The sequence below is a fragment of the Bacillus rossius genome, unplaced genomic scaffold (genome assembly GCF_032445375.1).
Source record: "Bacillus rossius redtenbacheri isolate Brsri unplaced genomic scaffold, Brsri_v3 Brsri_v3_scf27, whole genome shotgun sequence".
Lineage (NCBI taxonomy): Eukaryota > Metazoa > Arthropoda > Insecta > Phasmatodea > Bacillidae > Bacillus > Bacillus rossius.
Window position 1 is genome coordinate 75660 of NW_026962448.1, and position 70899 is coordinate 146558.

Here is a 70899-nt window from a genome sequence, read left to right on the forward strand (position 1 = left end):
GACGATGCCGTCCCTACCAGCAACCGCTACGACAGTCTCCTCAGTCTACCGGATACCGACACCGACGACGGCGCTGGGGCTGCCTCCTCGGACCGACCCTTGACTGCCAAGCCCCGCCGCAAGCAGCATGCTAAGCGGCACCGGCCCGACACGCAACCTCCTCCTGTGCCCTTCACCACTCTCCCGGGCCCCTCTTCGACGAGTCCCAGCTCATCTCGTGCTCCACCCCGCCCTCCAGCCTCGCAGCCTCGTGCCTCCTCCTCGGCGGCGCCTCGCCCGCCTACCTCCACTCCTCGCACGCCTCGCATGCCTCCGATCGCCTGCCTTCTCACGCCCACAGCCGGCCCCTTCGCCACTGCACAACGTTTTCAGTCTCTCCTCTCCGGTCCTCTCTCTGTCACCTCCGTCAATGACCGCACCTCCTTTTATACCAGCAACCCTCAGGACCACCAGCTCCTATTTGACGAACTCCAACGCCTCGGATATAAACCCTACACCCATCTCCGCCCCGACGAGCGTGCCGATCGAGTTGTGATCAAGAAACTCCCTCTCTCCACGACGGCTGACGAGGTCACCCAGTCCCTGCTCGACCTGCACCTACCTGTGGCATCTGTGGTGGCCATGCGCACCTCTCCTACTTCAACGACCCGGCCTTTCCTGGTCACTACATCCGGTCTGGGTGAGGCAGCCCCCTTCCTGAAGTTGAAGACATTGGGCTGCTGGGTGGTGGCAGTTGAGAAATACCGCGGCTCGGGGCGCGTACCTCAGTGCTACCGCTGCCAGCGGCCTGGACACCCGTCCTCCCGATGCCACCGGGACCTCGCCTGTTTCAAGTGCGCTGGGCCCCACTGGTCTCGGGACTGCACCTCGACTACCCGACGCTGCACGCTTTGTGACGGGGCCCACTTCGCTACTTCCACTGACTGTCGCGTGATTCAGGCTTACCTGCGCCGACACCCTCAACGACTCACTGACGCCACGACGACTGCCGTGGGGACCGGGCCCTCTGTCCCGTCCCTGTCCGATCCCAAGACGTTTCCTGCTCTCTCCACCAATGCTTGGGCACGCCCTCCCCCCGTTGTACCGGTTGTTCCCCCCTCTGCCACCTCGCACCCTCCTCCTTCCGCTCCTTCTTCTGACTCTCGACCGCTTGCCTCCGACTCAGACTGCTCGTCGCTTTCATCCCTCATTCACGACTTCATTTCATTCATCCGACAGTACCTCCCGCTCATCCGGTCTGTCCTGACGGCACTCTCCCGAGCCCGCACCTCCACCGAGAAGTTCGAAGTGCTCCTCCAGGCCCTTCTGAATTTCTTCGATGGATCCCGCCCCTCCCCTTAGTGTCCTCATCTGGAACGTCTTTTCCCTCCTCCCTAAGCTCCACGACCTTTTGCACCTGCTCCACGAGCGATCGCCCGACGTCGTGTTCCTTTCTGAGACCTGGCTCTCCCCCTCTGCCCCCGTCCTGGTCCCCGGGTATGCGGTCCACCGTGCCGATCGCGATGGTCGGGGCGGGGGGGTGGCGTTACTCGTCCGCAACACCATTTCACATCATCGCCGTCGCATCCCTTCTTCCCCCGCGGCCGAGGCGGTTGCTGTGCGCTTGCACGGCCTCCCGTACTCCCTGACCTTGGTATCCTTGTACCTCCCCCCTCAGTACGCCTTTCCCACGGCCGACGTTGTCGCCCTCGGTCGGCTCGACGCCCACGTCGTGCTGGCCGGGGACTTCAACGCCACCCATCCCTTCTGGGGCTGTGCCGCCGCGAACCGGCGGGGCAGCTCCCTCCGGCAACTCCTTCGGCGTACTCCTCTCTCTCTTTATGCCCCTCCGACCCAGACATTTTTTCCGGCCCAGCTCAACCGGCAACCCAGCATCATCGACTTTGCACTGTCCACGCCCCTCCCCATTCTCTCGGATCTCACCACCATCACCTCCGGCACCTCCGACCACTTGCCTGTTCTTGCCACACTTCACTTTCACCCCCGTTCTAACCCCCACCTCCCCCGCTTCGATTTTCCCAAGGCCGACTAGGGCGGTTTTCAGCGTTCCCTCTCCGCTGCCATAGACCTGTCTGTTCCGTTCGATACCCCTGCCCGCCTTGACGCCAACGTTCTCTCGCTGACCGACGCCATTTCCGCGGCCGCCTCTGCCAACATACCTCTGGTTCCCCCCCGTCCCCTTGTCGACCCATTTCCGCCTTACCTCCGGGACGCCTTGTCCTTGCGCAACCGCTTCCGCGTCCTCTGGCAGGCTAGTCGTTCCCTGCTGCACCGGCGGGTGTACCTGGTGCTGCGGGGGCGCTGCCGGCGATTGGTCGCGGAGTGGAGGGCCCGTCTGGAGACTCGGCGTCTCCAATCCCTCTCTGCTTGCTCCGGCTCCCTCTGGTCTCACGTCCGTCGTCTCCGCTCGGTTCCTACCACCATCCCCCCGCTGACCACCCCCACGGGTGTGGCGGAAACGGCCTCGGAGCGATCCGAGGCGGTGGCCGCCTACCTGGCGACCACCTTCGCATCCGCACCCGGCCCTTCCCTGTCCTCCGAGTCTTCGGACGACGAGGACGGGGCCCGCCTCCTGTCTCGCCACGTCACTTTGCCCCCCCTTCCGGCCACCTTCCCCCTGCCGCTCGTCACGCCTTCCGAGGTCCGCACCCTGCTCGCCCGCCTTCGGCCCCGTTCTGCTCCTGGCCACGACTCTCTGCCCTCCCCCGTGCTCCGTGCCCTACCTCGCAAGGCCCTTGTGTTTCTGACCCGTCTTTTCAACGCAATGTTCCTCCTCTGCCACTTCCCCACCCCCTGGAAAACCGCCGTCGTCTCACCCATCCCCAAACCTGGCAAGCCCCCGTCTCTCCCTTCATCTTTTCGGCCCATCTCGCTTCTTCCTATTCTGTCCAAGGTCGCGGAACGGGCGATCCACCGCCGTCTCCTCTTTCAAGTCACCACCCTGGACCTTCTACCCCGCCACCAGTTCGGTTTCCGCCCCCGCCACTCGACGACCCACGCCATTGCCCGTGTGGAGCACCTGGTGGTCCAGGGATTCGCCAGGCGGCAACACACGGGCATGGTGCTTCTTGACCTCGCCCGTGCTTTCGATTCCGTTCCGCATGCCCAGCTCCTCCAGCGCCTCTCTGCCACCGACCTCTCATCTCATCTCATCCGCCTCCTCTGCTCCTTCCTGGAGGGTCGCACCTTCCGGGTTCGGGTGGAGGGGGTCCTCTCCGGCCCCCGCCCCATCTCCGCCGGCGTCCCCCAGGGCGCCATTCTCTCACCGCTACTTTTTACCCTCCACATCTCTGATCTCAAGCCCCCTCCCGGCACCTATCTTGTCCAGTACGCCGATGATACCTGTCTCCTGGCCTCTTCAGTTTCCGAGCGGCTGCTCTGCGACCGTCTCGGCCGCGGCCTCACTTCCCTCAACAATCAGTTCCTCGCGCATGGCATCGGGCTCAATCACTCTAAATCACGATCCATCCTCTTCTCCCGACTTCATCCACACCACGACCACCCGCCAGTCATCTCCACCGTAGCCATCCCCTGGTCGCCTCGCATCCGTTATCTGGGGGTCACCCTAGACAATACCTTTACTTTTCTGCCGCACCTCGACTCAATCCGCACCAAGTCCCGTGCCGTCATGGCTCAGCTGGCCACCATACTCAGACCGACATCCGGCACCCCTCTCGACGTTCGTGTGACTGCCTACCGTTCCTTTGTTCTTCCCCACTTCCTCTACGCGTGCCCGGCTTGGGTCCACTCCTCTCTGTACAACCTCCGTCCGATCACCCGGTCCTACTTTCTCGGTGCCCGCCTCCTGCTCGGTCTCCCTCGCGCCACCTTACGACAGACCCTCCTGGACCAGACTGGGCTCCCGCACTTACACGAGCTGCTCTGCAAGGTGACTAAGAAGTTTCTCCGCCACTGCCGGCGTTCTGACAACCCCCTGATCCGACTCCTTGCAGAGCCCCTGCCTGACGCCCCTCACCCCCGCCGACCGCTCTTTACCTACGATCATTTGAGACGCCCTGACCCTGATGACGTTGACGCTGGTGCAGTCGCGGCTGGTGGGCCCGGCAGCTGACGACGGTGATCACCACGTCCACGGTTGGCTCTGAGGAATGTTACCAGGCATCATCCCATCAAGATCTCTGCTCTCAGTGAACTACTGCCTAACATCGCCACTGCTCCGGACCGTCTTCATCTGCGGCCCGGCACCTTCTGCGCCCCGAGTCGCCCCCGGCAGCCCACAGAAGATTCGCCGCCCAACAAGCAGCTGGACCTCTAGGACGGTATCGTCGGAGGGGCCCCGTTTCGTCAGTGTTGAATAAAGATTGTCACCATTCGCCCTTGTGGCCATGTATTCGTGTTCTATGTTGTGTTTTATTTGTGTTCACCTGTATCCGCTTTTTATATTAAAGATGAATTTTTTGGTGGGTAACTCCCTTCAGTGGGAGTTCCCTTTGTAAAAAAAAAAAAAAAAAAAAAACTAAAGATTTCCGTGGAGGGGAACATTTGATGAGTCTTTAAACAATTTTTTGTTGTGCCCAGTGTTTACACACTGGGCCGGTTACCGTTAAACCACTGGGCCCGGGGGTGAGGCGGGGAGGGGGAAATCTGAAAAATCGAATTGGACAAGTATCGTTCATGGGAATTTTTTTTTTCTTTTTTCAACTATTACCATGCACAATTACGTACCTTCCTTCCGCACTTTCAAGACGGTGGGGTTGTTCGCCAAGGCACCGTAAACTTGAGACCTACGAATGCATTACATACCATACACAGATGAAAAAAAAAAAAAAAAATTACACTTCACTGTACATAATTCTTAACACTACTTCACAACTACTAAGTTGAAATTTTTTCACCGGGACAGCGCGAACGCAGTCCCGACTACCAAAAATTACGCGCCCGTGTTACCCACATTTGGGGTAATCGCAGAGGTCAGCTCAACCGAAGTGCAAGGGAAGAGCCTCACCCTGGGGGAACCCCCTGCTTGATCAGGGTAGCCCCTACGCCAGGTAAGTATGCTGCGCAGTGTTTCGCTTTTCTATTTCACTTGGAGCTCGGACCACCTCATCAACGTGTTTTGAGGTTATGTACTTCTACCTCCGAAACAGCTCTTTCCCCAGACATAACACTCCCGTGCCAGTTCATCACACTACATGACAGTACACACCAACAATGCAAATACAATTTCTTCCTACAACTGCCCGTTTCTACTCGCACCTCGTTTCCTTTGTTTCTGTACCCACGGCGACGGTCGACCGCCGCGTGCATTTGGTTACCCCGTTTGCCGCGTGGCGGCACTTGGTTACACCGTTTGCCGCGTGGCGGCACTCGGGTCGTCGCGTCCGCCTCGGCAAAAAGGCGGGCACCACGGCACAGTCGAGAGGGGAACTTTTTTCCATTAGCAACATACCTAGGGTTTCACGAAATATCGAGTGCCGTGTCCCACGAGGCGATTTTCGGACGATTCGCGGCTTCAGGCTGCACGACCGTACGCTATTTTCACCATTAGTGGTGGTCCGCACATTTTTCCTATATAGTCCGGATTTTCAAAGTTTCAACCGTGCTCTGGTTTCCCTTCAAAGGCATCAAACTGTTCAGGGGAATTTTTTAAAAGCTTTTTGAAGCAAATCTGAGCACTTTTGGCCATTAACTAACTGGTTTCCTTTCAGCAATTTCAGCGAGCCGCCGAGACCTGCTGCTGCTAGTTCCTGAGTCGACCACCAGGAGTGCTCTTGTGTAGATCTAGTTCTTAGATCCTAGATCTTCTTCTTGTGAGTGCTGTGCGCCACCGAGTCGCGGCCTATTGGGGCGGCTGAGGGGGGAGTTTGGAATGGACTCCCTCCCGATGAAGCCAAACCAGGGCGGGGGCGACCTCGGTCAGAGGCCATCGGCCGAGGCCACTTCTTGTGACTCCCGGCAACCAAGTTGTAGCCTATTGGGGAGGCCGAGGGGAGAGTTTGGAATGGACTCTCTCCCGATGACGCCGAACCAGGGCGGGGACGACTTTGGTCCGAGGCCCTCGGCCGAGGCCGGTTCTGGCGATGAGATGACTACTGACAATCGGCCACCCCAGCCACGACAATACTGTGGACCGCATCGCCAGCGCTTGGAGACCATGCAAGTCGGGTCTGGGGAGGCGGGCGCTGCTGGGGTCGGGGGGGTGGCTCCGCCTCCCTCCCCCGCGCCGGCCGGGCTGCGCACCCAGACTGTTTGCATTAAGGTCAGCGAGACGAAACATCTTCACGGCCTGGACGTCTCCACCATCCTCGCTCTGCCTACGACTACCTCTGCTCCAACACCACCAACTGTGACTACTACTACCACCACGGCCTGCATCACTTCACCGATCATGTCTCCTGCGCCTTCTCTTCCGCTGTTGCCGACCGACTCACCGCCTGCCGCCGTTCCTCCTGCTGCGACTGCTACTCCCATGGACACCGGCTTCATCGTTCCCACGAAGACCGTCAAGCGCGCCCACCCCGACCAGCACTCCTCCGACGATGCCGTCCCTACCAGCAACCGCTACGACAGTCTCCTCAGTCTACCGGATACCGACACCGACGACGGCGCTGGGGCTGCCTCCTCGGACCGACCCTTGACTGCCAAGCCCCGCCGCAAGCAGCATGCTAAACGGCACCGGCCCGACACGCAACCTCCTCCTGTGCCCTTCACCACTCTCCCGGGCCCCTCTTCGACGAGTCCCAGCTCATCTCGTGCTCCACCCCGCCCTCCAGCCTCGCAGCCTCGTGCCTCCTCCTCGGCGGCGCCTCGCCCGCCTACCTCCACTCCTCGCACGCCTCGCATGCCTCCGATCGCCTGCCTTCTCACGCCCACAGCCGGCCCCTTCGCCACTGCACAACGTTTTCAGTCTCTCCTCTCCGGTCCTCTCTCTGTCACCTCCGTCAATGACCGCACCTCCTTTTATACCAGCAACCCTCAGGACCACCAGCTCCTATTTGACGAACTCCAACGCCTCGGATATAAACCCTACACCCATCTCCGCCCCGACGAGCGTGCCGATCGAGTTGTGATCAAGAAACTCCCTCTCTCCACGACGGCTGACGAGGTCACCCAGTCCCTGCTCGACCTGCACCTACCTGTGGCATCTGTGGTGGCCATGCGCACCTCTCCTACTTCAACGACCCGGCCTTTCCTGGTCACTACATCCGGTCTGGGTGAGGCAGCCCCCTTCCTGAAGTTGAAGACATTGGGCTGCTGGGTGGTGGCAGTTGAGAAATACCGCGGCTCGGGGCGCGTACCTCAGTGCTACCGCTGCCAGCGGCCTGGACACCCGTCCTCCCGATGCCACCGGGACCTCGCCTGTTTCAAGTGCGCTGGGCCCCACTGGTCTCGGGACTGCACCTCGACTACCCGACGCTGCACGCTCTGTGACGGGGCCCACTTCGCTACTTCCACTGACTGTCGCGTGATTCAGGCTTACCTGCGCCGACACCCTCAACGACTCACTGACGCCACGACGACTGCCGTGGGGACCGGGCCCTCTGTCCCGTCCCTGTCCGATCCCAAGACGTTTCCTGCTCTCTCCACCAATGCTTGGGCACGCCCTCCCCCCGTTGTACCGGTTGTTCCCCCCTCTGCCACCTCGCACCCTCCTCCTTCCGCTCCTTCTTCTGACTCTCGACCGCTTGCCTCCGACTCAGACTGCTCGTCGCTTTCATCCCTCATTCACGACTTCATTTCATTCATCCGACAGTACCTCCCGCTCATCCGGACTGTCCTGACGGCACTCTCCCGAGCCCGCACCTCCACCGAGAAGTTCGAAGTGCTCCTCCAGGCCCTTCTGAATTTCTTCGATGGATCCCGCCCCTCCCCTTAGTGTCCTCATCTGGAACGTCTTTTCCCTCCTCCCTAAGCTCCACGACCTTTTGCACCTGCTCCACGAGCGATCGCCCGACGTCGTGTTCCTTTCTGAGACCTGGCTCTCCCCCTCTGCCCCCGTCCTGGTCCCCGGGTATGCGGTCCACCGTGCCGATCGCGATGGTCGGGGCGGGGGGGTGGCGTTACTCGTCCGCAACACCATTTCACATCATCGCCGTCGCATCCCTTCTTCCCCCGCGGCCGAGGCGGTTGCTGTGCGCTTGCACGGCCTCCCGTACTCCCTGACCTTGGTATCCTTGTACCTCCCCCCTCAGTTCGCCTTTCCCACGGCCGACGTTGTCGCCCTCGGTCGGCTCGACGCCCACGTCGTGCTGGCCGGGGACTTCAACGCCACCCATCCCTTCTGGGGCTGTGCCGCCGCAAACCGGCGGGGCAGCTCCCTCCGGCAACTCCTTCGGCGTACTCCTCTCTCTCTTTATGCCCCTCCGACCCCGACATTTTTTCCGGCCCAGCTCAACCGGCAACCCAGCATCATCGACTTTGCACTGTCCACGCCCCTCCCCATTCTCTCGGATCTCACCACCATCGCCTCCGGCACCTCCGACCACTTGCCTGTTCTTGCCACACTTCACTTTCACCCCCATTCTAACCCCCACCTCCCCCGCTTCGATTTTCCCAAGGCCGACTGGGGCGGTTTTCAGCGTTCCCTCTCCGCTGCCATTGACCTGTCTGTTCCGTTCGATACCCCTGCCCGCCTTGACGCCAACGTTCTCTCGCTGACCGACGCCATTTCCGCGGCCGCCTCTGCCAACATACCTCTGGTTCCCCCCCGTCCCCTTGTCGACCCATTTCCGCCTTACCTCCGGGACGCCTTGTCCTTGCGCAACCGCTTCCGCGTCCTCTGGCAGGCTAGTCGTTCCCTGCTGCACCGGCGGGTGTACCTGGTGCTGCGGGGGCGCTGCCGGCGATTGGTCGCGGAGTGGAGGGCCCGTCTGGAGACTCGGCGTCTCCAATCCCTCTCTGCTTGCTCCGGCTCCCTCTGGTCTCACGTCCGTCGTCTCCGCTCGGTTCCTACCACCATCCCCCCGCTGACCACCCCCACGGGTGTGGCGGAAACGGCCTCGGAGCGATCCGAGGCGGTGGCCGCCTACCTGGCGACCACCTTCGCATCCGCACCCGGCCCTTCCCTGTCCTCCGAGTCTTCGGACGACGAGGACGGGGCCCGCCTCCTGTCTCGCCACGTCACTTTGCCCCCCCTTCCGGCCACCTTCCCCCTGCCGCTCGTCACGCCTTCCGAGGTCCGCACCCTGCTCGCCCGCCTTCGGCCCCGTTCTGCTCCTGGCCACGACTCTCTGCCCTCCCCCGTGCTCCGTGCCCTACCTCGCAAGGCCCTTGTGTTTCTGACCCGTCTTTTCAACGCAATGTTCCTCCTCTGCCACTTCCCCACCCCCTGGAAAACCGCCATCGTCTCACCCATCCCCAAACCTGGCAAGCCCCCGTCTCTCCCTTCATCTTTTCGGCCCATCTCGCTTCTTCCTATTCTGTCCAAGGTCGCGGAACGGGCGATCCACCGCCGTCTCCTCTTTCAAGTCACCACCCTGGACCTTCTACCCCGCCACCAGTTCGGTTTCCGCCCCCGCCACTCGACGACCCACGCCATTGCCCGTGTGGAGCACCTGGTGGTCCAGGGATTCGCCAGGCGGCAACACACGGGCATGGTGCTTCTTGACCTCGCCCGTGCTTTCGATTCCGTTCCGCATGCCCAGCTCCTCCAGCGCCTCTCTGCCACCGACCTCTCATCTCATCTCGTCCGCCTCCTCTGCTCCTTCCTGGAGGGTCGCACCTTCCGGGTTCGGGTGGAGGGGGTCCTCTCCGGCCCCCGCCCCATCTCCGCCGGCGTCCCCCAGGGCGCCATTCTCTCACCGCTACTTTTTACCCTCCACATCTCTGATCTCAAGCCCCCTCCCGGCACCTATCTTGTCCAGTACGCCGATGATACCTGTCTCCTGGCCTCTTCAGTTTCCGAGCGGCTGCTCTGCGACCGTCTCGGCCGCGGCCTCACTTCCCTCAACAATCAGTTCCTCGCGCATGGCATCGGGCTCAATCACTCTAAATCACGATCCATCCTCTTCTCCCGACTTCATCCACACCACGACCACCCGCCAGTCATCTCCGCCGTAGCCATCCCCTGGTCGCCTCGCATCCGTTATCTGGGGGTCACCCTAGACAATACCTTTACTTTTCTGCCGCACCTCGACTCCATCCGCACCAAGTCCCGTGCCGTCATGGCTCAGCTGGCCACCGTACTCAGACCGACATCCGGCACCCCTCTCGACGTTCGTGTGACTGCCTACCGTTCCTTCGTTCTTCCCCACTTCCTCTACGCGTGCCCGGCTTGGGTCCACTCCTCTCTGTACAACCTCCGTCCGATCGCCCGGTCCTACTTTCTCGGTGCCCGCCTCCTGCTCGGTCTCCCTCGCGCCACCTTACGGCAGACCCTCCTGGACCAGACTGGGCTCCCGCACTTACACGAGCTGCTCTGCAAGGTGACTAAGAAGTTCCTCCGCCACTGCCGGCGTTCTGACAACCCCCTGATCCGACTCCTTGCAGAGCCCCTGCCTGACGCCCCTCACCCCCGCCGACCGCTCTTTACCTACGATCATTTGAGACGCCCTGACCCCGATGACGTTGACGCTGGTGCAGTCGCGGCTGGTGGGCCCGGCAGCTGACGACGGTGATCACCACGTCCACGGTTGGCTCTGAGGAATGTTACCAGGCATCATCCCATCAAGATCTCTGCTCTCAGTGAACTACTGCCTACCATCGCCACTGCTCCGGACCGTCTTCATCTGCGGCCCGGCACCTTCTGCGCCCCGAGTCGCCCCCGGCAGCCCACAGAAGATTCGCCGCCCAACAAGCAGCTGGACCTCTAGGACGGTATCGTCGGAGGGGCCCCGTTTCGTCAGTGTTGAATAAAGATTGTCACCATTCGCCCTTGTGGCCATGTATTCGTGTTCTATGTTGTGTTTTATTTGTGTTCACCTGTATCCGCTTTTTATATTAAAGATGAATTTTTTGGTGGGTAACTCCCTTCAGTGGGAGTTCCCTTTGTAAAAAAAAAAAAAAAAAAAAAAACTAAAGATTTCCGTGGAGGGGAACATTTGATGAGTCTTTAAACAATTTTTTGTTGTGCCCAGTGTTTACACACTGGGCCGGTTACCGTTAAACCACTGGGCCCGGGGGTGAGGCGGGGAGGGGGAAATCTGAAAAATCGAATTGGACAAGTATCGTTCATGGGAATTTTTTTTTTCTTTTTTCAACTATTACCATGCACAATTACGTACCTTCCTTCCGCACTTTCAAGACGGTGGGGTTGTTCGCCAAGGCACCGTAAACTTGAGACCTACGAATGCATTACATACCATACACAGATGAAAAAAAAAAAAAAAATTACACTTCACTGTACATAATTCTTAACACTACTTCACAACTACTAAGTTGAAATTTTTTCACCGGGACAGCGCGAACGCAGTCCCGACTACCAAAAATTACGCGCCCGAGTTACCCACATTTGGGGTAATCGCAGAGGTCAGCTCAACCGAAGTGCAAGGGAAGAGCCTCACCCTGGGGGAACCCCCTGCTTGATCAGGGTAGCCCCTACGCCAGGTAAGTATGCTGCGCAGTGTTTCGCTTTTCTATTTCACTTGGAGCTCGGACCACCTCATCAACGTGTTTTGAGGTTATGTACTTCTACCTCCGAAACAGCTCTTTCCCCAGACATAACACTCCCGTGCCAGTTCATCACACTACATGACAGTACACACCAACAATGCAAATACAATTTCTTCCTACAACTGCCCGTTTCTACTCGCACCTCGTTTCCTTTGTTTCTGTACCCACGGCGACGGTCGACCGCCGCGTGCATTTGGTTACCCCGTTTGCCGCGTGGCGGCACTTGGTTACACCGTTTGCCGCGTGGCGGCACTCGGGTCGTCGCGTCCGCCTCGGCAAAAAGGCGGGCACCACGGCACAGTCGAGAGGGGAACTTTTTTCCATTAGCAACATACCTAGGGTTTCACGAAATATCGAGTGCCGTGTCCCACGAGGCGATTTTCGGACGATTCGCGGCTTCAGGCTGCACGACCGTACGCTATTTTCACCATTAGTGGTGGTCCGCACATTTTTCCTATATAGTCCGGATTTTCAAAGTTTCAACCGTGCTCTGGTTTCCCTTCAAACTGCTCTTAGGTGCTACTCTGAGTGGTTTGCAGGGATTTCCTTAGTTAATTCGAGTTTTCCTCGCGTGCTTTTATAATCCGACCAGTCGTTTCTGGTGCGAAGACTTGCTGCTGGGTGCATATCCGGATCTGGTAACTCTCAGCAGCAAGCAACAGGGTCCCCCCCTGGGCATTGCTGGGGGGACTCTGCAGAAATAAATTCAACCCTCGGGTTCCACTAATTATTATTTTATTTTTATTTACAAGTTCTACTCAGCATCACTCCTATTATATTCACTCCATCTTCTTCCACTTTTAACTGACTGCTGACTGCTGCTGCTGCTTCCTGGGGCTGTCACCAGGTGGCCGAGAAGAGTAGTTCCTCCCAGGTGTGGCTCTTGGCCTGCCGACTTGATTGTTTCTCGTCGGCATGGCCGAGGGGGGGTCCGGGGAGGACCCGCCCCTGGGGGACTCCGACTTTGAGGGCCGACTCCAACCGCCATTGAGGGACTACACCAGGCCTCCTGGTGGCCACCGAGACCGGACGGGTGCCTCGGGCGATGCTGGAGCAGAGGGATGCTCGCCGCCCCCCACCCCCAGCCAGACCGGGATCCGCACCCAGGAGCGCTGCACGAAGGTGTCGGAGTCCAAGCATCACCAGATGGTGCCACCTGGCTTCTGCTCCGACACCCCCTTCACCCCGGACGTCACCATGGCAGCAACCCTCACCACCACGACCACCACCATGACGACCACGACAGTTTGCACTTTCACCCCCTCTGCTTCTCACCCCATCTCCTCACCATTCTCAGCGCCTTCCCCCTCACTGCCACTCATCCCTGTCGAGCCTGCGGCCCCCCGGGACGTGCCGATGGACACCGGCTTCAGCCTCCCCCGCCGGACGGTGAAGCGGCCGAGGATGGGGCGCGCCGAGGACCGCACCTCCATCTCCAACCGGTTTGGCGCCCTCGAGCTCGACTCCGCCGGCGAGGAGGGCACCTCGTCCCGGGACTCGTCACCTGCACCATCCACGTCATCCCGCATCTCACACCTCACCCGCCGCACCACCCCCCGACCGACTACGACCGCCGCGACTCAGCCATCGACCTCCGCTGCTCGTCAGCCGTCGCCTCGACCATCCACCTCCGCATCTGCACCTGGACCCCGCACCCGGCCTCCCACCCAACCTGCTGCCGCCCCCGCATCTGCCTCCGCCGCCGCCACCGTCAAGCCTACCCGCATGCCGCCCATCGGCTGCCGCCTCCCCATCACCACCAGCCCCTTCACCCTGGCCCAATCGTTTCAGTCGCTCCTTTCTGGCAAGCTATCCATCACCTCCGTCGACGGCCGCACCTCCTTTTACACCTCTAACGCCGCTGATCACACCTTCCTATACAACCACCTCACCCAGCTCGGCCATCAGCCTTTCACGCACCTGCGACAGGACGAGAAGGGGGACCGACTCGTCCTGAAGCGTCTCCCACTCACCACTACCCCCGAGGAGGTGCACGCCGCCCTCCTCGACCTGGACCTACCCGTTGCTTCCGTCACTCCGCTCCGCGTCACCGACACCGCCACGACCCGTCCGTTCCTGGTTAATACTCACCACCTGGGGGAGGCAGCTCCCTTCCTGGCTCTACGCTCCCTGGGCTGCTGGGTGGTCTCCGTCGAACGCTATCGTGGCAGCGGGCGGGTCCCGCAGTGTTACCGGTGCCAGCAGGCCGGCCACCCATCCACACGCTGCGAGAGGCCGGTGGCCTGTTTCAAGTGTGCCGGGCCCCACCGGTCCCGCGAGTGCACATCGACGACTCCGAAGTGCGTCAATTGCGGCGAGGCGCACTTCGCGACTTCCATGGACTGCCGGGTGAACCAGGCCTACCTCAGACGCCACCCCCCCCGACAACAGCCTGAGGCCACCCCGGCACCGCGTCCGCGACCGCCAAACTTGACCGACGCTCGTGCCTTTCCCGCCGTCACCTCCAACGCCTGGACTCGGCGCGGTTCCGCCGCCGCCACCCTGTTCCCCTCCCGCGACGGGCCATCTCCATCTGCACCTCAGGACCCCTCATCTCACCGACCGGACGCTGACGACACTTCTTTCACCACGATCATACGTGACCTCATCCAGCTGTTTCGGCAGTACTTTCCCTTCATTCGCCGCACCCTGACCGCCCTGTCCCATGCCAAGTCCCCTTCGGAGAGATTCGAGGTGCTCCTCCAAGCGCTTCTGGGTCTCTTCGATGGATCCCCCGCCGCCCCTTAAGCTCCTAGTCTGGAACGCCTTTTCTTTGCTCCCTAAGCTTCTCGACTTCCTTCACCTCGTCGACGAGCACTCACCCGATGTCGTGTTCCTATCAGAGACCTGGCTGACCCCCGCTGTACCCCTCCGCGTCCCGGGATATGCCGTCCACCGCTCCGACCGTGATGGTCGGGGGGGTGGGGTGGCACTCCTGGTGCGCGACACCTTCACCCATCACCGCCGACACATTCCACCTTCACCCGCGACTGAGGCTGTGGCCGTGCGCCTGTTCGGACAGCCCTACTCCCTGACTCTAGTCTCCGTGTATCTCCCACCCCAATTTGCCTTCCCCTCTGCCGCCGTTGTCGCCCTCGGTCGGCTCGATGCCCATGTCGTGCTGGCCGGGGACTTCAACGCCACCCATCCCTACTGGGGCTGCGTCGCGGCCAACCGCCGAGGCAGCTCCCTCCGTCAGCTCCTCCGGCGTACTAACCTCTCCATCTGCGCCCCCGCCACCCCCACATTCTTCCCCGCTCAGCACCACCGTCATCCCAGTATCATCGACCTCGCCCTCACCACACCGCTCCCCATCATCTCTGGTCTCACCACGCTCACCGCCGGGGCCTCGGATCACCTGCCCGTCCTCGGCTCCCTTCACTTCTACCCTCATTCCAACCCGCACCTTCCCCGCTTCGACTTCCGCAACGCCGACTGGAATGGGTTCCAGACCACCCTCTCATCATCACTCGACCTCACCCTCCCCTTCGACACCCCCGACCGTCTCGACGCCAACGTCGTGTCATTCACCCGGGCCGTCTCTGCGGCCGCCTCCGCTCACATTCCGCTGGCCACTCCAAGTACCCGCATCACCCCCTTCCCGCCTTACCTGCGTGACGCCGTGGTCCTGCGCGACCGCTTCCGCGGCCTGTGGCAGGCCAACCGGTCCCCGTTGACACGGATGGTGTTCCTCCTGCTGCGGGGCCGGTGCCGCCGGATGGTCGCGGCGTGGAAGGCGCATTTGGAGACCCGGCGTCTCGGCTCCCTCGCCTCTGCATCCGGCTCTCTGTGGACCTACGTCCGGCGCCTCCGATCGGTCCCCACCACTATTCCCCCACTCACCCACCCGGCCGGGGTGGCGGAGACTGCCCCTGAGCGATCGGAGGCGGTCGCTGCCTACCTCGCGACCACGTTTGCCTCCGCTGACCCCCCCACCCTCTCCTCCGAGTCTTCGGACGACGGGGACACACCCCCCCCCCTCGCACATCACGTCACTCTGCCCGTTCTTCCGGACTCTCTGCCATTCCCTCTCGCCACGCCATCGGAGGTGCGCACACTCCTCCTCCGTCTCAAGCCCCCTTCTGCCCCCGGTTCCGACTCTCTGCCTGCACCCGTCCTCCGTGCTCTTCCTCGGAAGGCGACGGTCTTCCTTACCCGCATCATCAACGCGATGTTCCTTCTCTGTCATTTCCCCACCCCTTGGAAAGTGGCCATTGTCTCACCCATACCCAAACCCGGGAAGCCCCCTTCCCTACCATCTTCGTACCGCCCCATTTCTCTTCTACCCATCATCTCTAAGGTCGCAGAGCGGACCATTCTCACACGCCTTCTCCTTCACGTCAACCTCTTGCATCTTCTCCCCCATCACCAGTTCGGTTTCCGCAAACGTCACTCCACCTCCCACGCCATCGCCCGTGTGGAGGTGCTGGCTGTCCAAGGTTTCGCACGGCGCCAACACACGGGCATGGTGCTTCTGGACCTTGCCCGGGCATTTGATTCCGTGCCCCATTCACAACTCATTCACCGTCTCTCCGCCACCGACCTTCCACCTCATCTCATACGCCTCATCTGCTCGTTCCTGGGGGGTCGTACCTTCCGGGTTCGGGTGGAGGGCGAACTCTCCGACCCCCGTCACATCATGGCCGGCGTCCCCCAGGGCGCCATCCTTTCACCCCTTCTCTTCACCCTTCACATCGCCGACCTGCAACCACCACCTGGCACTCACCTGGTTCAGTACGCCGATGACACTTGCCTCCTCGCTTCCTCCGTCTCCGAGCGGATGCTCGGCGACCGCCTGAGCCGCGGGCTCACATCACTCTCTACTCAGTTCCTCGCGCACGGCATCGGGCTGAACTGCTCGAAGACCCAATCCATTCTCTTCTCACGCATCCACCCACGCCAGGACCACCCCCCACGAGTTTCCAGCACTGCCATCCCCTGGTCACCCGAGGTCCGCTATCTGGGGGTGACCCTGGACAGTACCTTCACTTTCATCCCGCACCTTGCTTCCATGAAGACTCAATCCAGGGCGGTCTTGGCGCAGCTGGCACCGATACTGCGACCCTCATCTGGCACCCCCCTCCCGGTTCGCATCACCGCATTTCATTCCTACGTCATCCCACGCTTCACCTACGCATCCCCCGTGTGGGTTCATTCATCCCGTTTAAACCTTCGCCCCATTACCCGCACCTACTTCCTGGGGATTCGTCTCCTTCTCGGACTCCCCCGCGCCACCTCCAGGCTGACTCTCCTGGCAGACTCCGGCCTGCCCCACCTTCACCCTCTCCTTCGCTCCATGACAACTTACTTCCTACGCCGATGCCGACGCAGCGACAACCCCCTCATCCTTCAACTTGCGGAGCCGCTGCCTCCTGCACCCCACCCACGACGACCGCTCTTTTCGACTGACCACTTACGCGACGACTCCGACGACGACGCTGACGACGTCCCGGCGGCCGGTGGGCCCGGTAGATGACGACGTAGACCTCCACGTCCACCGGTAGCCTCCGCGGACCCGCCACCATAGTTCACCATCTACATCGCCACTCCGTCTTCTTCCCATCGTCATCAGCATCGCCGTTTTCTCCGCGCGGCCTCCATCAGCTGCGCGGCTCCTGGATCAGCATCTCTTCACCCCCAGCAGTCCCTCACCCCCCCTCCACCCAACAAGTAGCCGGGACCTTCAAGAACCTCCGTGTTGGCGGGGTCCAGCATCGTCATGTTCTTCATCTTTGTGTTTATGTTCTGTACAGTGTTCTTGTCAACTGCCTTGTATGTATCTTTATGTATTAAATGATGTTTTTGTGTGTGGGCCCCTAGGGGCCCCACTTAAAAAAAAAAAAAAAAAAAAAAAAAAAAAAAAAAAAAAAAAAAAAAAAAAAAAAAACTAAAGATTTCCGTGGAGGGGAACATTTGATGAGTCTTTAAACAATTTTTTGTTGTGCCCAGTGTTTACACACTGGGCCGGTTACCGTTAAACCACTGGGCCCGGGGGTGAGGCGGGGAGGGGGAAATCTGAAAAATCGAATTGGACAAGTATCGTTCATGGGAATTTTTTTTTTCTTTTTTCAACTATTACCATGCACAATTACGTACCTTCCTTCCGCACTTTCAAGACGGTGGGGTTGTTCGCCAAGGCACCGTAAACTTGAGACCTACGAATGCATTACATACCATACACAGATGAAAAAAAAAAAAAAAATTACACTTCACTGTACATAATTCTTAACACTACTTCACAACTACTAAGTTGAAATTTTTTCACCGGGACAGCGCGAACGCAGTCCCGACTACCAAAAATTACGCGCCCGAGTTACCCACATTTGGGGTAATCGCAGAGGTCAGCTCAACCGAAGTGCAAGGGAAGAGCCTCACCCTGGGGGATTTTTTTTTTTTTTTTTTTTTTTTGGTGTTTTGTGTGTGCATGTTCAGTGAGGATTGTTAGGGGTTATTTCTAATTGGGTGAGCTATGCCCGCGTGAAGCGCTACTAGCTCGGGATGTCTCGAATAATTTATTTACTGGGATTCCTAACTATGTCGGGAGACTCTTAGTCCCGACTTCTAACTTACCATTTAGAATACGGAGACTCTTTTGATTTGCCAAATAGAGTTTGCTCCGGGGGTTCATTAGTGCTTAAGGGAGGGCGCAAGTGGGAAACGGGAGAGCCCCGAGAAAAACCCACAATTTATTGGGAGAGAAAGTGACCAATTTGGGACTTTGCATTCGGCCTAGTGCCATTTATGGGTTGCATTGAAGATGCAGGGAGGACTGGGTGGCCTCATTATGGCACATTCCCTTTATGGCTGCCTCATTTTGGCATTTTCCATGTATATTTTTACTCCGGGGACAGGAGCTGCTGCAGGTGGTGTGGCAGCTGGCAGCAGGCGGCAGCACCGTCGCTGCGGCCGGGCGCCCGCGCTCAAGCAGGTGGCGCGTCAGGCGGCGAGGCCGCGAAGCTCTTGGAGCCCGCGCGGCCATCGCTGTGTTTCTCTGCATGAAGAGGGGGGGGCCGGCGGGCCGCGCCCGCAGGGCCAGGTGGCCCTCGGCGCGTTCCTCGCCAGCTCCAGACTTTCGAGGGGGGGGGGGAGGGGAGGGTTGGCGGGCCACGATTACAGCGCCCTTGCGGGGCCGTCTCGTGTCACGCAGGCATCTGTACAGCGAAGGGGGCAGCGGGAGTGCTGTACAGACGGGGAGGTCGATGATAGGGAAGGGGGGGGTCGGCGGGCCACGTCACAGCTCCGGAGAGCGGCCACGTGTCCCGCCTGTCGCCTTCAGAACGACGGGTGCGGGGGCGGGGGGGGTTTCCGCTGCTCACGGCGCTGGCGGCGAGGGCCCGGAGATTTTACACACCGGGCCGCTTACCGTTAAACCGATTGGCGCGGGGGGTGAGGCGGGGAGGGGGGGAACGAAAAATTCGCGCACACGAGTTCGCATTGATTTCGGGGCACTCGCGGCACTGAAAGTGATAAGGCATGATTAAGGGGGGTGGTGTGGGGTGGGGGGGGGGGAGTCCACACGCACGCACGATGAAGCACGGAGCACTTTCGCCGGGGCCCTCCTTTACACACCCGGCCGGTTACCATTAAACCGATGGGCGCGGGGGTGAGGCGGAGGGGGGGGGGGTCGCTAGCTACGGTGCTCGGAGTGAGTGCTGGGGCTGGTGTCACGTAGTTTGGTGGCGCGTATCCCTAACCATTGACACGCAACTATCACCTGGGCCGGCGAGGGCGGTCCTGCAGGTGATAGGTCGTGAAGGGGGGCACTCGACAGTTTAATATAGGTTCTCCCAGGGCACGCACAAGGGGGTTGCGGTGTCCGGGGAGGGAGCGTGTGAATCTGGCCACCTGGTGGGCCACGATGTCGGCGAAGGAGGCGATCCCTGCGTCACGGGTTAGGACATGGCGGGGGGTGTTACGGGTCCGGCCCAGCACTAGACGAAGGGCGCGGTGGTACAGGGAAAACACAGGCCTGAAGTGGGTCCTCTTCGTGTGGCACCAGGTGGGGGCTGCGTATGTCATTATGGAGAAAACGTACATACGCAGGAGGAGCAGCCTGGTGACACTGTCGAGGGGGGAGGTGGGTTTGAGCACTGTCGCCAGGGCGAAAAGTACAGCCCTGGCTTTGCCGCACACGCGCACCAGCTGTCCCGAGTAGGAGAGCCGAGAGTCGAGCATGACCCCCAGGTACACTATCTCCGGCAGCCACGGGACCTCGCAGCCGTCCAGGAGGAGGCTGGCCGGGTACTCCTCTCTCTTCCTGCTGCAGAGGAGTGCCTGTGTTTTCCCTGTGTTGATTGCAATCCCTTTGGCGGTGAAGAAGGCCTTCACTCGTAGAAAAGCCGCCCTGAGCTTGTGGCACAGTTCGGGCTCAGTGGGGGCGGTGCAGAGTATTGCTGTATCATCTGCATACAGCGATAACTTCGCGCCAGGGGGCGACGGGATGTTCCTGATGAACAGGGTGAAGAGCAGGGGGCTCAGGATCGACCCCTGGGGGACCCCCGCGCGGATCGTCCTGGAGGCTGACAACGAGTCCTCCACCTGCAGGCGAAATGTTCGGCCCACAAGGAAGGACCGGAGCACTCGCAGGAGGGTGGTGGGGACCTCCATGGCCATCAGTTCTGTTACCAGGAGGTCGTGCCGCACCGAGTCGAAGGCCCGCGCCAGGTCGATCAGAACCAGCCCCCCTACTCGCTTCTTCGCGAAGCCCTGTTCAAGCACCCTGGTCGCCCTGGCGATGGCGTGGACGGTGGAGTGCTTGGGCCGGAACCCGAATTGATGATGGGGAAGGAGCTGCCTCTTGTCGGCATGGAGGTACAGCCGCCTGTAGAGCAGCTTCTCGCACACCTTGGAGAGGCAGCTGAGGAGAGTGATGGGCCTGTATGAGGAGGGGAGGTCGGGGGGTTTGCCGGGTTTCGGAACCGGGATGATGGTGGCCTGCTTCCAGCAGGTCGGGAAGTGGCCGAGCAGAAATATGGCGTTGAACACTCTGGTGAGCAGGACAACGGCTTTGAAGGGGAGGTTGGAGAGGACTATGTTAGGTATTTTGTCCGGCCCTGAAGCGGTCTTCAGTTTCAGGGACCGGAGAATTTTCCCTAGCTCCCTAGGGGTGACCAGGGGAACGTCGGGGCGTGGAGGGGGGGGAGGGAGGACCACCTTCGACGCCGCGAACCTCTGTTCCTCGTCACTGCCGCTCGAGTCTGAGAGGTCCGCACATCCTCTTCGCGGAGTGTAGGACTCGTGGATGACTGTGGCCAGCGCCTCTGCCCTCTCCTCGGCCGTGTGCCGGAGCACTCCGCCGGACTGCAGGGGGGGAATGACAGTGGGCTTGTCCCTGAGGCGCCGCACGCACGTCCAGACCTGGTCCCTGTTGTGCGTGACGGCCCTGAGCCTCGCTATGTCTTGACTCGCCTGCCACTCCCTGAACTTGCGCCTGCAGGTCCGGCGCAGCACACGATAGAGGGCGTCATATATCGGGAGGCGAGTGGTCTGCCAGCGACGCCTGGCCCGGTTCCTGACGCTGAACAGGGCTGCCAACCGCCTTGGGAGGCGCGCCCGCTCCGCGCGCGGCCTTTTGAGGGGGATGGCCGCCTCACTGGCCTCCTTGACAAGCGCGGACAGCGCGGCGACCGCCCTGTCGAGGTCATCGGGGGTGGGGAACCGGGCCGCTAGGTCGACGCCGTCATTTATGACCTCCCGAAAGAGGCGCCAGTCAGCCCTGGAGAAGTCCTGTCGCGGCCTACACTCCTGGGGGACGGGATAGCACTCGAGCTCGGCAGTGACGGGGTAGTGGTCTGAGGTGCCCATGTCGTGCACCTCGACATTGTGCACAGACAAGGCCTGGGTGCCGATGAAAAAGTCCAGGACTTGCGGCAGGCGGTTGCGGGCATCTGGGTAGTAGGTGGGGGACAGGGGGTGGTAGACACTCAGGCCGTTGGTCGCGGTGTAGCGGCGGAGCTGCGGGCCGCGCCTGTTGGAGGTGGGGCAGGCCCACTGGGGGTGGGCCGCGTTGTAGTCACCGCCCAGCAGGAGCCTGTTGTCAAGGGCCCTGAGTGCCTCCAGGTCTTGGAGGGGAAGGAGTCTGTCTGGCACAATATATGCGCAGACAAGAGTGGTTGGGTTGAGTTCGCCCGCCAGAGTGATGGCCACAGCCTCTGTCAGGTCCAGGGGGGGGAGAGCACAGGACTGGTGACGCAAGTCCGCGCGGACCAACAGCGCCACCCCGCCCCCTGGCCTGCCAGGGCGGTCGCGCCTGTGTGTTCTGAAGCCTGGAATGTTGAGGGGGAGGTGGGGGGTGAGCCATGTTTCCGTGAGGAAGAGCACGTCAATGGATAGCGAGGTGAGGAGGTGGAGGACCTCGTCTTCCTTGTGACGCAGGGATCGGCAGTTCCAGGTGGCGAGCTTAAGGCGTGTGGCCATCAAAAACGGCGCACACTGCCTCGAACAAAATTTCCATTTTTTGCATGGAGTTAGTGGCCCTCCTCAATCTCTCGCAGGTGGCGCGGATGAGCGGCAAATAGTCTCGCACAAGCCCAAACATCTCCCGCACCTCCGCGAGGAGGGAGAGGGGCGATTCGTCACTGTTCCCCGCAGCTGGGCCTCCAGCTAGCTGGGGGGAGGGGCGGGCCGCGGGTTGCAGGCGGCTCGCGTAGCTATGGAGCAGGGGGGGCGGCGGGGGGGGCGGGGACGCTTCCGGCAGCTGCCTGCCGGGCCTGCGTCTGGCCCGCCGCGGCGGTGCCAGCTTGCCGCGGCGTTGCCAAGCCTCGGCCGCCGCGCTGCCGCGCACCCAGGTCCGGGAAGACTGCGCCTGCTCTGTCGAATTCTCGGGCCGCCCGCGGGCCAGAACTGCGTGCCTGCAGTTGCCAGGCTTCATACGCCACTCGCCTGGGGCATCCCGTACTTCCACCCAGGTGGGGGCCCTTGCAGTTGGGACAGGTTGGGGGGACCGACCTGTCAACTGGGCAGTCTCGTGACCAGTGGCCACCCGAACACTTAAAGCACACAGGGGACCTGTGGCAGTCCCCTGTGTTGTGATTGTATTCCTGGCACCTGCGACATTGCTGGGGGCCACGGGGCTTGTGTCTCGACACGTTGACGGCGTACATGCCCAGGTACCTTAATTTCAGCAGGTCCCCCGTCCTGCTGTTCCCCTCCAAGGTTACATGGAAGTGGCGAAACTTCCTGGGCTCGTCTCCGCGGCGTTCTATTTGGCGCACCTGGCGGACCTCGAACCCGAGCTGCTCCAGGTCGGCTCTAATCTCTTCCACCGGCATGTCTGCCGGTAGGTTGGATATTACCACATTCCCGTTTTTGGTGCCAGGGAATGGGCGGGTGAAAGGTTCGGCCTTGACCGAGATCAGGTGTTCCAGGAGCCTTTCGTGTTGGGCCCGCGAAGTGGGGAAAAAGGTCGTCTGCCGCCCCGAGAGCTTCACTTGGAAGTCCCCCAGGTGGGCACGCATTTCGCGCAGGCGAGTGGCGGGGATGTCAGCCTGGCAGTAAATGGGCGGTATGCGCGGGCCGCGGGCGCCTTGTTGCGCGGGCGGTGCCGAGTCAGGGACAGTGGACTGTCGCGGGGCCTTCTGACGTGTAGATTGGTCAGAATTGTCCGCGGCGGGCTTCGTCGTGCGCTTGCGCTTGCGGCTCTTCACAGTCTCAAAGTCTGTGTCTGTCTCACACATAGAGTCTGTGTCCCCCAGGTTCGACAGGGAGTCGAACCTGTTGGACAGAGGGACAGTGGGCGAGACGAGGCTCCTTGCATCATCAGCCATTTCGATGGGTCGTGATACGCGCGCCGATGTGCTGGCCTGCGACGATTGGCCGTACAGTGTTATTTGCCCCACAGTTTTTGTTGGGGTGTGGGGCTGGCCTGACAGTGGTGCAGGGGGCGGCATCTGCACGTCAGAAGCAGACGAAGAGGCATGAGCGGGGGCTAGGGCGGGCGCGGGGCCAGGTTGGGTACCGAGTCCCAAAGCCGCGCGCTGTTGCGCCGCAGACATGGCCTTAAAACTTTCCAGCCGCTGTGAGGCCTGGATAGCATGACGGTCCATGTAAGTTTTTAAGTCTGGTTTCCCAGTAGATCGCGTTTGGTGAGGCGGGGAGATCGGCAGGGGCAGTCGGGAGCCCTTAGAGGGCGTCTTCGGGCGAGCTGACGACATTTTACCGGACTGCACTTTTAATTGTTCGCGGCACACAATGTCAGAGGAACACTCATATTTAGAAACGGGAACGGTGCGGTTCACTTCCAGAACGGCGACACGGGACTCACTTTCCAGTTTACACAGTCCAGTGGTTCCCGTTAAACCACTGGGCGCGGGGGTGAGGCGAGGCGGGGGAGAATCGCCGCGCGCGAGAGACTTACACACGCCACCGGTTACCGTTAAACCGATGGACGCGGGGGTGAAGCGGGGCGGGGGGGAATCGCCGCGCGCGAGAGTTTTACACACTCCCTCGGTTCCCGTTAAACCGATGGGCCCGGGGGTGAAGCGGGGAGGGGGCGCATCGCGCGACCGGAGCGCAGCTCTGTCGGCCAGAGCTGGAACTACTAGGAGTTGGTCCACGAGTCTTACACAGTTCCGCGGTTACCGATAATCCACTAGGCGCGGGGGTGAAGCGGAGGGGGGGAGGAAGTAGTTCCGTCTCCCAGCACTGCGCGCAGCACTGGGGAGGATCAATACTTACGCTCGTCGCTGCCGTCTGCTTCACGAGTCTACCAACTGAATCTAAAGGGCATAAATGCACCGAAAAATTATAACTGGAAAAATAACTGGGGGAGCCGCCTGCTAAATCAGGGTAGCCCCTACGCCAGGTAAGTATGCTGCGCAGTGTTTCGCTTTTCTATTTCACTTGGAGCTCGGACCACCTCATCAACGTGTTTTGAGGTTATGTACTTCTACCTCCGAAACAGCTCTTTCCCCAGACATAACACTCCCGTGCCAGTTCATCACACTACATGACAGTACACACCAACAATGCAAATACAATTTCTTCCTACAACTGCCCGTTTCTACTCGCACCTCGTTTCCTTTGTTTCTGTACCCACGGCGACGGTCGACCGCCGCGTGCATTTGGTTACCCCGTTTGCCGCGTGGCGGCACTTGGTTACACCGTTTGCCGCGTGGCGGCACTCGGGTCGTCGCGTCCGCCTCGGCAAAAAGGCGGGCACCACGGCACAGTCGAGAGGGGAACTTTTTTCCATTAGCAACATACCTAGGGTTTCACGAAATATCGAGTGCCGTGTCCCACGAGGCGATTTTCGGACGATTCGCGGCTTCAGGCTGCACGACCGTACGCTATTTTCACCATTAGTGGTGGTCCGCACATTTTTCCTATATAGTCCGGATTTTCAAAGTTTCAACCGTGCTCTGGTTTCCCTTCAAAGGCATCAAACTGTTCAGGGGAATTTTTTAAAAGCTTTTTGAAGCAAATCTGAGCACTTTTGGCCATTAACTAACTGGTTTCCTTTCAGCAATTTCAGCGAGCCGCCGAGACCTGCTGCTGCTAGTTCCTGAGTCGACCACCAGGAGTGCTCTTGTGTAGATCTAGTTCTTAGATCCTAGATCTTCTTCTTGTGAGTGCTGTGCGCCACCGAGTCGCGGCCTATTGGGGCGGCTGAGGGGGGAGTTTGGAATGGACTCCCTCCCGATGAAGCCAAACCAGGGCGGGGGCGACCTCGGTCAGAGGCCATCGGCCGAGGCCACTTCTTGTGACTCCCGGCAACCAAGTTGTAGCCTATTGGGGAGGCCGAGGGGAGAGTTTGGAATGGACTCTCTCCCGATGACGCCGAACCAGGGCGGGGACGACTTTGGTCCGAGGCCCTCGGCCGAGGCCGGTTCTGGCGATGAGATGACTACTGACAATCGGCCACCCCAGCCACGACAATACTGTGGACCGCATCGCCAGCGCTTGGAGACCATGCAAGTCGGGTCTGGGGAGGCGGGCGCTGCTGGGGTCGGGGGGGTGGCTCCGCCTCCCTCCCCCGCGCCAGCCGGGCTGCGCACCCAGACTGTTTGCATTAAGGTCAGCGAGACGAAACATCTTCACGGCCTGGACGTCTCCACCATCCTCGCTCTGCCTACGACTACCTCTGCTCCAACACCACCAACTGTGACTACTACTACCACCACGGCCTGCATCACTTCACCGATCATGTCTCCTGCGCCTTCTCTTCCGCTGTTGCCGACCGACTCACCGCCTGCCGCCGTTCCTCCTGCTGCGACTGCTACTCCCATGGACACCGGCTTCATCGTTCCCACGAAGACCGTCAAGCGCGCCCACCCCGACCAGCACTCCTCCGACGATGCCGTCCCTACCAGCAACCGCTACGACAGTCTCCTCAGTCTACCGGATACCGACACCGACGACGGCGCTGGGGCTGCCTCCTCGGACCGACCCTTGACTGCCAAGCCCCGCCGCAAGCAGCATGCTAAGCGGCACCGGCCCGACACGCAACCTCCTCCTGTGCCCTTCACCACTCTCCCGGGCCCCTCTTCGACGAGTCCCAGCTCATCTCGTGCTCCACCCCGCCCTCCAGCCTCGCAGCCTCGTGCCTCCTCCTCGGCGGCGCCTCGCCCGCCTACCTCCACTCCTCGCACGCCTCGCATGCCTCCGATCGCCTGCCTTCTCACGCCCACAGCCGGCCCCTTCGCCACTGCACAACGTTTTCAGTCTCTCCTCTCCGGTCCTCTCTCTGTCACCTCCGTCAATGACCGCACCTCCTTTTATACCAGCAACCCTCAGGACCACCAGCTCCTATTTGACGAACTCCAACGCCTCGGATATAAACCCTACACCCATCTCCGCCCCGACGAGCGTGCCGATCGAGTTGTGATCAAGAAACTCCCTCTCTCCACGACGGCTGACGAGGTCACCCAGTCCCTGCTCGACCTGCACCTACCTGTGGCATCTGTGGTGGCCATGCGCACCTCTCCTACTTCAACGACCCGGCCTTTCCTGGTCACTACATCCGGTCTGGGTGAGGCAGCCCCCTTCCTGAAGTTGAAGACATTGGGCTGCTGGGTGGTGGCAGTTGAGAAATACCGCGGCTCGGGGCGCGTACCTCAGTGCTACCGCTGCCAGCGGCCTGGACACCCGTCCTCCCGATGCCACCGGGACCTCGCCTGTTTCAAGTGCGCTGGGCCCCACTGGTCTCGGGACTGCACCTCGACTACCCGACGCTGCACGCTTTGTGACGGGGCCCACTTCGCTACTTCCACTGACTGTCGCGTGATTCAGGCTTACCTGCGCCGACACCCTCAACGACTCACTGACGCCACGACGACTGCCGTGGGGACCGGGCCCTCTGTCCCGTCCCTGTCCGATCCCAAGACGTTTCCTGCTCTCTCCACCAATGCTTGGGCACGCCCTCCCCCCGTTGTACCGGTTGTTCCCCCCTCTGCCACCTCGCACCCTCCTCCTTCCGCTCCTTCTTCTGACTCTCGACCGCTTGCCTCCGACTCAGACTGCTCGTCGCTTTCATCCCTCATTCACGACTTCATTTCATTCATCCGACAGTACCTCCCGCTCATCCGGTCTGTCCTGACGGCACTCTCCCGAGCCCGCACCTCCACCGAGAAGTTCGAAGTGCTCCTCCAGGCCCTTCTGAATTTCTTCGATGGATCCCGCCCCTCCCCTTAGTGTCCTCATCTGGAACGTCTTTTCCCTCCTCCCTAAGCTCCACGACCTTTTGCACCTGCTCCACGAGCGATCGCCCGACGTCGTGTTCCTTTCTGAGACCTGGCTCTCCCCCTCTGCCCCCGTCCTGGTCCCCGGGTATGCGGTCCACCGTGCCGATCGCGATGGTCGGGGCGGGGGGGGTGGCGTTACTCGTCCGCAACACCATTTCACATCATCGCCGTCGCATCCCTTCTTCCCCCGCGGCCGAGGCGGTTGCTGTGCGCTTGCACGGCCTCCCGTACTCCCTGACCTTGGTATCCTTGTACCTCCCCCCTCAGTACGCCTTTCCCACGGCCGACGTTGTCGCCCTCGGTCGGCTCGACGCCCACGTCGTGCTGGCCGGGGACTTCAACGCCACCCATCCCTTCTGGGGCTGTGCCGCCGCGAACCGGCGGGGCAGCTCCCTCCGGCAACTCCTTCGGCGTACTCCTCTCTCTCTTTATGCCCCTCCGACCCCGACATTTTTTCCGGCCCAGCTCAACCGGCAACCCAGCATCATCGACTTTGCACTGTCCACGCCCCTCCCCATTCTCTCGGATCTCACCACCATCACCTCCGGCACCTCCGACCACTTGCCTGTTCTTGCCACACTTCACTTTCACCCCCGTTCTAACCCCCACCTCCCCCGCTTCGATTTTCCCAAGGCCGACTGGGGCGGTTTTCAGCGTTCCCTCTCCGCTGCCATAGACCTGTCTGTTCCGTTCGATACCCCTGCCCGCCTTGACGCCAACGTTCTCTCGCTGACCGACGCCATTTCCGCGGCCGCCTCTGCCAACATACCTCTGGTTCCCCCCCGTCCCCTTGTCGACCCATTTCCGCCTTACCTCCGGGACGCCTTGTCCTTGCGCAACCGCTTCCGCGTCCTCTGGCAGGCTAGTCGTTCCCTGCTGCACCGGCGGGTGTACCTGGTTCTGCGGGGGCGCTGCCGGCGATTGGTCGCGGAGTGGAGGGCCCGTCTGGAGACTCGGCGTCTCCAATCCCTCTCTGCTTGCTCCGGCTCCCTCTGGTCTCACGTCCGTCGTCTCCGCTCGGTTCCTACCACCATCCCCCCGCTGACCACCCCCACGGGTGTGGCGGAAACGGCCTCGGAGCGATCCGAGGCGGTGGCCGCCTACCTGGCGACCACCTTCGCATCCGCACCCGGCCCTTCCCTGTCCTCCGAGTCTTCGGACGACGAGGACGGGGCCCGCCTCCTGTCTCGCCACGTCACTTTGCCCCCCTTTCCGGCCACCTTCCCCCTGCCGCTCGTCACGCCTTCCGAGGTCCGCACCCTGCTCGCCCGCCTTCGGCCCCGTTCTGCTCCTGGCCACGACTCTCTGCCCTCCCCCGTGCTCCGTGCCCTACCTCGCAAGGCCCTTGTGTTTCTGACCCGTCTTTTCAACGCAATGTTCCTCCTCTGCCACTTCCCCACCCCCTGGAAAACCGCCGTCGTCTCACCCATCCCCAAACCTGGCAAGCCCCCGTCTCTCCCTTCATCTTTTCGGCCCATCTCGCTTCTTCCTATTCTGTCCAAGGTCGCGGAACGGGCGATCCACCGCCGTCTCCTCTTTCAAGTCACCACCCTGGACCTTCTACCCCGCCACCAGTTCGGTTTCCGCCCCCGCCACTCGACGACCCACGCCATTGCCCGTGTGGAGCACCTGGTGGTCCAGGGATTCGCCAGGCGGCAACACACGGGCATGGTGCTTCTTGACCTCGCCCGTGCTTTCGATTCCGTTCCGCATGCCCAGCTCCTCCAGCGCCTCTCTGCCACCGACCTCTCATCTCATCTCATCCGCCTCCTCTGCTCCTTCCTGGAGGGTCGCACCTTCCGGGTTCGGGTGGAGGGGGTCCTCTCCGGCCCCCGCCCCATCTCCGCCGGCGTCCCCCAGGGCGCCATTCTCTCACCGCTACTTTTTACCCTCCACATCTCTGATCTCAAGCCCCCTCCCGGCACCTATCTTGTCCAGTACGCCGATGATACCTGTCTCCTGGCCTCTTCAGTTTCCGAGCGGCTGCTCTGCGACCGTCTCGGCCGCGGCCTCACTTCCCTCAACAATCAGTTCCTCGCGCATGGCATCGGGCTCAATCACTCTAAATCACGATCCATCCTCTTCTCCCGACTTCATCCACACCACGACCACCCGCCAGTCATCTCCACCGTAGCCATCCCCTGGTCGCCTCGCATCCGTTATCTGGGGGTCACCCTAGACAATACCTTTACTTTTCTGCCGCACCTCGACTCAATCCGCACCAAGTCCCGTGCCGTCATGGCTCAGCTGGCCACCATACTCAGACCGACATCCGGCACCCCTCTCGACGTTCGTGTGACTGCCTACCGTTCCTTTGTTCTTCCCCACTTCCTCTACGCGTGCCCGGCTTGGGTCCACTCCTCTCTGTACAACCTCCGTCCGATCACCCGGTCCTACTTTCTCGGTGCCCGCCTCCTGCTCGGTCTCCCTCGCGCCACCTTACGACAGACCCTCCTGGACCAGACTGGGCTCCCGCACTTACACGAGCTGCTCTGCAAGGTGACTAAGAAGTTTCTCCGCCACTGCTGGCGTTCTGACAACCCCCTGATCCGACTCCTTGCAGAGCCCCTGCCTGACGCCCCTCACCCCCGCCGACCGCTCTTTACCTACGATCATTTGAGACGCCCTGACCCTGATGACGTTGACGCTGGTGCAGTCGCGGCTGGTGGGCCCGGCAGCTGACGACGGTGATCACCACGTCCACGGTTGGCTCTGAGGAATGTTACCAGGCATCATCCCATCAAGATCTCTGCTCTCAGTGAACTACTGCCTAACATCGCCACTGCTCCGGACCGTCTTCATCTGCGGCCCGGCACCTTCTGCGCCCCGAGTCGCCCCCGGCAGCCCACAGAAGATTCGCCGCCCAACAAGCAGCTGGACCTCTAGGACGGTATCGTCGGAGGGGCCCCGTTTCGTCAGTGTTGAATAAAGATTGTCACCATTCGCCCTTGTGGCCATGTATTCGTGTTCTATGTTGTGTTTTATTTGTGTTCACCTGTATCCGCTTTTTATATTAAAGATGAATTTTTTGGTGGGTAACTCCCTTCAGTGGGAGTTCCCTTTGTAAAAAAAAAAAAAAAAAAAAAAACTAAAGATTTCCGTGGAGGGGAACATTTGATGAGTCTTTAAACAATTTTTTGTTGTGCCCAGTGTTTACACACTGGGCCGGTTACCGTTAAACCACTGGGCCCGGGGGTGAGGCGGGGAGGGGGAAATCTGAAAAATCGAATTGGACAAGTATCGTTCATGGGAATTTTTTTTTTCTTTTTTCAACTATTACCATGCACAATTACGTACCTTCCTTCCGCACTTTCAAGACGGTGGGGTTGTTCGCCAAGGCACCGTAAACTTGAGACCTACGAATGCATTACATACCATACACAGATGAAAAAAAAAAAAAAAAATTACACTTCACTGTACATAATTCTTAACACTACTTCACAACTACTAAGTTGAAATTTTTTCACCGGGACAGCGCGAACGCAGTCCCGACTACCAAAAATTACGCGCCCGTGTTACCCACATTTGGGGTAATCGCAGAGGTCAGCTCAACCGAAGTGCAAGTTTTTTTTTTTTTTTTTTTTTTTTTCCTCCTTACATGCTAGGTACATGGTATACATCAATACACCCGGCTGCCGAAGGGAACCGCGCGTCCCAGCGACCCTGCGCTTTTGCGCGCTTACATAAATCTAAATAATAATAAACTTAACAGCTAATGATAATTAATACACAGCAGCAAGTACAATTAATGACTAGGAAAAAATATATACATATGAAAAAACCTAGAGTACATGATTAAATATAGACATCAAAGTGGTTAAATAACAAGCCGATTAGCGTACAGAAACAAGTAAATTAACAGTGAACATGAACAATTACATAGCAGGCAAAGTGAACAATAAACAAGTGAACAAACGGTAAAAGCAAATACACGATACAAAAGAGACAAGAACAGGTACATTAACAGTGAAAGAAGTCCGCAAAGTGCGAAACATCAACATTAGGGCGGCTCGGCCAACACAAAGTCCCTGATGCGACGGTGAGGGTGGGCCACAGTGGGGTCGTAGTCCGCCAGGGAGTTGATGGCCGGGTTCAGGTGCCGGGCAGCACGGCGGAAGAAAGCGGAGGCCAGACGGCGAACAACTTCGTCGGGCGGAGCGACGCCAGCAAGGTCGTACAGGCGGGTGACGGCTGTCCGATGAGGTGTGGCGAGCAGATACCGCAGGCACCAATGGTACGTGGAGCGGATCGGCCGAAAGGTGAAAGGTGGCACGTACGCCCACACCACGCAACCGTAGAGCAGGATGGGCAGCACAAGCGCCTGCCAGAGGCGGACCCGCATGTCCAGAGGCAGAGTACTGCGCGGCGAGAGGACGGGCCGGAGAGCCTGCATGGCCGTGCGAGCGCGGCCGGCCATGTGCGAGACGTGTTCGTTCCAGGTGAGCGACGAGTCCAGGTGCAGCCCCAAGTACAGCGCAGACCGCGTCCACGGGAGGACGGTGCCCAGCAGTGTCAGCGGAGGTGGCGGGCGACTGCGGCGCTTGGAGAAGAAGATGGCTTTCGTCTTCTGCGGGTTCGGCAGGAGGCCCCACGACTGCAGGTAAGTGGCGATCGACCGAAGGCAGGTCTGCGCACGAGCACCCAGCAGGAGTGCATCCGGACCAGTGAGCAGAAGGGCGGTGTCATCCGCGTACTGCAAGGTCTTGGCAGCAGGCAGCACCGGAATGTCAGCAACAAACAAGGCGAACAGCAGCGGACTCAGCAAAGCTCCTTGTGGCACGCCGGCATCAACGGAGAGCGGCGCGGACAAGGCAGAGTCCACGCGCACCCGGAAAGTGCGGCCGGAGAGGAAACTACACAAGGTGGCAAGGAAGCGCTCCGGAAAACCAAAGGTGCGGAGCTTGGCCAGGAGGAGCGAGTGACTGATGCAGTCAAAAGCACGAGACAAGTCCAACAGGACCAAGACCGAGTGTTCGTGGCTGTTGAAGGCTCGGGTGATGTCATCCACGACGACCGCCAAGGAGTGGAGAGCCGAATGACGTTTCCGAAAGCCAAACTGCGTAGGCGGCAGTAAATCCAGACGGTCAACAAGGAGACGCAGGCGAGCGAGCAAGATCTTCTCCGCCACCTTTGAGAGCACCGACAGCAAGGAGATAGGCCGGTGGCCGGTGAGCAGCCGTACATCCTGCCCCTTCTTCGGAACGGGCACCACCACCGCTGTCTTCCAGGGGGTCGGATAGTGCTGGAGGAGAAGGATGGCGTTTAAGAGCTGCGTGAAGTACACGAGGCCCCTTCGCGACAGATGGTGCAGCAGTGGAGCCTGAACGCCATCAAGACCAGGGGCGACACGGCTTCGTAAGCTGCCGATGGCGCGTCGCACCTCCCGCGGTGTGGCCAGCAAGTAGCCGCGGAACGGGTCTTCGTCCACAGGGGCGGAGGCAGCGAGCTGCGGCGCAGCACGGAGAGCAGAAGAAGCATGCGGCTGGAATGTCTCGTGAAACCTAGCGGCCAGGGCAGCAGCTTTGGTGGCGGGGTCTTCCAACAGGGCGCCATCCACGCAAAGAGGCGGCACCGTGGTGCGAGTCGCACGCAGCTTCCGCAGGAACGTCCACACGGTGCCACGAGTCAGCGAAAGGGCCTGAATGCGGGCGAGCTGCACCTGCGCCTGCCAAGCGGCAACCGCACGGCGGACCTCAGACTTGAGCGCGTGGTACTCAGCGAGGAGGCGATCACCACGTTGGCGCTGCCAGCGGCCGCGAGCGCGGTTGCGCAGTGTAAGAAGGCGGCGGAGCTCGCGCGGCATCGGCGGGCCGGAGCGGGGAGCACGGCAGACCGGAACAGCCTCAGCAGCAGCCATGGTCAGGAGAGCCGCAAAGGACGTGGCAGTCTCGTCGAGATCTTGAGGAGTGCGAGGGACCGCAGTCAGGTCAAGGTGCGAGTCCAGACAACGGCGATAAGCCGGCCAATCAGCCCGCCGAAAATCGAGGCGCTCCTGTACGCCGCCAAAGTCGCACTCGAGCTGGAGCTCACCAAAGACGGGCAGGTGGTCAGAGTCGAGGGCGAGACGAGTCGCGACGTTGAGCACAGGCACACCAGTGGACAGAAAAAAGTCCAGGACAGACGGGCGTTGAGCCGCCCGCGTCGGGAAGTACGTGGGGGACGACGGAGCAACCAGCGACAGACCAGCCTCGCGCACCAGCCTGTAGAGACCACGGCCACGAAAGTCGGTGGTGGCGCAGCCCCAGTGAACATGCCGACAATTGTAGTCGCCCGCGATGACGCAGTGCCTGTCCAGACGCAGCAAGGTGGTGAAGGCCAGCACGGGAAAGGCCTTATGCGGTGCCGAGTAAACAGAGCAAAACGTAAACGGCTGGGCGACCCCCGTGATCTTCACGGCGACAGCCTCCAAGTTCGTCAGCTGGGGCAGCGCGCGACGATGGTGCCGGAGATCCGAACGGACAAAGATCGCAACGCCCCCACGAAGGCCGGACGCACGGTCGGCACGATGGACGGCGTAACCAGGGACCTGGAAACGGACGCCATCGGTAAGCCAAGTCTCTGTGACACCAACAATGGCCGGGCGGTGGACACGAAGAAGGTCGGAAAAATCGGCAGCACGAAGGCACAGCGAGCGGGCGTTCCACGTCACGACGGGCGCAGTCATCGGCGAGCAGAAGCAGCGGGAGGAGCGGCAGCACCAGACGACGCAGCAAGCAGATCGGCGGACGCCAGCAGCAAGACCTCAAACTTCGCAGACAAGGTGGGCGCCTGGAGAAAGGAGCGGACGTGAGCGGCGAGCTTGCGGAGCCAAGAGCAGACATCCAAGCTGCGGAGCATGTCGAGCAGCTCCCGCAGGACGTCAGCAGTAGGCGGATCCTCCGCAGGAGTGGGCCGGTGGGCAGAAGAAGTAGGCGGGGGCCCCGAGACAGCCGCAGCGAAAGAGGTGCCCGCGACACGACGGCCACCACTAAAGGTAGAGGGGGGAGGCGCCTGCGCGGGACGGCGGGCCTGCTGCTGTTCCTTCCGCTGTTCCAGAGACGCCAGCTTGCGGAGGCGGTGAGGGCATTTGGAGTAGTTGGCCGGATGGTCTCCGCCACAGTTGCAGCACGTCGCGGGCTCGGAAGCAGGGCGCTGACAGTCCCGGGAAGCATGTGCGTCACCGCAGCGCACGCAGCGCAGGGCCTCATCACAGCCGTGGGTTGTGTGGCCAAAGTGCTGGCACCGAAAACATTGTACGAGGCGACCACCCCCACGGAACGGTTCCACAGTGACGCCGACTCCACACAGGTTGGTAAGTTGGAGGGCCTTGTGGAGCGGGCCCATGCCCTGCAGCACAACCAGGAACAGAGGCAGTGGCTCAGGAAATTCCTGGCGCGACTGCAGGCGGACCACCGTGTGGTGCGGGATGTCGCGCTCATTCAAAGCGTCCGAAATATCCTCGGTGGGCGTATCAATGTGCAGCCGACGGAGGATGACACGGGCATTGCGATCTTCGGCGCAAGTCCAGGTGTGAAAGCGCTTGCCCAGAGCACGCAAGTGTTGGCACATGCGGAAGTGATCATCCTTGTTCGCCATTTGGAACGTCGAGGAACCCGCGTAATGCGTCGCCTTGAAGTCAGCGGTGAACTGCGCGCGCAACGACGCCATGTCCTTGAGCGCAGACGGGGAGAGCCCACCACGGCACACAATCAAAGGCGGCTTCTTGGACTTGGCTGACTGCCGGGACCCAGGAGCAGCAGAGTCCGGCATGGGCGCAGACGAGAGCGGCGCAGGCGCTCGAGTCGAGGGGCCAGCCTCCTGGGAGGAGTGCAGGGGCCCACGACCACGGGGCGAAGACTGGTGACGGCGGCCGCGAACGGAAGAGGAGCGAGAAGACGAGCGACTCGAACTGCGGCCGGCCCCACCAGCGGCAGGTGCAGAAGACGGCGTGGCACGGTCCGACACAGGAGGAGGCGGCGCCATGAGGGGCGGCGAGGCACTGCGACCGGAATTCTTGGCGTGGTGCCGGGGACCGACCTTGCCGCGCTGCATCTTCGGAGGCGGGTCACTAGGCGGGCTGGACGGCGGCGCAGCAGCCGCGGCGAGAGGCAGCGACTCGACAATGGGGTCCTCAGCCCAGGAAAATTTGGCAGGGGCGGGCTCCGTGCGCCGCTTGCCCAGACGGACGCGTCCGGCGTCCGAGTCGGCCTCAGAGGCGGGAGTAGAGCTGAGCACCACTGAAGGAGCAGCACTAGCCGCGGAAGCTGCCGGCGACGCAGAAGGCTCAGGACGAGGCACTGGAGCAGCCAGCGTGACAATGGGCGCAGCAGGCGGGGTGAGGCCGAAGTCAGACACGTCCACCACGGCGTGCTCAGCTCGCGGAATGCCCGCGAGGAACCCCTGGGGCAGCACAGGACCAGGCGAATAGCTCAGCGCCGCAGGCGGAGGAGAGGCCGCAGCAGGGGGCGGCACCGCAGCGGGGCGATGAAGAGGGCCAATAGCCTGCGACAGCAGCACATCAGCCTGACTGTGCTGCGAGCCGGAGGGCGAAGAGCGGCCTGCAGAGCTGGGGGTCCGCTGCCCTGAGTGCTGCGAAGAGTCAGAGTCAGACAGGTTGCCCGCCGTCAGAGTCCACAGCTCTTCAGACATGGGCAAGAGCGCCGCCGTGACCCGCGAAGCAGACAGCGGCGACGAACAGGTGGTAGTCGTGGTCGTGGTGGTGGTGAGTGACGCCAGCACGGTCAGCGCAGTCGTGGCAGCAGGACCAGCGTAACTGGAAGGAGCGGCAACACGGGCGACAGAAGGGGGGACAGCTAGCACCACAGGAACATCAGGCCTCGAGCTGGACACAGAAGCGCGCCGCGGAGGGGCAGTGCTGCGCGGCCGCGTCAGCGTGCGCCTCTGACCAGCTGCGTCGGGCGAACATTTCAGGTAGGTCTTGCGGATGCGAGGGTCAATTGACCGACCAACAGGCGGGCGAGAACTCGAAGAACGATCAGCCATGATGAGAGACACAAAAATACAAAGTCAGCAAAATTACGAAAAAAGCAAGTGCACACGGCACAAAACAGACAAAAAGACACGAAAAGCAGGAGAAAACAGAGCAGCAAAGTTCAAAAATATACCCCACAACAGAACAGACAGCAGCAAGAACAAAACCAGAAATCACTATTTTACGCACAAAACATGTTACCAGTAAACCGCAAGAAGTTGACAAAATCGCCACCAGGCAGCAAACAACAACAATGACAAAACAGAAAACGTCAAGTTTACGCACCAAACTGGTTACCATTAAACCGCAGCTAGTACCAAAAAGCGCCACTAGGTGGCAATCAGCAACAAAGAAAGCGCGCGCACGAGCGAGTCGCGCGACCAAAAACACAAAGCAGCAGTTGAGCACGAAAAACGATGTGAAGCAGCAGGTGAAAGAAAAAGCTGGCCGCGCGCAGACATGCAGCACGACCAGGATGGAGAAACAGCAGATGGAAATAAAAGAAGCATTCAAGGAGCAGCAGGCATGAAGTCCGGGAAGCGCCGACATCGGCGCATGATGAACAGCAGGTGGTGAGCAAGAAGTTCTGCGCAGCGCCGACAGGCGGCAGCACAATACGAAGAAAGTGCTGCCGCGCGGTGGTGAAAGACTGAACTTGAAGAGAATTAACGGTAATCGGCAAAGTGTGTAAGAAATGGGAGGAAGTTTGGAACCTATGCGTTCCCCTGAACAAAGCTGTACTTACTTAGGCCCTCACTTAGTCTCTTTGAATATCATGCTCAACCGCTGATCCTGGGTATTTGGCCGCAACGGTAGCCACTACGCCAGGTCAGTATGCTGCGCAGTGTTTCGCTTTTCTATTTCACTTGGAGCTCGGACCACCTCATCAACGTGTTTTGAGGTTATGTACTTCTACCTCCGAAACAGCTCTTTCCCCAGACATAACACTCCCGTGCCAGTTCATCACACTACATGACAGTACACACCAACAATGCAAATACAATTTCTTCCTACAACTGCCCGTTTCTACTCGCACCTCGTTTCCTTTGTTTCTGTACCCACGGCGACGGTCGACCGCCGCGTGCATTTGGTTACCCCGTTTGCCGCGTGGCGGCACTTGGTTACACCGTTTGCCGCGTGGCGGCACTCGGGTCGTCGCGTCCGCCTCGGCAAAAAGGCGGGCACCACGGCACAGTCGAGAGGGGAACTTTTTTCCATTAGCAACATACCTAGGGTTTCACGAAATATCGAGTGCCGTGTCCCACGAGGCGATTTTCGGACGATTCGCGGCTTCAGGCTGCACGACCGTACGCTATTTTCACCATTAGTGGTGGTCCGCACATTTTTCCTATATAGTCCGGATTTTCAAAGTTTCAACCGTGCTCTGGTTTCCCTTCAAACTGCTCTTAGGTGCTACTCTGAGTGGTTTGCAGGGATTTCCTTAGTTAATTCGAGTTTTCCTCGCGTGCTTTTATAATCCGACCAGTCGTTTCTGGTGCGAAGACTTGCTGCTGGGTGCATATCCGGATCTGGTAACTCTCAGCAGCAAGCAACAGGGTCCCCCCCTGGGCATTGCTGGGGGGACTCTGCAGAAATAAATTCAACCCTCGGGTTCCACTAATTATTATTTTATTTTTATTTACAAGTTCTACTCAGCATCACTCCTATTATATTCACTCCATCTTCTTCCACTTTTAACTGACTGCTGACTGCTGCTGCTGCTTCCTGGGGCTGTCACCAGGTGGCCGAGAAGAGTAGTTCCTCCCAGGTGTGGCTCTTGGCCTGCCGACTTGATTGTTTCTCGTCGGCATGGCCGAGGGGGGGTCCGGGGAGGACCCGCCCCTGGGGGACTCCGACTTTGAGGGCCGACTCCAACCGCCATTGAGGGACTACACCAGGCCTCCTGGTGGCCACCGAGACCGGACGGGTGCCTCGGGCGATGCTGGAGCAGAGGGATGCTCGCCGCCCCCCACCCCCAGCCAGACCGGGATCCGCACCCAGGAGCGCTGCACGAAGGTGTCGGAGTCCAAGCATCACCAGATGGTGCCACCTGGCTTCTGCTCCGACACCCCCTTCACCCCGGACGTCACCATGGCAGCAACCCTCACCACCACGACCACCACCATGACGACCACGACAGTTTGCACTTTCACCCCCTCTGCTTCTCACCCCATCTCCTCACCATTCTCAGCGCCTTCCCCCTCACTGCCACTCATCCCTGTCGAGCCTGCGGCCCCCCGGGACGTGCCGATGGACACCGGCTTCAGCCTCCCCCGCCGGACGGTGAAGCGGCCGAGGATGGGGCGCGCCGAGGACCGCACCTCCATCTCCAACCGGTTTGGCGCCCTCGAGCTCGACTCCGCCGGCGAGGAGGGGACCTCGTCCCGGGACTCGTCACCTGCACCATCCACGTCATCCCGCATCTCACACCTCACCCGCCGCACCACCCCCCGACCGACTACGACCGCCGCGACTCAGCCATCGACCTCCGCTGCTCGTCAGCCGTCGCCTCGACCATCCACCTCCGCATCTGCACCTGGACCACGCACCCGGCCTCCCACCCAACCTGCTGCCGCCCCCGCATCTGCCTCCGCCGCCGCCACCGTCAAGCCTACCCGCATGCCGCCCATCGGCTGCCGCCTCCCCATCACCACCAGCCCCTTCACCCTGGCCCAATCGTTTCAGTCGCTCCTTTCTGGCAAGCTATCCATCACCTCCGTCGACGGCCGCACCTCCTTTTACACCTCTAACGCCGCTGATCACACCTTCCTATACAACCACCTCACCCAGCTCGGCCATCAGCCTTTCACGCACCTGCGACAGGACGAGAAGGGGGACCGACTCGTCCTGAAGCGTCTCCCACTCACCACTACCCCCGAGGAGGTGCACGCCGCCCTCCTCGACCTGGACCTACCCGTTGCTTCCGTCACTCCGCTCCGCGTCACCGACACCGCCACGACCCGTCCGTTCCTGGTTAATACTCACCACCTGGGGGAGGCAGCTCCCTTCCTGGCTCTACGCTCCCTGGGCTGCTGGGTGGTCTCCGTCGAACGCTATCGTGGCAGCGGGCGGGTCCCGCAGTGTTACCGGTGCCAGCAGGCCGGCCACCCATCCACACGCTGCGAGAGGCCGGTGGCCTGTTTCAAGTGTGCCGGGCCCCACCGGTCCCGCGAGTGCACATCGACGACTCCGAAGTGCGTCAATTGCGGCGAGGCGCACTTCGCGACTTCCATGGACTGCCGGGTGAACCAGGCCTACCTCAGACGCCACCCCCCCCGACAACAGCCTGAGGCCACCCCGGCACCGCGACCGCGACCGCCAAACTTGACCGACGCTCGTGCCTTTCCCGCCGTCACCTCCAACGCCTGGACTCGGCGCGGTTCCGCCGCCGCCACCCTGTTCCCCTCCCGCGACGGGCCATCACCATCTGCACCTCAGGACCCCTCATCTCACCGACCGGACGCTGACGACACTTCTTTCACTACGATCATACGTGACCTCATCCAGCTGTTTCGGCAGTACTTTCCCTTCATTCGCCGCACCCTGACCGCCCTGTCCCATGCCAAGTCCCCTTCGGAGAGATTCGAGGTGCTCCTCCAAGCGCTTCTGAGTCTCTTCGATGGATCCCCCGCCGCCCCTTAAGCTCCTAGTCTGGAACGCCTTTTCTTTGCTCCCTAAGCTTCTCGACTTCCTTCACCTCGTCGACGAGCACTCACCCGATGTCGTGTTCCTATCAGAGACCTGGCTGACCCCCGCTGTACCCCTCCGCGTCCCGGGATATGCCGTCCACCGCTCCGACCGTGATGGTCGGGGGGGTGGGGTGGCACTCCTGGTGCGCGACACCTTCACCCATCACCGCCGACACTTTCCACCTTCACCCGCGACTGAGGCTGTGGCCGTGCGCCTGTTCGGACAGCCCTACTCCCTGACTCTAGTCTCCGTGTATCTCCCACCCCAATTTGCCTTCCCCTCTGCCGCCGTTGTCGCCCTCGGTCGGCTCGATGCCCATGTCGTGCTGGCCGGGGACTTCAACGCCACCCATCCCTACTGGGGCTGCGTCGCGGCCAACCGCCGAGGCAGCTCCCTCCGTCAGCTCCTCCGGCGTACTAACCTCTCCATCTGCGCCCCCGCCACCCCCACATTCTTCCCCGCTCAGCACCACCGTCATCCCAGTATCATCGACCTCGCCCTCACCACACCGCTCCCCATCATCTCTGGTCTCACCACGCTCACCGCCGGGGCCTCGGATCACCTGCCCGTCCTCGGCTCCCTTCACTTCTACCCCCATTCCAACCCGCACCTTCCCCGCTTCGACTTCCGCAACGCCGACTGGAATGGGTTCCAGACCACCCTCTCATCATCACTCGACCTCACCCTCCCCTTCGACACCCCCGACCGTCTCGACGCCAACGTCGTGTCATTCACCCGGGCCGTCTCTGCGGCCGCCTCCGCTCACATTCCGCTGGCCACTCCAAGTACCCGCATCACCCCCTTCCCGCCTTACCTGCGTGACGCCGTGGTCCTGCGCGACCGCTTCCGCGGCCTGTGGCAGGCCAACCGGTCCCCGTTGACACGGATGGTGTTCCTCCTGCTGCGGGGCCGGTGCCGCCGGATGGTCGTGGCGTGGAAGGCGCATTTGGAGACCCGGCGTCTCGGCTCCCTCGCCTCTGCATCCGGCTCTCTGTGGACCTACGTCCGGCGCCTCCGATCGGTCCCCACCACTATTCCCCCACTCACCCACTCGGCCGGGGTGGCGGAGACTGCCCCTGAGCGATCGGAGGCGGTCGCTGCCTACCTCGCGACCACGTTTGCCTCCGCTGACCCCCCCACCCTCTCCTCCGAGTCTTCGGACGACGGGGACACACCCCCCCCCCCTCGCACATCACGTCACTCTGCCCGTTCTTCCGGACTCTCTGCCATTCCCTCTCGCCACGCCATCGGAGGTGCGCACACTCCTCCTCCGTCTCAAGCCCCCTTCTGCCCCCGGTTCCGACTCTCTGCCTGCACCCGTCCTCCGTGCTCTTCCTCGGAAGGCGACGGTCTTCCTTACCCGCATCATCAACGCGATGTTCCTTCTCTGTCATTTCCCCACCCCTTGGAAAGTGGCCATTGTCTCACCCATACCCAAACCCGGGAAGCCCCCTTCCCTACCATCATCGTACCGCCCCATTTCTCTTCTACCCATCATCTCTAAGGTCGCAGAGCGGACCATTCTCACACGCCTTCTCCTTCACGTCAACCTCTTGCATCTTCTCCCCCATCACCAGTTCGGTTTCCGCAAACGTCACTCCACCTCCCACGCCATCGCCCGTGTGGAGGTGCTGGCTGTCCAAGGTTTCGCACGGCGCCAACACACGGGCATGGTGCTTCTGGACCTTGCCCGGGCATTTGATTCCGTGCCCCATTCACAACTCATTCACCGTCTCTCCGCCACCGCCCTTCCACCTCATCTCATACGCCTCATCTGCTCGTTCCTGGGGGGTCGTACCTTCCGGGTTCGGGTGGAGGGCGAACTCTCCGACCCCCGTCACATCATGGCCGGCGTCCCCCAGGGCGCCATCCTTTCACCCCTTCTCTTCACCCTTCACATCGCCGACCTGCAACCACCACCTGGCACTCACCTGGTTCAGTACGCCGATGACACTTGCCTCCTCGCTTCCTCCGTCTCCGAGCGGATGCTCGGCGACCGCCTGAGCCGCGGGCTCACATCACTCTCTACTCAGTTCCTCGCGCACGGCATCGGGCTGAACTGCTCGAAGACCCAATCCATTCTCTTCTCACGCATCCACCCACGCCAGGACCACCCCCCACGAGTTTCCAGCACTGCCATCCCCTGGTCACCCGAGGTCCGCTATCTGGGGGTGACCCTGGACAGTACCTTCACTTTCATCCCGCACCTTGCTTCCATGAAGACTCACTCCAGGGCGGTCTTGGCGCAGCTGGCACCGATACTGCGACCCTCATCTGGCACCCCCCTCCCGGTTCGCATCACCGCATTTCATTCCTACGTCATCCCACGCTTCACCTACGCATCCCCCGTGTGGGTTCATTCATCCCGTTTCAACCTTCGCCCCATTACCCGCACCTACTTCCTGGGGATTCGTCTCCTTCTCGGACTCCCCCGCGCCACCTCTAGGCTGACTCTCCTGGCAGACTCCGGCCTGCCCCACCTTCACCCTCTCCTTCGCTCCATGACAACTTACTTCCTACGCCGATGCCGACGCAGCGACAACCCCCTCATCCTTCAACTTGCGGAGCCGCTGCCTCCTGCACCCCACCCACGACGACCGCTCTTTTCGACTGACCACTTACGCGACGACTCCGACGACGACGCTGACGACGTCCCGGCGGCCGGTGGGCCCGGTAGATGACGACGTAGACCTCCACGTCCACCGGTAGCCTCCGCGGACCCGCCACCATAGTTCACCATCTACATCGCCACTCCGCCTTCTTCCCATCGTCATCAGCATCGCCGTTTTCTCCGCGCGGCCTCCATCAGCTGCGCGGCTCCTGGATCAGCATCTCTTCACCCCCAGCAGTCCCTCACCCCCCCTCCACCCAACAAGTAGCCGGGACCTTCAAGAACCTCCGTGTTGGCGGGGTCCAGCATCGTCATGTTCTTCGTCTTTGTGTTTATGTTCTGTACAGTGTTCTTGTCAACTGCCTTGTATGTATCTTTATGTATTAAATGATGTTTTTGTGTGTGGGCCCCTAGGGGCCCCACTTTTGTAAAAAAAAAAAAAAAAAAAAAAAAAAAAAAAAAAAAAAAAAAAACTAAAGATTTCCGTGGAGGGGAACATTTGATGAGTCTTTAAACAATTTTTTGTTGTGCCCAGTGTTTACACACTGGGCCGGTTACCGTTAAACCACTGGGCCCGGGGGTGAGGCGGGGAGGGGGAAATCTGAAAAATCGAATTGGACAAGTATCGTTCATGGGAATTTTTTTTTTCTTTTTTCAACTATTACCATGCACAATTACGTACCTTCCTTCCGCACTTTCAAGACGGTGGGGTTGTTCGCCAAGGCACCGTAAACTTGAGACCTACGAATGCATTACATACCATACACAGATGAAAAAAAAAAAAAAAATTACACTTCACTGTACATAATTCTTAACACTACTTCACAACTACTAAGTTGAAATTTTTTCACCGGGACAGCGCGAACGCAGTCCCGACTACCAAAAATTACGCGCCCGAGTTACCCACATTTGGGGTAATCGCAGAGGTCAGCTCAACCGAAGTGCAAGTTCAAAGTTCAAAATAAATTTATTCACATCAAAAGAAAATACACCTTGGTCGGTTTACAAACATAAAAGGTACAATACATGCCTCAGCCGCAGGCTCTTACACGAAAACAAATTTAAAAGAAAAACACTGAAAAAGAAAGGCAGAAAACAAGTCGAAAACAAATTGGGGGAAAAACACGAAAAACCCCGAAACAAATTGAAAAAGGAAAAAGGAAGCAAGAACAGGCAACAGAAGAAGCCCCTAAACGGCTAGCGAGACGAAAAGCGGGGAGTAAAAACCCCAAAAACAACCACGAGACAAAGAAAACGAAAAACTATTCATGGGCGGCAATATGCCACCGAGGCCACAAAAAGGAGGAAAAGAGGCGACCCGAACACTCTCGGGTCGCGGCAACAAAAGGAAGCGACGAATAAAAACATCGCAAAAAAAAGGAATGCCTAGAGAGGCCAATAAAAGAACCCAACATTAAAATAATAGGCAGCCATATTGGGTGCAGAAACAATGAAATAAATAAAATTAAACAAAAAGCACAAGTGACAGCAAAAACAGCAAACTAATGGGGGATCCAATTAAAAATAAAGCCCCAACTAGAAAGTGGCCAGAAAGAGGCCAGGAGGCGCCCACGGGGCTCGTGGCGCAAACAAAAGCGCAATAAATCACCCAGCGCCGCAAAAAGATTAAAGAATTAACTCAACCCTAAAAGAAATAATTACATAGCAGAAGGCTGAAACAAGAGCACCCCCCCTAACCCTAACAAGGAGCCTATGGGGTCCAGGAGGGAGAGGGAAGACACACAAAGCACTAATTTAATAAATACAAACAGCAAACAAGACACGAAACACATACAGCACCCTGACACAATAAAGCAGTTAAAGTCCAAAATTACCCTGAAAACGAATACAAAAACACACCGAAGCACACAAAGCACACCAAAGACAGCAAGAGTCAAACGACGCACAGCACGTAAAAACGTCAAAGTTAGGGGGGATCGGCGCGAAGAAAGTCACGAATCCGAGGATGCGCATGGGGCTCCGCAACGTCGTAGTCTCCGATGGACCGCACCAACGGGTTGAGGCTGCGCTCGTTGCGTCGGAAGAACCGCAGGGCGAAGGCAGCAACCATCTCCACCGGCCGCCGGAGTCCAGAGAGGCGGTACAACAATTCCACGGGCGTCCACAGCGGGTACCCGAGCACCAGACGCAGGCCAGCGTGCAGCACCGAATTGATGGGGCGCCAGCAAGTCCGGGGGAGCGTCGCCCAAACCACCGATGCGTACAGCAAGACCGGCAGGATGTAGGTCTTGTACACCAACAGCCGCGTCGGCTGAGGCACGCCACTCCGCGCCCCCAGCACCAGCCGCAACGTCCTGTGCAGAATCCGGGTCTTCCGAACCGCCGCCGTGATGTGGGGCTGCCAGGTGAAGGTGGCGTCCAGCAACACCCCCAGGTACTTCACGGCAGGCAAGTACGGCAGCAAGACGCCCAGGAGCACCAGAGGGGCCGGGGGCCGCCGGCGGCGCTTGGTGCAGAAGAGCACCTGGGTCTTCACAGGATTGGGTAAGATACCCCAGGAGGCCATGTAGCCGCTCAAATGACGCAACGCCACCTGCGCCTGCGCCTGCAGCACCTGCGCGTCGTCACCGGAGACCAGGACCGCCGTGTCGTCCGCGTAGAGCGCCAAGGTAGCCCCGGGAGGGGGCGTCATGTCCGCCAGGAACACAGCGAACAGCGTGGGACTCAGGATCGCCCCCTGCGGCACGCCAGCAGCCACCCGATGGATCCCAGAGAGCGCGCCATCAACTCGGACAGCAAACGTGCGGTCGGCAAGGAAGCTCTGGAGGAGATTCAGCAGGTGAGGACTGAGCTCCGTCTGCCGCAGCTTGTGCACCAGGGCGGCATGGTGCACCGAGTCGAAGGCGCGCCGCAAGTCCAGCAGCACGAGGATGGAGTGCGCCCGCCGATTGAAGCCGGCAGAGATCAGGTCAGTCACATAGGCAACCGCATGGAGAGCCGACAGGTGCCGGCGGAACCCAACTGGAAGTCCGGGAGAGCGTCACAGACAGCCAGATGAAGCCCCAGGCGGCCAAGGACCATGCGCTCGAAGACCTTGGATAGACAGGACAACAACGAGATGGGACGGTACTGGGCAACATCTGGAGAGGCAGGGTGCGTCTTCGGGACCGGGACAACAACAGCATGGCGCCACGGCAAAGGAAAGTGAGCCAGAAGAAGACAGAAATTGCAAATCTTCGTAAAGTAAATGAGCGCCTTCCGGGAGAGAGACCGCACCAGGACGGGACGCACACCATCAGGGCCAGGGGCCTTCCCCAGCTTCAGCCGGCCCACGGCACGCTCCACCTCACGAGGCGTGACCAGCAGGGAGCCCACGGCGGCCGGGAGCGGCAGCGGCGGCAGATCCCGGAAGGCGGCAGCAGTCGGCCCAGCCGCCGGGACAGCGTGCGGCACGAAGGTGGACTCGAAGTGGCCCGCCAACAGCTCCGCTTTAGCCCGGGGGTCATCCAGGAAGCGCTGACCAGACTGCAGTGGCGGGACACCAGCGGCACGGGAGCGCAGGCCCCGGACGTAGCCCCACACCGAGCCCGTCTGCGCCGATAAAGACTGCAGGGCCAGAAGGTGCTGAGAGGCCTGCCAGTCGGTAACGGCACGGCGGCAGCGGCCCTTGAAGAACCGGTAGTCCTCCAGCGCCTGGGGGTGGCGCAGGCGCTGCCAGCAACGCCGGGCCGCATTCCGCATCCGGATCAGCGCACGCAGGGGGGGTGGCAAAGGCTTGCCCCCCGGGCGCACCGGCCGCAACGGGATGGCCGCACGCTCCGCACTGCCAATGGCGGCAGCGAACCGCTCCACCACGTCATCCAGGTCCTCGGGGGTCGCCACCGTCAGCCCAAGGTCCAGCTGGTCATCCAGGTGCCTCCGAAACGCCGGCCAATCCGCCCGCTGGTAGTCGCGGCGCCGCAAAGGAGGGCCAACAGCCTGAAGACCCTGGAGAACACCGACCACCGGTAAGTGATCCGAGGTGAGGTCAGAGAGGACGGCCAAGGAAACGACGGTGAGCCGTTGGGTGGTCAGGCACAAATCCAGGACAGAAGGGCGCTGGTTAGCCCGGGTAGGACAGTAGGTAGGCGAGGGAGGCGCATGGATGGAGAGGTCGCACGCAGCGGTGAACCGCAAAAGGGCGCGGCCACGGAAGGTGTCGGTGGCGCAGCCCCAGCGAGTATGGCGGCAGTTAAAATCGCCAGCAAGCAGGACAGCACCATCCAGCCGGGCCAGCAGCATCAGGTCCTCCGCGGGCAGCACCCGATTAGGCTGCAGGTAGACGGCCGCCACCGTGAGGGCCGGGCGCGTGGACGTCAGCCGAACAGCCACCGCCTCCGCCGCGGCCAGCGCAGGAACAGCACGGCGGTAGTGGGGGATGTGGCACCGCACCAGCACAGCAACCCCGCCTCGCGGCCCAGCAGGGCGGTCAGCCCGGTGGCACACGTAGCCCGGGACGTCAAGCGCCAAGTGCGGCTTCAGCCAGGTCTCGGTGAGCAGCACCAGGTCGGGCGTCCAGCGGTGAAGGATGTCGGCCAGCTCCTGGGAATGATAACGGACAGACCGGGCATTCCACAGAAGCAGGCTAGTCATGAGAGGCAGCACCAGCGGCAGGCACAGCCTGCCCGGGCCCCGCATCGTCATCGCCAAAGAGCCGCAGCAGAGCAGACAGCAGCACCTCGCCCTTCTCCAGGAGAGTGGGGGCACGCGTCAGGGCAACAAGCGTGCGCCGGATGCACTGCAGCCAGGACGAGAGGCGCAGGTCCTTCAGCAGGCGGATGACCTCCTGCACATCAGCAGCCAAGCCGCGCCCGCCCTCGGGGGGCGCATCTGCACCGCCAGCAGCAGGCCGGCCACGGGAAGTGCCCGCAACCGCCCCCGCGTAGTCCACGCCATCACGACGAGAGGCCGGCAGACCCGGAAACTGACTGCCCAGGGTCGCATCAAACCCGCCAGGGCCCCGGGCTGGAGGCTTGCGGCGGCGCGCCTGACGCTCCTCGTACGCCAACCGAGAAGGACAGCCAGAGAAGTTGGCCGGGTGATCCAGGCCACACAGCGCACACGTGGGCGGAGAGGCAGGATCAAGCGTGCAGACAGTGGACCGATGGGCGCCGCCACAGCGCACACACACAGCGGGGTTGTCACAGTTGTGGCTGGAGTGGCCGAACTCCTGACACCTGTAACATTGGACAGCCCGAAGGCTGCCGCGGTACAGCTCCACCTTGACCGCGACGTGGCCCAGGTGCTTCAACTGGAGAACTTGCGCCTTCTGCTCCATCCCGTTCAGCACCACGAGAAAGAGCGGCCAGGGGTTGGGCTGCGGACCGCGGCTGCCCATGCGGACCACCTTGCTGTGGGCGATGCCCTGCTCCGTCAGGAACTCGGAGATGAGCTCCACCGGGGTGTCCAGGTGGAGGTTCCGGATCACCACCCGAGCATTGCGGTCCTCCTGACTGGCCCAGGTGTGGAACGCCATGCCACGCTCCCGCAGAATAGTGCGCATCTTCTCAAAGTCCGCCTTGTTGCGCATCTGAAAAGTGGACGTGCGGGCGAAACTCTTAGCCTCAAAGTCAGCAGTAAAGTGGGGACGGAGGTCCCGCAGGTCCCGAAGCGCGGTGGGCGAAAGACCGCCCTGGCACACGATGACAGGCGGCCAGGACTTCCTGCCAGTCGGAGGCAGCCCAGGGGCGGGCGCACCACCAGCAGAAGACACCGCCGGCCGCGGCGAGGGGGCACTAGGCGCTGGCGGCCGCGCAGGGCGGCCAGAGCTGGGGCCCGCAACAGCAGACACATCGGAGAGGTCGTCCCGGGAGGTAGACAGATCACCAGAGGTCTGCGACAGCCAGGGCGACCGGCCACGGGCACCCCCAGACTTGGGGCGTTTCCCCTTGGGTGGCGGCTTGGCCCGGGGAGGCATAGGCCCACCAGAACCCCCACCCTGCTCCTCACGCTCCGAGTCAGGGGACAGCAAATGGTCGCCCGGGGCCGCCGCGCGCTTCCGCTTGCCCAGCTGCACCGGCTCCTGGTCCCGCGGAGCCACCACCAGGGGCTTCGGGCGGGGCACCACCAAAGGAGGACCTGAATAAGCAGACACAGAAACCCCAGCACCCGACGAGACGGGCGGCGCGGGCGCGCCATCCGCAGCCACAGGCGCCACAGTGACAGCAGGCGCAGTAGAATCGCCCGCCATGCCACGATACCGCAGCGAATAGTCAGGCACCGCAAAGACGTGCCCCCCAGCAGCAGTCGTCCGGCTGGTCGTCGTCACGCTGGAGGTGGTGGCGGTGGTGGTGGCACACCGGAGGCAGGCCACCGGCAGCCCCACAGCAGAAGAGACAGCAACAGGCATCGCAGGCAGCTGGCGCGAACCACCGGGGGACTGGTCCACCCCCGAGGCAGATGGCGGCGTCAGGTCGGGCCGCTGGGCCGCGTACGGATCCGTCACAGGCGGCGGCACGCCGCCCCCACCGGGCGGCTTGGACCCAACGTACGAAGACTGGGTACGAGTGCGGGGGCCATCCGCCCGCCGATCAAGACTGAGGGAGCGCCGCGACCCAGCCCCAGGCCGGGGGGCGGAGTCACCAGCAACAGCAGCGCGCGCCAGCTGCCGAGACAGCGGCCGCGCAATCCGCTCAGGTTGCGAGGACGACAACACAGCCGACACAATGCAGCCAGGCGCCACCGCGCTGACTGCCACACAAACAGAAGGCTGGGAGAGAGACCCAGAACGCGCAGGCTGGGCAGGACCTTCAGAGATATAGAAATGTTCTGAAGCATCAGAATCAGAGGCCCAGGAAATGTCTTCGCGAGTAGGCTCACTCGCCATAATAAAGAGACAATAAAGAAATAAAAGAACAGCAAAAAGAATATATCAAAGACCCAAAGCAGGATGACAAACACACAACGAAACCTGCGCGCAGAAACAGAAAATGAAATAAATAAAAGTGGTCGCAAGTATGCCGCGCTCCAACTAACGAGGCCAACAGCAATCGATTGTGGGCCACATAGGCGGCCATGAACTGCAAAAGAAACCTACAAGTGCTGGCCGTTGCTGGGACTTCCAGAGGCCATTCACCAGACAGACTGAAGGAGACAAGATGGCCAGCTATACAAGTGTAGCAAACAGGGCACACGAACCACAAATTAATGAAATAAACAAATCGACAACAAAAAATACGCAAATCCGCAACGCCCACGATCCCCAAGCACAAAAACAGAAAGCAAGAATAATACAAAGCCGAAACACGAAAGCACAAAACAATTAAACACGAAATGACGACCACAAAAATACCACGAGGTCGCAAACTGCAAAACGATGAATCGGCAAACACAGAAAGTATAAGTAAACCGCGTGCGAGACGCAGAACAGGGGCCAAGAAACACGCAGCAAATAAGGAAACAGAAATAAGCACAGCAGTAATTAACAGCGCAAACAGAAACGCACGAAGCGACCAAGCAAAATGAACATTAACGAAACGAGAGACCAGGCGGCCATGACGCACGGTCTCGGCGCAGGAAGCAGCAAACATGAACAGCAAAAACGGTAATTGAATGCGCAGAAAATTAATAGAACCAGCAAGGAAAAAATGTGGAACAACAAGTATCATAAAAATAAACCAGAAAATAAGGGAAATAAAACAGATCTGAATCGGGCGTGAAATATGGGTCGGGCTCACATTATTCAGCTGACGATCGCCCTTGATGACGACACAGGGCGCGGGCAGCACGGAGTTCCGCAGGCCGCCACCAGGGGCAGCACCATCCAGGCGGCGCTCGGCGAAGTCGCGCGCAGGCCAGCAGCTTGAAGAGCCCGCCACCAGGAGCAGCACCAGGCACCGCAACTCCAGCAGCTTCTAACTGCCGCCGCTAGGCGGCAGCACCGTCGCACGCGCACACGACCAGGAATTTACACACTCGCGGAGTTACAGCAAAACCGATGGACCCGGGGGTGAAGCGGGGAGGGGGGGAAAAACGAAAACCAGCAAAACGAGCACAACTACGCGCGTAAGCACACTCAAAACGACCCGCACACAGGGTAGCCCCTACGCCAGGTAAGTATGCTGCGCAGTGTTTCGCTTTTCTATTTCACTTGGAGCTCGGACCACCTCATCAACGTGTTTTGAGGTTATGTACTTCTACCTCCGAAACAGCTCTTTCCCCAGACATAACACTCCCGTGCCAGTTCATCACACTACATGACAGTACACACCAACAATGCAAATACAATTTCTTCCTACAACTGCCCGTTTCTACTCGCACCTCGTTTCCTTTGTTTCTGTACCCACGGCGACGGTCGACCGCCGCGTGCATTTGGTTACCCCGTTTGCCGCGTGGCGGCACTTGGTTACACCGTTTGCCGCGTGGCGGCACTCGGGTCGTCGCGTCCGCCTCGGCAAAAAGGCGGGCACCACGGCACAGTCGAGAGGGGAACTTTTTTCCATTAGCAACATACCTAGGGTTTCACGAAATATCGAGTGCCGTGTCCCACGAGGCGATTTTCGGACGATTCGCGGCTTCAGGCTGCACGACCGTACGCTATTTTCACCATTAGTGGTGGTCCGCACATTTTTCCTATATAGTCCGGATTTTCAAAGTTTCAACCGTGCTCTGGTTTCCCTTCAAACTGCTCTTAGGTGCTACTCTGAGTGGTTTGCAGGGATTTCCTTAGTTAATTCGAGTTTTCCTCGCGTGCTTTTATAATCCGACCAGTCGTTTCTGGTGCGAAGACTTGCTGCTGGGTGCATATCCGGATCTGGTAACTCTCAGCAGCAAGCAACAGGGTCCCCCCCTGGGCATTGCTGGGGGGACTCTGCAGAAATAAATTCAACCCTCGGGTTCCACTAATTATTATTTTATTTTTATTTACAAGTTCTACTCAGCATCACTCCTATTATATTCACTCCATCTTCTTCCACCTTTAACTGACTGCTGACTGCTGCTGCTGCTTCCTGGGGCTGTCACCAGGTGGCCGAGAAGAGTAGTTCCTCCCAGGTGTGGCTCTTGGCCTGCCGACTTGATTGTTTCTCGTCGGCATGGCCGAGGGGGGGTCCGGGGAGGACCCGCCCCTGGGGGACTCCGACTTTGAGGGCCGACTCCAACCGCCATTGAGGGACTACACCAGGCCTCCTGGTGGCCACCGAGACCGGACGGGTGCCTCGGGCGATGCTGGAGCAGAGGGATGCTCGCCGCCCCCCACCCCCAGCCAGACCGGGATCCGCACCCAGGAGCGCTGCACGAAGGTGTCGGAGTCCAAGCATCACCAGATGGTGCCACCTGGCTTCTGCTCCGACACCCCCTTCACCCCGGACGTCACCATGGCAGCAACCCTCACCACCACGACCACCACCATGACGACCACGACAGTTTGCACTTTCACCCCCTCTGCTTCTCACCCCATCTCCTCACCATTCTCAGCGCCTTCCCCCTCACTGCCACTCATCCCTGTCGAGCCTGCGGCCCCCCGGGACGTGCCGATGGACACCGGCTTCAGCCTCCCCCGCCGGACGGTGAAGCGGCCGAGGATGGGGCGCGCCGAGGACCGCACCTCCATCTCCAACCGGTTTGGCGCCCTCGAGCTCGACTCCGCCGGCGAGGAGGGGACCTCGTCCCGGGACTCGTCACCTGCACCATCCACGTCATCCCGCATCTCACACCTCACCCGCCGCACCACCCCCCGACCGACTACGACCGCCGCGACTCAGCCATCGACCTCCGCTGCTCGTCAGCCGTCGCCTCGACCATCCACCTCCGCATCTGCACCTGGACCCCGCACCCGGCCTCCCACCCAACCTGCTGCCGCCCCCGCATCTGCCTCCGCCGCCGCCACCGTCAAGCCTACCCGCATGCCGCCCATCGGCTGCCGCCTCCCCATCACCACCAGCCCCTTCACCCTGGCCCAATCGTTTCAGTCGCTCCTTTCTGGCAAGCTATCCATCACCTCCGTCGACGGCCGCACCTCCTTTTACACTTCTAACGCCGCTGATCACACCTTCCTATACAACCACCTCACCCAGCTCGGCCATCAGCCTTTCACGCACCTGCGACAGGACGAGAAGGGGGACCGACTCGTCCTGAAGCGTCTCCCACTCACCACTACCCCCGAGGAGGTGCACGCCGCCCTCCTCGACCTGGACCTACCCGTTGCTTCCGTCACTCCGCTCCGCGTCACCGACACCGCCACGACCCGTCCGTTCCTGGTTAATACTCACCACCTGGGGGAGGCAGCTCCCTTCCTGGCTCTACGCTCCCTGGGCTGCTGGGTGGTCTCCGTCGAACGCTATCGTGGCAGCGGGCGGGTCCCGCAGTGTTACCGGTGCCAGCAGGCCGGCCACCCATCCACACGCTGCGAGAGGCCGGTGGCCTGTTTCAAGTGTGCCGGGCCCCACCGGTCCCGCGAGTGCACATCGACGACTCCGAAGTGCGTCAATTGCGGCGAGGCGCACTTCGCGACTTCCATGGACTGCCGGGTGAACCAGGCCTACCTCAGACGCCACCCCCCCCCGACAACAGCCTGAGGCCACCCCGGCACCGCGACCGCGACCGCCAAACTTGACCGACGCTCGTGCCTTTCCCGCCGTCACCTCCAACGCCTGGACTCGGCGCGGTTCCGCCGCCGCCACCCTGTTCCCCTCCCGCGACGGGCCATCTCCATCTGCACCTCAGGACCCCTCATCTCACCGACCGGACGCTGACGACACTTCATTCACCACGATCATACGTGACCTCATCCAGCTGTTTCGGCAGTACTTTCCCTTCATTCGCCGCACCCTGACCGCCCTGTCCCATGCCAAGTCCCCTTCGGAGAGATTCGAGGTGCTCCTCCAAGCGCTTCTGGGTCTCTTCGATGGATCCCCCGCCGCCCCTTAAGCTCCTAGTCTGGAACGCCTTTTCTTTGCTCCCTAAGCTTCTCGACTTCCTTCACCTCGTCGACGAGCACTCACCCGATGTCGTGTTCCTATCAGAGACCTGGCTGACCCCCGCTGTACCCCTCCGCGTCTCGGGATATGCCGTCCACCGCTCCGACCGTGATGGTCGGGGGGGTGGGGTGGCACTCCTGGTGCGCGACACCTTCACCCATCACCGCCGACACATTCCACCTTCACCCGCGACTGAGGCTGTGGCCGTGCGCCTGTTCGGACAGCCCTACTCCCTGACTCTAGTCTCCGTGTATCTCCCACCCCAATTTGCCTTCCCCTCTGCCGCCGTTGTCGCCCTCGGTCGGCTCGATGCCCATGTCGTGCTGGCCGGGGACTTCAACGCCACCCATCCCTACTGGGGCTGCGTCGCGGCCAACCGCCGAGGCAGCTCCCTCCGTCAGCTCCTCCGGCGTACTAACCTCTCCATCTGCGCCCCCGCCACCCCCACATTCTTCCCCGCTTAGCACCACCGTCATCCCAGTATCATCGACCTCGCCCTCACCACACCGCTCCCCATCATCTCTGGTCTCACCACGCTCACCGCCGGGGCCTCGGATCACCTGCCCGTCCTCGGCTCCCTTCACTTCTACCCCCATTCCAACCCGCACCTTCCCCGCTTCGACTTCCGCAACGCCGACTGGAATGGGTTCCAGACCACCCTCTCATCAACACTCGACCTCACCCTCCCCTTCGACACCCCCGACCGTCTCGACGCCAACGTCGTGTCATTCACCCGGGCCGTCTCTGCGGCCGCCTCCGCTCACATTCCGCTGGCCACTCCAAGTACCCGCATCACCCCCTTCCCGCCTTACCTGCGTGACGCCGTGGTCCTGCGCGACCGCTTCCGCGGCCTGTGGCAGGCCAACCGGTCCCCGTTGACACGGATGGTGTTCCTCCTGCTGCGGGGCCGGTGCCGCCGGATGGTCGCGGCGTGGAAGGCGCATTTGGAGACCCGGCGTCTCGGCTCCCTCGCCTCTGCATCCGGCTCTCTGTGGACCTACGTCCGGCGCCTCCGATCGGTCCCCACCACTATTCCCCCACTCACCCACCCGGCCGGGGTGGCGGAGACTGCCCCTGAGCGATCGGAGGCGGTCGCTGCCTACCTCGCGACCACGTTTGCCTCCGCTGACCCCCCCACCCTCTCCTCCGAGTCTTCGGACGACGGGGACACACCCCCCCCCCCTCGCACATCACGTCACTCTGCCCGTTCTTCCGGACTCTCTGCCATTCCCTCTCGCCACGCCATCGGAGGTGCGCACACTCCTCCTCCGTCTCAAGCCCCCTTCTGCCCCCGGTTCCGACTCTCTGCCTGCACCCGTCCTCCGTGCTCTTCCTCGGAAGGCGACGGTCTTCCTTACCCGCATCATCAACGCGATGTTCCTTCTCTGTCATTTCCCCACCCCTTGGAAAGTGGCCATTGTCTCACCCATACCCAAACCCGGGAAGCCCCCTTCCCTACCATCATCGTACCGCCCCATTTCTCTTCTACCCATCATCTCTAAGGTCGCAGAGCGGACCATTCTCACACGCCTTCTCCTTCACGTCAACCTCTTGCATCTTCTCCCCCATCACCAGTTCGGTTTCCGCAAACGTCACTCCACCTCCCACGCCATCGCCCGTGTGGAGGTGCTGGCTGTCCAAGGTTTCGCACGGCGCCAACACACGGGCATGGTGCTTCTGGACCTTGCCCGGGCATTTGATTCCGTGCCCCATTCACAACTCATTCACCGTCTCTCCGCCACCGACCTTCCACCTCATCTCATACGCCTCATCTGCTCGTTCCTGGGGGGTCGTACCTTCCGGGTTCGGGTGGAGGGCGAACTCTCCGACCCCCGTCACATCATGGCCGGCGTCCCCCAGGGCGCCATCCTTTCACCCCTTCTCTTCACCCTTCACATCGCCGACCTGCAACCACCACCTGGCACTCACCTGGTTCAGTACGCCGATGACACTTGCCTCCTCGCTTCCTCCGTCTCCGAGCGGATGCTCGGCGACCGCCTGAGCCGCGGGCTCACATCACTCTCTACTCAGTTCCTCGCGCACGGCATCGGGCTGAACTGCTCGAAGACCCAATCCATTCTCTTCTCACGCATCCACCCACGCCGGGACCACCCCCCACGAGTTTCCAGCACTGCCATCCCCTGGTCACCCGAGGTCCGCTATCTGGGGGTGACCCTGGACAGTACCTTCACTTTCATCCCGCACCTTGCTTCCATGAAGACTCAATCCAGGGCGGTCTTGGCGCAGCTGGCACCGATACTGCGACCCTCATCTGGCACCCCCCTCCCGGTTCGCATCACCGCATTTCATTCCTACGTCATCCCACGCTTCACCTACGCATCCCCCGTGTGGGTTCATTCATCCCGTTTCAACCTTCGCCCCATTACCCGCACCTACTTCCTGGGGATTCGTCTCCTTCTCGGACTCCCCCGCGCCACCTCCAGGCTGACTCTCCTGGCAGACTCCGGCCTGCCCCACCTTCACCCTCTCCTTCGCTCCATGACAACTTACTTCCTACGCCGATGCCGACGCAGCGACAACCCCCTCATCCTTCAACTTGCGGAGCCGCTGCCTCCTGCACCCCACCCACGACGACCGCTCTTTTCGACTGACCACTTACGCGACGACTCCGACGACGACGCTGACGACGTCCCGGCGGCCGGTGGGCCCGGTAGATGACGGCGTAGACCTCCACGTCCACCGGTAGCCTCCGCGGACCCGCCACCATAGTTCACCATCTACATCGCCACTCCGTCTTCTTCCCATCGTCATCAGCATCGCCGTTTTCTCCGCGCGTCCTCCATCAGCTGCGCGGCTCCTGGATCAGCATCTCTTCACCCCCAGCAGTCCCTCACCCCCCCTCCACCCAACAAGTAGCCGGGACCTTCAAGAACCTCCGTGTTGGCGGGGTCCAGCATCGTCATGTTCTTCATCTTTGTGTTTATGTTCTGTACAGTGTTCTTGTCCACTGCCTTGTATGTATCTTTATGTATTAAATGATGTTTTTGTGAAAAAAAAAAAAAAAAAAAAAAAAAAAAAAAAAAAAAAACTAAAGATTTCCGTGGAGGGGAACATTTGATGAGTCTTTAAACAATTTTTTGTTGTGCCCAGTGTTTACACACTGGGCCGGTTACCGTTAAACCACTGGGCCCGGGGGTGAGGCGGGGAGGGGGAAATCTGAAAAATCGAATTGGACAAGTATCGTTCATGGGAATTTTTTTTTTCTTTTTTCAACTATTACCATGCACAATTACGTACCTTCCTTCCGCACTTTCAAGACGGTGGGGTTGTTCGCCAAGGCACCGTAAACTTGAGACCTACGAATGCATTACATACCATACACAGATGAAAAAAAAAAAAAAAATTACACTTCACTGTACATAATTCTTAACACTACTTCACAACTACTAAGTTGAAATTTTTTCACCGGGACAGCGCGAACGCAGTCCCGACTACCAAAAATTACGCGCCCGAGTTACCCACATTTGGGGTAATCGCAGAGGTCAGCTCAACCGAAGTGCAAGTTCAAGTTCATAACATTTATTAACAGAAAATTAAAATACACCTTGGTCGGTTTACAAACAAAAAGATACAATTACATGCCTCAGCCGCAGGCTCCTACATGAAAACAAATTTAAATAAAAAATACACAAAAAGAACGAAAGAAAACAAGTCGGTAAAAATAAGTGGGGAAAAACACGAAAAACCCCAAAACAAATTGAAAAAGGGGAAAGGAAAAATGACCAGAAACAGGAGAAGCCCCAAAACAGCTAACGAGAAGGAGGGCGGGGAATAAAAACCCCGAAAACCCCCACGAGGCAAAGAAAACAAAAAGCGAAGAATGGGTGGCGAAACGCCACCGAGGCCAAAAGAGAGAGGAAAAAAGGCGACCCGAACACTCGCGGGCCGCGGCAACAAAAGAAAGCGACGAATAAAAACATCGCAAAAAGAATGCCTAGAGAGGCAAATAAAAGATCCCAAAGGAAAAGCTAAAAGGCAGCCATGTTGGTTGCAAAAATATAGGAAAAATAATTAAGAACATTTAAAGCAAAGTGGTATCATAAATGGCAGCATACCAGCAAACGAAGGGGGAAAGCAATAACAATTAAATCCCCTACAAGAAAGGGCCAGAAGGAAGCCAAAAGGCACCCACGAGAAGCGTGGCGCAAAGCAAATACATGAAAAGACACCCAGCGCAGGCAAGATGTCACTCAATGAAACAGTACCCTAAAATAAATTTACAGCATAAGGCTGAACAAGAGCACCCCCCCCGAACCCTAACAGAGAACCAAGTGGGTCGAGGAGGGAGGGGGAAGGCACACAAAACACTAATTTAATAAACACAGACAGCAAACAAGACACGATACACAAACACCACCCTGACACAATAAAGCATTTAAAGTCCAAAAATAACCCTGAAAAAGAAAACAAAAACACACCGAAGCACACAAAGTACACCGAAGACAGCCAGAGTCAAACGACGCACAGCACGTAAAAATGTCAAAGTTAGGGTGGGTCGTCACGAAGAATGTCACGCAACCGGGGATGGGCGTGTGGCGCAGCAACGTCGTAGTCCCCAATAGACCGGACCAACGGGTTAAGGCTGCGCGCATTGCGCCTGAAGAACCGCCGGGCGAAGTCAGCAACCATCTCCACCGGCCGCCGGAGACCAGAGAGGCGGTACAGCAGCTCCACAGGCGTCCACAGCGGGTAGCCGAGCACCAGGCGCAGACCAGCGTGCAGCACAGAATTGATGGGGCGCCAGCAAGTCCGGGGAAGCGCCGCCCAGACCACCGACGCGTACAGCAACACTGGCAGGATGTAGGCCCTGTACACCAGTTGCCGGGTGGGCAGAGGCACGCCACTCCGCGCCCCCAGCACCGGCCGCAACGTCCTGTGCAGAATCCGCGTCCTCCGAACCGCCGCCGTGATGTGGGGCTGCCAGGTGAAAGTGGCGTCCAGCAGCACCCCCAGGTACTTCACCGCAGGCAAGTACGGCAGCAAGACGCCCAGGAGCACCAGGGGGGCCGGTGGTCGGCGGCGGCGCTTGGTGCAGAAGAGCACCTGGGTCTTCGCGGGGTTCGGCAAGATGCCCCAGGAGGCCATGTAGCCGCTCAAGTGACGCAGCGCCACCTGCGCCTGCGCCTGCAGCACCTGCGCGTCGTCACCGGTCACCAGAACCGCCGTGTCATCGGCGTAGAGCGCCAAAGTAGCCCCAGGCGGGGGCGCCATGTCCGCCAGGAACACAGCGAACAGCGTCGGACTCAGGATCGCCCCCTGCGGCACCCCAGCAGCCACGCGATGAATCCCGGAGAGCGCGCCATCAACCCGGACAGCAAACGTACGGTCAGCAAGGAAGCTCTGGAGGAGATTGATCAGATGGGGGCTCAGCTCCGTCCGCCGCAGCTTGTGCACCAGGGCAGCATGGTGAACCGAGTCAAAGGCGCGCTTTAAATCCAGCAGCACGAGAATGGAGTGCGCCCGCCGATTGAAGCCGGCAGAAATCAGGTCAGTCACGTATGCAACAGCTTGGAGCGCAGACAGGTGCCGGCGGAACCCAAACTGGAAGTCCTGGAGAGTGCCATGAACCGCCAGGTGGAGCCCCAAACGCCCAAGAACCATACGCTCAAAGACCTTGGAGAGGCAAGACAGCAGAGAGATAGGCCGGTACAGGGCAACATCTGGAGAAGCAGGATGCGTCTTGGGGACCGGGACGATCACAGCATGACGCCACGGCAGAGGAAAGTGTGCCAGAAGAAGGCTGAAGTTGCACAGCTTGGTGAAATAAATAAGCGCCTTCCGGGAGAGGGACTTCACCAAAACGGGGCGCACACCATCAGGGCCAGGAGCCTTCCCCAGCTTCAGCCGGCCCACGGCACGCTCCACCTCACGAGGCGTGACCAGCAGGGAGCCCACGGCGGCCGGGAGCGGCAGCGGCGGCAGATCCCGGAAGGCGGCAGCAGTCGGCCCAGCCGCCGGAACAGCGTGCGGCACGAAGGTGGACACGAAGTGGCCCGCCAACAGCTCCGCTTTATCCCGGGGGTCATCCAGGAAGCGCTGACCAGACTGCAGCGGCGGGACACCAGCGGCACGGGAGCGCAGGCCCCGGACGTAGCCCCACACCGAGCCCGTCTGCGCCGATAAAGACCGCAGGGCCAGAAGGTGCTGAGAGGCCTGCCAGTCGGTAACGGCACGGCGGCAGCGGCCCTTGTAGTACCGGTAGTCTTCCAGCGCCTGGGGGTGGCGCAGGCGCTGCCAGCAACGCCGGGCAGCATTCCGCATCCGGATCAGCGCACGCAGGGGCGGCGGTAAAGGCTTGCCCCCCGGGCGCACAGGCCGCAACGGGACGGCCGCACGCTCCGCACTGCCAAGTGCGGCAGCGAACCGCTCCACCACGTCATCCAGGTCCTCAGGGGTCGCCACCGTCAGCCCCAGGTCCAGCTGGTCATCCAGGTGCCTCCGAAAGGCCGGCCAATCCGCCCGCTGGTAGTCGCGCCGCCGCAGAGGAGGGCCAGCAGCCTGAAGACCCTGGAGAACACCGACCACCGGTAAATGGTCAGAGGCGAGGTCAGAGAGGACGGCCAGGGAAACGACGGTCAGCCGTTGGGTGGTCAGGCACAAGTCCAGGACAGAAGGGCGCTGGTTAGCCCGGGTGGGACAGTAGGTAGGCGAGGGAGGCGCATGGATGGTCAGATCGCAAGCAGCCGTGAACCGCAGGAGCGCACGGCCACGGAAGGTGTCAGCGGCGCAGCCCCAGCGAGTATGGCGGCAGTTGAAATCGCCAGCGAGCAAGACAGCAGCGTCCAGCCGCGCCAGCAGCACCAGGTCATCCGTGGGCAGCACCCGATTAGGCTGCAGGTAGGCGGCCACCACCGTGAGGGCCGGGCGCGTGGACGTCAGCCGAACAGCCACCGCCTCCGCCGCGGCCAGCGCAGGAACAGCACGGCGGTAGTGGGAGATGTGGCACCGCACCAGCACAGCAACCCCGCCACGCGGCCCAGCAGGGCGGTCAGCCCGGTGGCACACGTAGCCCGGGACGTCAAGCGCCAAATGCGGCTTGAGCCAGGTCTCGGTGAGCAGCACCAGGTCGGGCGACCAGCGGTGAAGGATGTCAGCCAGCTCCTGGGAATGATAACGGACAGACCGGGCATTCCACAGAAGCAGGCTAGTCATGAGAGGCAGCACCAGCGGCGGGCACAGCCTGCCCGGGCCCCGCATCGTCATCGCCAAAGAGCCGCAGCAGAGCAGACAGCAGCACCTCGCCCTTCTCCAGGAGAGTGGGGGCACGCGCCAGGGCAACAAGCGTGCGCCGGATGCACTGCAGCCAGGACGAGAGGCGCAGGTCCTTCAGCAGGCGGATGATCTCCTGCACATCAGCAGCCAAGCCGCGCCCGCCCTCGGGGGGCGCATCTGCACCGCCAGCAGCAGGCCGGCCGCGGGAAGAGCCCGCAACCGCCCCCGCATAGTCCACGCCGTCACGACGAGAGGCCGGCAGACCTGGAAACTGACTGCCCCGGGTCGCATCAAACCCGCCAGGGCCCCGGGCTGGAGGCTTGCGGCGGCGCGCCTGACGCTCCTCGTACGCCAACCGAGAAGGACAGCCAGAGAAGTTGGCCGGGTGATCCAGGCCACACAGCGCACACGTGGGCGGAGAGGCAGGATCAAGCGAGCAGTCGGTAGACCGGTGGGGCCCCCCACAGCGCACACACACCGCGGGGTTATCGCAGTTGTGGCTGGAGTGGCCGAACTCCTGGCACCTATAACACTGGACAGCCCGAAGGCTGCCGCGGTACAGCTCTACCTTGACCGCGACGTGTCCCAGGTGCTTCAGCTGGAGAGCCTGCGCCTTCTGCTCCGTCCCGTTCAGCACCACGAGAAAGAGCGGCCAAGGAGTGGCCTGAGGTCCGCGGCTGCCCATACGCACCACCTTGCTGTGGGCGATGCCCTGCTCTGTCAGGAACTCGGAGATGAGCTCCACCGGGGTGTCCAGGTGGAGGTTCCGGATCACCACCCGAGCATTGCGGTCCTCCTGACTGGCCCAGGTGTGGAACGCCATGCCACGCTCCCGCAGAATGGTGCGCATCTTCTCGAAGTCCGCCTTGTTGCGCATCTGAAAGGTGGACGTGCGGGCGAAACTCTTGGCCTCGAAATCTGCAGAGAAGTGCGGCCGCAGATCCCGCAAGTCCCGCAGCGCAGTAGGCGAAAGACCCCCCTGGCACACGATGACAGGCGGCCAGGACTTCCGGCCTGTAAGAGGCGGCGCAGGGGCCGGCGCACCACCAGCAGAGGACACCGCCGGCCGCGGCGAGGGGGCCCCGGGCGCTGGCGGCCGTGCTGGGCGGCCAGAGCTAGGGCCAGCAACAGCAGACACATCGGAGAGGTCGTCCCGTGAGGTAGACAGATCACCAGAGGTCTGCGACAGCCGGGACGACCGGCCGCGGGCGCCCCCAGACTTGGGGCGTTTCCCCTTGGGCGGCGGCTTGGCCCGGGGAGGCAGAGGCCCACCAGAACCTCCACCCTGCTCCTCACGCTCCGAGTCAGGGGACAGCAAATGGTCGCCCGGGGCCGCAGCGCGCTTCCGCTTGCCCAGCAGCACCGGCTCCTGGTCCCGCGGAGCCACCACCAGGGGCTTCGGGCGGGGCACCACCAAAGGAGGACCTGAATAAACAGACACAGGAACCCCAGCACCCGACGAGACGGGCGGCGCGGGCGCGCCATCCACAGCCACAGGCGCCACAGTGACAGCAGGCGCAGTGGAATCGCCCGCCATGCCACGATACCGCAGCGAATAGTCAGGCACCGCAAAGACGTGCCCCCCAGCAGCAGTTGTCCGGCTAGTCGTCGTCACGCTTGAGGTGGTGACGGTGGCGGTGGCACACCGGAGGCAGGCCACCGGTAGCCCCACATCAGAAAAGACAGCAACAGGCGTCGCAGGCAGCTGGCACGAACCACCCGGGGGCTGGTCCACCCCCGAGGCAGACGGCGGCGTCAGGCCGGGCCGCTGGGCCGCGTACGGATCCGTCACAGGCGGCGGCACGCCGCCCCCACTGGGCTGCTTGGACCCAACGTACGAAGACTGGGTACGAGTGCGGGGGCCATCCGCCCGCCGATCAAGACTGAGGGAGCGCCGCGCCCCAGCCCCAGGCCGGGGGCCATCGCCACCAGAACCATCAGCGCGCGCCAGACGCCGGGACAAAGGCCGCGCAATCCGCTCAGGCTGCGAGGAGGACATAACAGGTGACACAATGCAGCCAGGCGCCACCGCGCTGACCGCCACACAAACAGAAGGCTGGGAGAGAGACACAGTGCGCACAGGCTGGGCAGGACAGTCAGCAATGTAGTAATGTTCGTAATCATCAGTATCAGTGGTACAGGAAATAATGTCACAAGTAGGTTCACTCGCCATAATAAGAAGAAAATAAAGAAGTAACAGAACAGCAAAAATAACCCACAACAAAACCTGGGCGCAGGAACAGAAAATTAAATATAATTAATTGGTCGCAAGTATGCCGCGCTCCAACTAACGAGGCCAACAGCAATCGATTGCGGGCCACATAGGCGGCCATTAACTGCAACAGAAAACAAGCACCGGCCGTTGCCGGAACTGCCGGAGGCCAACCACCAGGCAAGCCGAAGAAGACAAGATGGCCAGCGAGACTATTATAGCAAACAGAAAACACGAACCACAAAAATACTAAATAAACAAATCGGCAACGAAAAATACGCAAAGGAGCGAAAGACACGAGACCCAAACACAAGAACAGAAAACAGAAAAAATACAGAGCGAAAACACGAAAGTACAGAGCAAAATGACACGAAATGACGACCACAAAAATACCACGAGATCGCAAACAGCAAAACGAAAAATCAGCGAACACAGAAAACGTAAATAAACCGCGCGCGAGACACAGATCAGGGACCAATAAACAATCAGCAATCACGAAAACAGAAATAAACGCAGCAGCAATTAATAGTGCAAACAGAAAGGCATGAGTCGGCCTTGCAAAATTAAATGTGCAGGAACGAGAGACCTGGCGGCCATGACACGCGGACTCGTCACAAGGAGCAGCAAGCGTGAACAGCAAAAACGGGAAATGAATGCGCAGAAAATTAATAGAACCAGCAAGGAAAGAATGTGGAACAACAAGCAGCATAAAATTAAACCAGAAAATAAGGGAAATGAAACAGACCTGAATCGGGCGTGAAATATGGGTCGGGCTCACATTATTCAGCAGACGATCGCCTGCGATGACGACACAGGGCGCGGGCAGCACGGAGTTCCGCAGGCCGCCACCAGGGGCAGCACCATCCAGGCGGCGCTCGGCGAAGTCCCGCGCAGGCCAGCGGCTTGTAGATCCCGCCACCAGGAGCAGCACCAGGCACCGCAACACCAGCAGCTTCTGACTGCCGCCGCTAGGCGGCAGCACCGACGCACGCGCACACGACCAGGAATTTACACACTCGCGGGGTTACAGCAAAACCGATGGACCCGGGGGTGAAGCGGGGAGGGGGGGAAAACCGAAATTCAGCGAAAAGAGCACAACTACGCGCGTAAGCACACTCAAAACGACCCGCACACAGGGTAGCCCCTACGCCAGGTAAGTATGCTGCGCAGTGTTTCGCTTTTCTATTTCACTTGGAGCTCGGACCACCTCATCAACGTGTTTTGAGGTTATGTACTTCTACCTCCGAAACAGCTCTTTCCCCAGACATAACACTCCCGTGCCAGTTCATCACACTACATGACAGTACACACCAACAATGCAAATACAATTTCTTCCTACAACTGCCCGTTTCTACTCGCACCTCGTTTCCTTTGTTTCTGTACCCACGGCGACGGTCGACCGCCGCGTGCATTTGGTTACCCCGTTTGCCGCGTGGCTGCACTTGGTTACACCGTTTGCCGCGTGGCGGCACTCGGGTCGTCGCGTCCGCCTCGGCAAAAAGGCGGGCACCACGGCACAGTCGAGAGGGGAACTTTTTTCCATTAGCAACATACCTAGGGTTTCACGAAATATCGAGTGCCGTGTCCCACGAGGCGATTTTCGGACGATTCGCGGCTTCAGGCTGCACGACCGTACGCTATTTTCACCATTAGTGGTGGTCCGCACATTTTTCCTATATAGTCCGGATTTTCAAAGTTTCAACCGTGCTCTGGTTTCCCTTCAAACTGCTCTTAGGTGCTACTCTGAGTGGTTTGCAGGGATTTCCTTAGTTAATTCGAGTTTTCCTCGCGTGCTTTTATAATCCGACCAGTCGTTTCTGGTGCGAAGACTTGCTGCTGGGTGCATATCCGGATCTGGTAACTCTCAGCAGCAAGCAACAGGGTCCCCCCCTGGGCATTGCTGGGGGGACTCTGCAGAAATAAATTCAACCCTCGGGTTCCACTAATTATTATTTTATTTTTATTTACAAGTTCTACTCAGCATCACTCCTATTATATTCACTCCATCTTCTTCCACTTTTAACTGACTGCTGACTGCTGCTGCTGCTTCCTGGGGCTGTCACCAGGTGGCCGAGAAGAGTAGTTCCTCCCAGGTGTGGCTCTTGGCCTGCCGACTTGATTGTTTCTCGTCGGCATGGCCGAGGGGGGGTCCGGGGAGGACCCGCCCCTGGGGGACTCCGACTTTGAGGGCCGACTCCAACCGCCATTGAGGGACTACACCAGGCCTCCTGGTGGCCACCGAGACCGGACGGGTGCCTCGGGCGATGCTGGAGCAGAGGGATGCTCGCCGCCCCCCACCCCCAGCCAGACCGGGATCCGCACCCAGGAGCGCTGCACGAAGGTGTCGGAGTCCAAGCATCACCAGATGGTGCCACCTGGCTTCTGCTCCGACACCCCCTTCACCCCGGACGTCACCATGGCAGCAACCCTCACCACCACGACCACCACCATGACGACCACGACAGTTTGCACTTTCACCCCCTCTGCTTCTCACCCCATCTACTCACCATTCTCAGCGCCTTCCCCCTCACTGCCACTCATCCCTGTCGAGCCTGCGGCCCCCCGGGACGTGCCGATGGACACCGGCTTCAGCCTCCCCCGCCGGACGGTGAAGCGGCCGAGGATGGGGCGCGCCGAGGACCGCACCTCCATCTCCAACCGGTTTGGCGCCCTCGAGCTCGACTCCGCCGGCGAGGAGGGCACCTCGTCCCGGGACTCGTCACCTGCACCATCCACGTCATCCCGCATCTCACACCTCACCCGCCGCACCACCCCCCGACCGACTACGACCGCCGCGACTCAGCCATCGACCTCCGCTGCTCGTCAGCCGTCGCCTCGACCATCCACCTCCGCATCTGCACCTGGACCCCGCACCCGGCCTCCCACCCAACCTGCTGCCGCCCCCGCATCTGCCTCCGCCGCCGCCACCGTCAAGCCTACCCGCATGCCGCCCATCGGCTGCCGCCTCCCCATCACCACCAGCCCCTTCACCCTGGCCCAATCGTTTCAGTCGCTCCTTTCTGGCAAGCTATCCATCACCTCCGTCGACGGCCGCACCTCCTTTTACACCTCTAACGCCGCTGATCACACCTTCCTATACAACCACCTCACCCAGCTCGGCCATCAGCCTTTCACGCACCTGCGACAGGACGAGAAGGGGGACCGACTCGTCCTGAAGCGTCTCCCACTCACCACTACCCCCGAGGAGGTGCACGCCGCCCTCCTCGACCTGGACCTACCCGTTGCTTCCGTCACTCCGCTCCGCGTCACCGACACCGCCACGACCCGTCCGTTCCTGGTTAATACTCACCACCTGGGGGAGGCAGCTCCCTTCCTGGCTCTACGCTCCCTGGGCTGCTGGGTGGTCTCCGTCGAACGCTATCGTGGCAGCGGGCGGGTCCCGCAGTGTTACCGGTGCCAGCAGGCCGGCCACCCATCCACACGCTGCGAGAGGCCGGTGGCCTGTTTCAAGTGTGCCGGGCCCCACCGGTCCCGCGAGTGCACATCGACGACTCCGAAGTGCGTCAATTGCGGCGAGGCGCACTTCGCGACTTCCATGGACTGCCGGGTGAACCAGGCCTACCTCAGACGCCACCCCCCCCGACAACAGCCTGAGGCCACCCCGGCACCGCGTCCGCGACCGCCAAACTTGACCGACGCTCGTGCCTTTCCCGCCGTCACCTCCAACGCCTGGACTCGGCGCGGTTCCGCCGCCGCCACCCTGTTCCCCTCCCGCGACGGGCCATCTCCATCTGCACCTCAGGACCCCTCATCTCACCGACCGGACGCTGACGACACTTCTTTCACCACGATCATACGTGACCTCATCCAGCTGTTTCGGCAGTACTTTCCCTTCATTCGCCGCACCCTGACCGCCCTGTCCCATGCCAAGTCCCCTTCGGAGAGATTCGGGGTGCTCCTCCAAGCGCTTCTGGGTCTCTTCGATGGATCCCCCGCCGCCCCTTAAGCTCCTAGTCTGGAACGCCTTTTCTTTGCTCCCTAAGCTTCTCGACTTCCTTCACCTCGTCGACGAGCACTCACCCGATGTCGTGTTCCTATCAGAGACCTGGCTGACCCCCGCTGTACCCCTCCGCGTCCCGGGATATGCCGTCCACCGCTCCGACCGTGATGGTCGGGGGGGTGGGGTGGCACTCCTGGTGCGCGACACCTTCACCCATCACCGCCGACACATTCCACCTTCACCCGCGACTGAGGCTGTGGCCGTGCGCCTGTTCGGACAGCCCTACTCCCTGACTCTAGTCTCCGTGTATCTCCCACCCCAATTTGCCTTCCCCTCTGCCGCCGTTGTCGCCCTCGGTCGGCTCGATGCCCATGTCGTGCTGGCCGGGGACTTCAACGCCACCCATCCCTACTGGGGCTGCGTCGCGGCCAACCGCCGAGGCAGCTCCCTCCGTCAGCTCCTCCGGCGTACTAACCTCTCCATCTGCGCCCCCGCCACCCCCACATTCTTCCCCGCTCAGCACCACCGTCATCCCAGTATCATCGACCTCGCCCTCACCACACCGCTCCCCATCATCTCTGGTCTCACCACGCTCACCGCCGGGGCCTCGGATCACCTGCCCGTCCTCGGCTCCCTTCACTTCTACCCCCATTCCAACCCGCACCTTCCCCGCTTCGACTTCCGCAACGCCGACTGGAATGGGTTCCAGACCACCCTCTCATCATCACTCGACCTCACCCTCCCCTTCGACACCCCCGACCGTCTCGACGCCAACGTCGTGTCATTCACCCGGGCCGTCTCTGCGGCCGCCTCCGCTCACATTCCGCTGGCCACTCCAAGTACCCGCATCACCCCCTTCCCGCCTTACCTGCGTGACGCCGTGGTCCTGCGCGACCGCTTCCGCGGCCTGTGGCAGGCCAACCGGTCCCCGTTGACACGGATGGTGTTCCTCCTGCTGCGGGGCCGGTGCCGCCGGATGGTCGCGGCGTGGAAGGCGCATTTGGAGACCCGGCGTCTCGGCTCCCTCGCCTCTGCATCCGGCTCTCTGTGGACCTACGTCCGGCGCCTCCGATCGGTCCCCACCACTATTCCCCCACTCACCCACCCGGCCGGGGTGGCGGAGACTGCCCCTGAGCGATCGGAGGCGGTCGATGCCTACCTCGCGACCACGTTTGCCTCCGCTGACCCCCCCACCCTCTCCTCCGAGTCTTCGGACGACGGGGACACACCCCCCCCCCCTCGCACATCACGTCACTCTGCCCGTTCTTCCGGACTCTCTGCCATTCCCTCTCGCCACGCCATCGGAGGTGCGCACACTCCTCCTCCGTCTCAAGCCCCCTTCTGCCCCCGGTTCCGACTCTCTGCCTGCACCCGTCCTCCGTGCTCTTCCTCGGAAGGCGACGGTCTTCCTTACCCGCATCATCAACGCGATGTTCCTTCTCTGTCATTTCCCCACCCCTTGGAAAGTGGCCATTGTCTCACCCATACCCAAACCCGGGAAGCCCCCTTCCCTACCATCTTCGTACCGCCCCATTTCTCTTCTACCCATCATCTCTAAGGTCGCAGAGCGGACCATTCTCACACGCCTTCTCCTTCACGTCAACCTCTTGCATCTTCTCCCCCATCACCAGTTCGGTTTCCGCAAACGTCACTCCACCTCCCACGCCATCGCCCGTGTGGAGGTGCTGGCTGTCCAAGGTTTCGCACGGCGCCAACACACGGGCATGGTGCTTCTGGACCTTGCCCGGGCATTTGATTCCGTGCCCCATTCACAACTCATTCACCGTCTCTCCGCCACCGACCTTCCACCTCATCTCATACGCCTCATCTGCTCGTTCCTGGGGGGTCGTACCTTCCGGGTTCGGGTGGAGGGCGAACTCTCCGACCCCCGTCACATCATGGCCGGCGTCCCCCAGGGCGCCATCCTTTCACCCCTTCTCTTCACCCTTCACATCGCCGACCTGCAACCACCACCTGGCACTCACCTGGTTCAGTACGCCGATGACACTTGCCTCCTCGCTTCCTCCGTCTCCGAGCGGATGCTCGGCGACCGCCTGAGCCGCGGGCTCACATCACTCTCTACTCAGTTCCTCGCGCACGGCATCGGGCTGAACTGCTCGAAGACCCAATCCATTCTCTTCTCACGCATCCACCCACGCCAGGACCACCCCCCACGAGTTTCCAGCACTGCCATCCCCTGGTCACCCGAGGTCCGCTATCTGGGGGTGACCCTGGACAGTACCTTCACTTTCATCCCGCACCTTGCTTCCATGAAGACTCAATCCAGGGCGGTCTTGGCGCAGCTGGCACCGATACTGCGACCCTCATCTGGCACCCCCCTCCCGGTTCGCATCACCGCATTTCATTCCTACGTCATCCCACGCTTCACCTACGCATCCCCCGTGTGGGTTCATTCATCCCGTTTCAACCTTCGCCCCATTACCCGCACCTACTTCCTGGGGATTCGTCTCCTTCTCGGACTCCCCCGCGCCACCTCTAGGCTGACTCTCCTGGCAGACTCCGGCCTGCCCCACCTTCACCCTCTCCTTCGCTCCATGACAACTTACTTCCTACGCCGATGCCGACGCAGCGACAACCCCCTCATCCTTCAACTTGCGGAGCCGCTGCCTCCTGCACCCCACCCACGACGACCGCTCTTTTCGACTGACCACTTACGCGACGACTCCGACGACGACGCTGACGACGTCCCGGCGGCCGGTGGGCCCGGTAGATGACGACGTAGACCTCCACGTCCACCGGTAGCCTCCGCGGACCCGCCACCATAGTTCACCATCTACATCGCCACTCCGTCTTCTTCCCATCGTCATCAGCATCGCCGTTTTCTCCGCGCGGCCTCCATCAGCTGCGCGGCTCCTGGATCAGCATCTCTTCACCCCCAGCAGTCCCTCACCCCCCCTCCACCCAACAAGTAGCCGGGACCTTCAAGAACCTCCGTGTTGGCGGGGTCCAGCATCGTCATGTTCTTCATCTTTGTGTTTATGTTCTGTACAGTGTTCTTGTCAACTGCCTTGTATGTATCTTTATGTATTAAATGATGTTTTTGTGTGTGGGCCCCTAGGGGCCCCATTAAAAAAAAAAAAAAAAAAAAAAAAAAAAAAAAAAAAAAAACTAAAGATTTCCGTGGAGGGGAACATTTGATGAGTCTTTAAACAATTTTTTGTTGTGCCCAGTGTTTACACACTGGGCCGGTTACCGTTAAACCACTGGTCCCGGGGGTGAGGCGGGGAGGGGGAAATCTGAAAAATCGAATTGGACAAGTATCGTTCATGGGAATTTTTTTTTTCTTTTTTCAACTATTACCATGCACAATTACGTACCTTCCTTCCGCACTTTCAAGACGGTGGGGTTGTTCGCCAAGGCACCGTAAACTTGAGACCTACGAATGCATTACATACCATACACAGATGAAAAAAAAAAAAAAAATTACACTTCACTGTACATAATTCTTAACACTACTTCACAACTACTAAGTTGAAATTTTTTCACCGGGACAGCGCGAACGCAGTCCCGACTACCAAAAATTACGCGCCCGAGTTACCCACATTTGGGGTAATCGCAGAGGTCAGCTCAACCGAAGTGCAATTTTTTTTTTTTTTTTTTTTTTTTTTTTTTTTTTTTTTTTTTTTTTTTTTTTTTCTTACATGCTAGAACATGGTACATCACAGCACCCGACTGCCGAAGGGAACCGCGCGTCCCAGCGACCCTGCGCTTTTGCGCGCTTACAGAATTCTAAATAATAATAAACTTAACAGCTAAATATAGATACATACACAGCAGCAAAAACAATTATTAACTAGGAAAAAATGATTAACATAGAAAAAAAAAAAAAAAAAAAAAAAAACCTAGAGTACATGATTAAATACAGGCAGCAAAGTGGTTAAATAACATGCCGATTAGCGGACATAAATAAGTAGAGTAACAGTGAACATGGCAATTACACAGCAAGCAAAAGAATATAAGATAAGAGAACAAACGTTAAAAACAAACACACGATACAAAAGCGACAAGAACAGGTACAGTAACAGTTAAACAA

At 60.4% G+C, this 70899-nt stretch overlaps 1 protein-coding gene and 3 non-coding genes across 4 annotated transcripts; all 4 read right to left on the reverse strand.

The window, feature by feature from the left end:
* Positions 1-4854: 4854 nt before the first annotated feature.
* On the reverse strand, positions 4855-5017 carry LOC134544024 (U1 spliceosomal RNA). The gene has a single exon (XR_010077458.1). It is a non-coding gene; the product is annotated as a U1 spliceosomal RNA (small nuclear RNA).
* A 6333-nt stretch (positions 5018-11350) lies between these two features.
* LOC134543995 (U1 spliceosomal RNA) lies at positions 11351-11513 on the reverse strand. Its single transcript, XR_010077430.1, has one exon. It is a non-coding gene; the product is annotated as a U1 spliceosomal RNA (small nuclear RNA).
* A 6321-nt stretch (positions 11514-17834) lies between these two features.
* LOC134544028 (U1 spliceosomal RNA) lies at positions 17835-18006 on the reverse strand. The gene has a single exon (XR_010077461.1). It is a non-coding gene; the product is annotated as a U1 spliceosomal RNA (small nuclear RNA).
* A 15905-nt stretch (positions 18007-33911) lies between these two features.
* LOC134543992 (rho GTPase-activating protein 17-like) lies at positions 33912-36233 on the reverse strand. Its single transcript, XM_063388435.1, has one exon. It carries the CDS (start codon positions 36231-36233, stop codon positions 33912-33914), a length of 2322 nt encoding a protein of 773 aa, XP_063244505.1.
* Between the last annotated feature and the right edge of the window lie 34666 nt (positions 36234-70899).

What these genes read in the sequence shown, in the direction of transcription:
- LOC134543992 (XM_063388435.1), bottom strand. Translation starts at nt 36,233, where the DNA reads ATGGCTGATCGTTCTTCGAGTTCTCGCCCGCCTGTTGGTCGGTCAATT.